Source organism: Moschus berezovskii, chromosome 4, assembly GCF_049115385.1.
Source record: "Moschus berezovskii isolate FMDL1 chromosome 4, NW_MosBer_1.0, whole genome shotgun sequence".
Classification (NCBI taxonomy): Eukaryota; Metazoa; Chordata; class Mammalia; order Artiodactyla; family Moschidae; genus Moschus; species Moschus berezovskii.
Window position 1 is genome coordinate 78,165,226 of NC_142463.1, and position 72,089 is coordinate 78,237,314.

Here is a 72,089-nt window from a genome sequence, read left to right on the forward strand (position 1 = left end):
AAATTAGTTAGCTGGATTTCCCCTTCAGAAAGAGCTATTTGGCTGCAATATGGAAAAATAATTTGAGTGTGTCATGACTATTAAATTGGAAACCATTATCTTCACCTCTTCAGAGGTATCATTTTCTGTGACAACATGACAATAAAATGTGCTTTGTGGACCATGAACAACAAAATGGAGTCACTTATGTCAAACGGATCAAGTGGAGCCAAGAGGCCATTAAGGAAGGAGAACTTCCATATGTCTACACCCGAATGCCACATAAAATTCTGACTTGGCAAACTACAACTGCCCAAACTCATTTTCGTCACTCACTGGAAACTGCAGCTTAGCAACCAATCAGCTGCTCACAAGTAACTGAATGCCTGCTGGCACCAATCATCCTTCTACAAAACAACTATGTAACTTCCCTGGGATGTCTTTGTCTGCCATCTTTATAAACCTGTACTATTTTTACTTCTCTCAGGACAAATTCTAGTTGCTGCTTCAATCTGTACCTCACAAATTGCAATTCCTAAGACCCCAAATAAACTCTTCTTATTTTGTAACTTTCTGTGTATCTTCATTGACAGGTTCAACCTAAACCTTTGGGCTGTCTGTATTCCCATCCCCCTCTCCCAATTCAGTCTCCACCTCTAACCTGGCAGTTAATTGGAAAATACCCCAGGAGTAGTGGAGACAGCCTACCATAGGAAAGAAAAAATATACACACACACACTTACGCACACACAGGCTCTATTAACTATTTACTGCACCAAAACTTTTATCTATAAACTTATCAGCTTAAAAATAACAACAAATATTATTCCTTTAGAGTTTCTGTGAGTCAGAAATTTGTGAAACAGCTTAGCTGAATGAGTCTGGCTCAGTGGTTTTGTAAAAGGTTGCAGTCATGATGTTGGTTAGGGGTGCAGTTACAGAAGCTTTAGCTGGAACTGATAGACCCACTTCCCAGATGACTCACTTACACAGGTACTGGCGGGAGGCCTCAGTTCCTCCCATGTGAACCTCTTCATAGGACTGCTGGAGTGGCCTCATGACATGGCTAAAATGGGCTATCACTCCAACATTGAGATGCCCAGCTATTATTAAAACCCTCATAGTTTTAAGGTATACCCAGAGGAAGAAAGTGCAGGTTCAGAGACAGACGTTTGTTCGACTTGAATGGAGTTAATCATTTGACCAAAAAATAACCTTTGAGTAAATCTGACCAACAAATTACTGTATTTATTTTAACTTAAATGCAATAGTTTGAATAGAGTTATTTGAGAAAAGACAGTCTGGGAGTTGAGTCTGAAATCAAAATCAATTCTAGTATAAACTTCTATTTTATGGAAGTCAGTTTTGTTAGTTGTAGTAATTGGTGAAATAGATACATGATAGGTGCTAAGAAATGTGAACTGGTGAAAGTTTATCCCTGTTCCCAAAGGGACATGGGAGAATCAGTTTTGGCCAAAGACTCTCTCATTTAATGAGACTACTACCTTAACATACACTTGGGGAACCAAGGATGTTTCAAAATATTCTAGTGATACCAATATGCATGAATTCCTAGAAACCCAAGTGAAAAGAACCCAAGAGAACTAAATAATAATCTGAGCGTCATTTAACTCAAGACATTTAGCTAAATAATGTATAAATAAATTCTTAAATATATTCCGATTCCTTGCTTTAAAATAGAAAAACTGATGATATACTGGAGTATAACTCACAAGGAGATTCTGACTGAGTTCAAAACTAATCTCATGTCTACATTAGTAAATCGTATGAAAGATTAATGATAAATTAATGTTTAACATTATAAGTGAACTTAACTGCTACAGTGATTTTTCTCCCCCCGAGGAGACGGCTTACTGTATAAGAAACTTGAAAGCATGAAAACAGATCATCATTTCTCAAAAAGCCACTCATGTTAAGCATAATGGAATTATGCATCTTTAGCACAAAACCAGGACAAAATGGTAAGCTAACATTTTTAAGATTCACATAAACTTAACTGTTTAAAATCTAAATCAAAATAAAACACAGGCAATGAAGAATATATCAATGATTTTTCAGTGAAGATGACCAAAAAAATCACATAAGTATTTTTAACTATGTTCTCTGCATCAGCTGACAATTACTATGGTTTCTGTCTTGATTTGCCACTTTTTGTCAGTTTTGCAGAATTCTTCATGTGTGAGACTGAGAATATGCTTATTCTATCTGCCAAAGGTCCAGTTAAGACTCCTCACTTCCAATGTGGGGGATGTGAGTTTGATCCTTGGTCAGGAACTAAGATCCTACATGTTGCTAGTTTTAAAAAAATTAAATATATATATACTTTAATGCATATAAATATGAACTCTAAAAATTATCTGCCAAAGCAAAAATTGTACTGGAAAAATTTAAACAGGCAAGGAAGACTTTATTCAATGCTACTAAATGCAATAGAGGAGAAAGGCAAGAAAATCTGAGCTCAATCTACTATTAATAAAACAAAGGACTGGAGAATTTTTAAGAGCTGGAAGTGGGATTGTAGGCCATCTGTGTCTGCTAATTATCTTTACCTAAAAGATAAATTTTACCTAAGAGTAAATGTCCTCTGATCTTCATGACAGGAAGTAGTTGTACAACTTTATTCAAGATGCCTACTAAAGTTAGGTTTCTACCCTCTGGAAGCAATGGGAGATGGGGTGCTTTTTGCCATGATAATTACATTGTAAAGGTATGATTCCCAAGTCTTTGAGAAAGACAGTCTTAGGAAATAAAACTGACAAAATCTCAGAGAGGGCGAAGAAAGAATTTATAGGTTTTCTTTAAAGTAGTTAAAAAAAAAAAATCTAAGAAAAGAAAGGTCAAGGGCCTCAAGTCAGGAAGAAATCTGTCTCAAGTTGAGTCAAGCTATGAGGAAGGTTAAGGCTGTTTTCATCTTACCAAATCTATATTCACACACATGTATTTGGACTAATCTGTCGTTCTTTCCTTCGGGGAGGAAATGGCAACCTACTCCAGTATTCTTGCCTGGAGAATCCCAAGGACAGAGGAGCCTGGCGGGCTACAGTCCCTAGGGTCACAAAGAGTCTGACACGACTGAGCATGGCACGCAGGTTGAATCGCCCTTTCACCAATAGCAGACTCTAATTTTGTCCCAGATTTCAAGTTATTCTCTTTTATTCCAACTGACAGTTCAACTGAGGTAGGGATGAGGATCAATTAAACACACAGGGACTCACAATTGAGTAAGCACCTTGACATTTTTTTTCATGTAATTTAATAGGAGAGAATCTTTTCTGTTCTTAGAACTTTCAACAAGGCAGTCCGCCTTCTCAGTTATCTACTACCCTGTTCTCAGCCCTCACATGCAAGCCTTTGTTTCATAAATTCAATGAAAATTATCACTTCCTCTTTTATTTTTTTTTCTTTTTAAAAATTTATTTATTTTAATTGGAGGCTAATTACTTTACAACATTGTATTGGTTTTGCCATACAATGACAAGAATCCGCCCCCGGTGTACACGTGTTCCCCATCTTGAACCACCCTCCCACCTCCCTCCCCATCCCATCCCTCTGGGTCATCCCAGTGCACCAGCCCCGAGCATCCTGTACAATGCATCGAACCTGGACTGGCGATTCGTTTCACATATGATAATATACATGTTTCAATGCCATTCTCCCAAATCATCCCACCCTCGCCCTCTCCCAGAGTCCAAAAGACTGTTCTATATATCTGTGTCTCTTTTGCTGTCTCGCATACAGGGTCATAATTACCATCTTTCTAGATCGCTTCCTCTTTTAATGTTCTCCAACACGCCCTTGGTGATCATCTTTCTCACCCTCTGTGTTACTATCCTTGTTGTTGTTCAGTCGCTAAGTATCCATTGTCTAGGTCTAATATGATTTTCTCCCGCTGTATTCACTTGTTCAGCCTAAATTACTCCTGTCCTGTCTTACGGCTTTTCCATAGTTGAATCATGTTTGTACCATCATAAGTGAGCAGAAATATTTGGAACCAGAGAAATCGAGTTTCTAATCCTGGGTCTCCCACGTTTCTAGCTAACGTCAACTACAAATTGGCACTTGCCGCTGGCACTTGCCATCTACCTCTCCAAGAATTAAATCATCTGCTGCTGCAGCTGCTGACTTTCAACAAACCACTTAAAGCAGTTCAGGGTGTGCTCTGGGGAAAACTGGCAAAACAGGTCTTCAGATATTTAGATACTTTCAGGAGCTGATTTTATGAGCCCGAATCTTATATCTCCTAACATCAAAATTCTTCAAGTGACAACCGCTCCCTGTGACTAGAAGAAACGTTTTGCAAAATATATGTGCTTGATTTCATGTACTCTCCCTTCACCAAAATCACATAAATACTAACTTTTCCCCCGGCCTCTCTGGAACAGTTTCTCAGAGCTATCTGAGGTGCTCTCTTCCAGGCTATTATCCTCATTTTGCCCCAAATAAAACAGCCCTCACTTTGTACATTTTTTCAAGTTGAGAGTAGGGAGCCTGGGACACAATTTTGGAATATCAGTTTCCTCATCGTAGAGTCAGTAAAACTTATTTTGAGAGAGGAAGATTAAATGAGGCAAGCGTTGAGCACAAGTGAGTGAAGTGAAAGTTGCTCAGTCGTGTTTAACTCTTTGTGACCCCATGGACTATATAGTCCATGGAATTCTCCAGGCCAGAATACTGGAATGGGTAGCCTTTCCCATCTCCAGGGGATCTTCCCAACCCAGGGATCAAACCCAGGTCTCCCTCACTGCAGGTGGATTCCTTACCAGCTAAGCCACAAGGGAAGCTCTAAGCACAAAGCAGATGTCTAACAAATATGAGTGCCCTTTACCTTCCTTTTCTCAATGGCCTACTTAACTTTCACCTAGCACACTGGCCCCTGACTCTCCTATACTGAGAAGGGAGACAAAATAATTCACCAACACATACAGCTCTTGAGCTACCATTCTACTGATGGTAATGAATATCACATTAAAGTCATATAATATATTGTGAAGATCCGGAAATACTGATCAATCATTTAATTTATTAGAATAAAAAGGCAGCAATGTTAGAAACCAAATTATGGTTTGATGTGATTGATTTTAAATGGATGCTAGAAAAAACATTTTTCATTCAATCTCCCTTAAAAACCAGTTAAATCGATTTCTTTAAGTTCATGGAAGCCAAAAGGGCTTGTAGATTCATTTCCACTCTCTGATAAAGATAAATGTCACACATAAATAGTATGGGCATTTCCCTTGGTGTAGGTATATGGAGGAAGAAAGTTGGTGATCTGTTATAACACTGATGTGATAAGGACATCAGTTTTTAGAAGTTCCAAGTGATAATTCAACTCTTGCTTAATCTAAAACAAAACAAATTTTCTCCTAAAAACTGTTTTCTATCCTCAAAAGACACATGAGAATACTTCATCACCTGTTTAGTACTACATTAACACAGAGTCAAAAACAGAGTCAGCTGAGTAAAATTCAAATATGTGTACCCTTCCCAGAAAGCAAGACAATAGATGTATTTACTAAATGTATTATGTCCATAATAGAATACATTGCCAGGGGCTCTAAAAATCTTATTGAATTAATTATCTTGATATCTTCCATCTCAATTTCCTTGATATTCAGAGTCACATCCTTTTATAAGGAAGGGTTAGGCTGAGCCTCTGCTTCTGGTGCATTTCTTCTTCAAGTCAACACGGCATTTACTGAGTATCTATGCATATTTATTGAGGCTTCCCAGGTGGCTCAGTGGTAAAGAATCTGCCTGTAGTGCAGGAGACCCAAGTCTGATCCCTGGGTCAAGAAGATCCCATGGAGTAGGAAATGGCAACCCACTCCAGTATTCTTGCCTGGGAAATCCCATGGCCAAAGGAGTCAGAGGGGTTACATTCCATGGGGTCACAAAGAGACAGAGATGACTGAGCGTGAGTGAGTGTTATTACACCCATACAAGGCAGGAGGGGAAAGGATGACAAGAGGATGAGACGGTCGGATGGCATCACCAACTCGATGGACATGAGTTTGCGCAAGCTCTGGGAGCTGGTAATGAACAGGAAAGCCTGGCATGCTACAGTCCATGGAGTCACAAAGAGTTGGACACGACTGAGCAACTAAACTGAACTGACTGAGATGAATACCCCTACAAAGCCATGTTTCTGTAAGAAATTGGAAGAGACACTAGTTACTGTAAGAGATAGAGAGACGTGGAAAACAAAGATGTCTTCTTAGAAAATTTAAAATGTATCGGGGGTACAAAATGTAGAGAGGGACCTATAATAAGCATATTTCACATTTTATTTCTCGTCTGAGAACCACCAGATTATTGGTTCATCACTTGATAATTAACTATTACTCCCTATTAGGTAGGGAAATCAAATACACAAGACTAGAGATGTGTCTAAAGGCTATAGACTGCTAAAACTTCTCTTCAATAATGTAAGAAGTCAAAGGTACCTTGATTAAAAAGCACAGTTGGTATTCAGAAGAGAGAATTAATATCTCAAAAGGGAGCAAATGCAAATGAATAATTGATGGAATTTATAAATGAATAAGAATGCAAGGGGTTCACAGGCAAGAAATAATGTAAAGCATATAATTACATTTCCTGAGACCCAAACTAATTTGCAAATGCAATATTGTCTTTTAAGACTGTGGGTAACTAAATATCTGTTCACTGTTTGAAGCTTTTGCTAAATAAATTTGATACATGATAGCACGAACTAGTTAAGACCCTTACCATTTTTACACTAACGTGTATTAATTTCATGCTAAGAAATTCAAACCAGTTCCGAGTAGAGGCTTTCATCATGGGTGTCCCCTTCACCTCAGCTTTTCCTGTTCAGGTAGGCTTTGCACATTGCAATGTACATTGTAATTCCAACACAGTTGTCCTTCAGCTTCACTTGATCTGTGGAAAATCAAGAACCAATAGTGGCGATGGCCAAAGTAAAGCAGAGTTTGAAACGGGGGTGATGGAACTTGATCTTGTCTTATGATACACACACCTGCTATTATCACTTGGTCTGGGTTAAATGCTTTTAACTGATCAAGCCATCTGGTGATGCAGTGTTGTGTAACAGAGAAAGTTATCTCTGGAGCAAGGCCATTATACGCCCTCATTTCAAATGACACTTAGGTTTATTCTCTCAGACCAACTGGAAAAATAATAGATTCTGTTCTAATAAGTGGTGAATTAAAAACCAACTGGCTAAGACTCAGTTGTTTAATTAAATTGAATTTAAAAAAGAAACCAATTAGAAAAAAATATAACTTTGGTGGGGGAAAAGCCAATTTCTGATAAAGATAGCTTCATAGAACTTATACCTAGTCCTTTTGAAACAAAAATGTTAACTCATGATGCATCTGCTGCTGCTGCTAAGTCACTTCAGTCGTGTCCGACTCTGTGTGACCCCATAGACGGAAGCCCACCAGGGTCCCCCGTCCCTGGGATTCTCCAGGCAAGAACACTGGGGTGGGTTGCCATTTCCTTCTCCAATGAGTGAAAGTGAAAAGTGAAAGTGAAGTCGCTCAGTCGTGTCCGACCCTTAGCGACCCCACGGACTGCAGCCCACCAGGCTCCGCCATCCGTGGGATTTTCCAGGCAGGAGGACTGGAGTTGGTTGCCATTGCCTTCTCCAGATGGATATGCATCAAAAGCTAAAGTCGATATCATTACTTGTCTTTCTCTGCCTGATTTATCTAATTTAAAAAAAAGTGATACGAATGAGTTTATTTACAAAACAGACAGAGAGATTGGAAACAAACTTATGGTTATCAAAGGGGAAATTTTGGGGGGAGGGATAAATCAGGAGTTTAATAATGCCATACACACACTACTACAAGTAAGACAGATAATCAACAAGACCTACCTTATAGCACAGGGAACCACACAATATTCTGTGCTAACCCATAAGAGGAGAGAATCTGAGAAAGAATGAATGTATGGATGTGTGTAATTGGGTCACTCTGCTGTACATCTGAAACTAACACAGCACTGGAAATCAACTATAACCCAATACAATCAAAAAACTTTAAAAAAGACCTTAACATTAGTGGCTTGATGTAAAGCTATGGTGAGAATATTTTTATTTCTACCACAGAAATAAAAAACAAAACCAAAGATAAAGTCCATAGAAAGGATGCTTCCCAAAGACCTACTAGGGTTCAGTTCAGTTCAGTCGCTCAGTCGTGTCCGACTCTCCGCGACCCCATGAATCACAGCACTCCAGGCCTCCCTGTCCATCACCAACTCCCGGAGTACACTCAAACTCATGTCCTACTAGGGTTATCCCCATATAAATCACACACACACATACACAGTCTTACACACCATTAACTTATTATTTAAAAATTTCTTTGAGCATAGCCAAACCTCAGCACTTGATTCTATATAAGATTCAAACAAGCCCTCTTGGAGAGGTATGGGCTGTGAAGGACGAGGGTTTGCTGCCTCCTTTCACCCCAGGACCCAGCATTTCAGCATGGTTCTTTCCCCATGGACACCTAGCACCCATCCCTTTCAGGCACATGGTCCTCCATAAACCTCAGGCTCAGTGTGTCCTCCCAACACCACCCACCGCACCCCCCCCAACACACACACACACTGAGGTTGCCTTGAGAGTTCCAAGCTGTCAGCTCCAGTGTAAGAACAAATGCAAATTAAAAATAAGAGGCATCATGGTCCCCATTGAAAACGGGGAGGAGAGTTCCATCCCTTCATTTTTCTTACAGCATTTACCTTAAATTTTTTTTCATTGTAAGTATCAATACTTTCTCATTCCTTTGAAATGAATAAAAATTCTTTTGAAGACTAGTTAGGTCTCTTGACAGCTTTTTAACCCAGGATCATCTTTCTCAAGGACCTAGGAACCCTTTCTTTGAAATGTTAACATCAAGGGAGCTAGCAGCCCTGTTTCCCAGTTTCTGTGGAATTGCTGGGATCTAACTTCAGGGGGTCCCTTGCTCGAAGCTGCAAAATGAACTACAGTCATAAAACCACGAGATTTGTTTTTCCTCTGGATAAAGCCAGTTAGCTAACAGCACCCCCAATTACTAGGACAATTTAGGATAAACTATACATGACAAACTGTGTATTAAATCCTCTTACCTGAAGACTAGTAACTGTTTATCTTGAAAGCATGTGTGTGATGAATTGTATGTGGTTGTGGATAAAAGGGGCAAGATTTTTATCTTTGCCATCTTTAAGCAGGTTGCCTGTGGTGCACGTTGCATTCTGGTTTAATGCTTATTCAATAATAAATGTGTTTTCTTTCTCAGATATCTTTGTGAAGAGGATTTCTGGGTTGGGAGGAGATTTTGCTTTTGATTGTATTTCCCTAAACACAGGTAGAGTCCAATCGACCACCTAGGGAACTGGAGTTTCAGCAGGGAGCCTGGATGACAGAGCTACTATGTTTACTTACTCATCTGTTCTGAACTCACCCTATTTTCCCTTCCTCAGTGTGAAGGAGATTTGAGCTATTTTTCTTGTCCTAAAATCATACAAATATTCAGTGGCCTTGATCCTGCCCTTTGACAGTAACTGTGTTAGCCTCTTATATGTTAGGTTTTTCAGAGTCATTTATGAGCCCCCTCAAAAAAACTGAAGTAAAACTTTGATAATGTTTAAAAAAATTTTGAAAATAGAATTTTTATACTTGGTAAATGCTAATACCCCAGATTTTTTCAACAAAACAAATATACCAACAACCACCACTACCTCAACCAGTTTCAGACCTATTCTTATGGTCACATGAGGGGATGAATTTTCTCCTTTCTCTTTATTTTTAAACTGTAGTTTAAAAAAATCATATGCTATGAGATCTACTCACAACAATTTTTAAGTGTATAGTGCAATGTTGTTAACTGTGTATTGTTGTACAGTAGATCTCTAGAATATTTTCATTCTACATGACATGAACTCTATACCCAATAAACAATAACTTCCCACCCCCCACCCCCCAACCTCTGGCCACTATTCTATTCTCTGCTTCTATGACTACTTTAGTTAGATCATGTAAGTGAGAGTGAAAGTGTTAAGTCGCTTAGTAGTGTCCGACTCTTTGCAACCCCATGGACTATAGCCTTCCAGGCTCCTCTGCCCATGGAATTCTTTAGGCAAGAATCCTGGAGTGGGTAGACATTCCCTTCTCAATAGGATCTTCCCTACCCACGAACTGAACCCAAGTTTCCTGCATAGTAGGTAACTGTGGATTCTTTACCATCTGAGCCACCCATATAAACATAATCATGCAGCATTTGTCTTTTTGTTGCTGATTAGTTTCATTTAGCATAATGTCCTCAAGTTTCATTCATGTTGTAGCATAAGACAGATTTTCTACTTTGGTAACCATGAATAATATTCCATTGTATGTATATGCAACATTTTCTTTATCCATTTATCCATAAATGGACATCTAAATTTTTTGCCAACTCTTGACTATTGCAAATAAATGCTGCAATGACCCATGGGAGTGCAAATATCTCTTTGAGACCCTGTGTTCAAGTGAGATTGTTGGATCATTTTTTTAGCTTGTTGAGGAAACTCCATAATATTTTTCATAGTGACTGCACATTTTACATTCCTAACAACTAACTGTACACAATGGTTTCAATTTCTCTATATCTTTTCTAACATTTAATTTCTGTGATTTTGATAATGGTCATCCTAACAGGTGTGAGTTAATATCTGATTGTGCTTTTGATTTGTATTTCCCTGATGACTGAGAATGTTGCTTACCTTTTCATATACCTGGTGGCAACTTGTATGTCTTCTCTGAGAAATGTTTATTCAAGTTTTGATCATTTTTAAATTAGGTTATTTGTGGTGGATTGAAACTGAATTGTAGCAGTTCCTTACATTTTTTTAAATATTAACCCCTTACCAGATTGCCTTTTTACTCTGTTGATTTTCTTTTCCTTTATGAAGGAGAATTTTAGTTTGCTGAAGTTTCACTTGCTCATTTTTGCTTTTGTTGCTTGGACTTTTTATGTCATACCCAATAAATTATTACCAAGACCAATGTCACAAACGGTTTCCCTTATGTTTTCTTCTAATATTATAGTTTCAGGTCTTCCTGTTATGTCTCTGATCCATTTTGAATTTATTTTTGTATTTAGTGTAAGATAAGAGTCCAATTTAGGTGGCTCAGACAGTAAAGCATCTGCCTACAATGCACGAGACCCGGTTTCGATCCCTGGGTTGGGAAGGTCCTCTGGAAAAGGAAATGTCAACCCACTCCAGTACTCTTGCCTGGAAAATCCCATGGACGGAGGAACGTGGTAGGCTACAGTCCATGGGGTCGCAAAGAGTCGGACATGACTGAGTGACTTCACTTTCACTTTCTTTTCACTTTTCAAGAGTCCAATTTAATTCTTTTATATTGAATATTCCCAATACAATTTGTTGAAAAAAAATTATTCTGTCCCCATTTATCAAAGATCATTAGCTCTAAATGCTAATGATTTGAGGTTAGGAAGAATGAGATCTCCAGCTTTGTTCTGTTTTTCAAGATTTCTCAGCTATTCAGGACCCTTTGTAGTTTCATATCAATTTTACAAATGTTTTGTCTATTTCTGCAAATAATGCTGCTAGAATTCTTATAGAAATTGCATTTACTGTGTTTTGGGTAATATGGACATTTTAATAATCCTCAAACACTTTCCGAAAAACTGAAAAGGAGGGAACACTTCCAATTTCATTTTATGAGGACAGTATTACCCAAAGCCAGACAAAGACACTACAAGAAAAGATAACTATTGACCAAAATTCCTAATGAAAATATATGTGAAAATCCTCAGTAAAATACTAACAAAGTTAAGTTCAACCACACATTAAAAAGATCATACTAATGAGATTTATCACTGGGATGCAAGGATGTTTTCACATGTGCAGATCAATCCTTCACAGAATGAAGGGTAAAAATCGCATGATCATTTTAATAAGCAGAGAAAAAACATTTGATAAAATTCAACACTATTTTATGATAAAGAACACTCAGCAAACTCGGAAGAGAGGAAATTACCTCAACATAATAAGAGTCATTTATGAAAAGCATACAGGTAGTATGATACTAAATAGTGAAAAACAAAGTTTTTCCTCTAAAATCAGGAACAAGTCAAGGATGCTGACTCGGACCACTTATATTCAACATAATGTTGGAAGCCGAAGTGAGAGCAACTATGCAAGGAAAAAAAATAATAGCCATCCAAATCAGAAAAGAAGAATTAAAATGATCTCTGTTTGTAAATAGCATAATTTTACATGTGGAAAACTCTAAAGATTCCACCAAAAAAATCATTAAAACTAAGAAATGAACTCAGCAAAATTCTCATGATACAAAATCAACATACAAAAATCGGTTGTGTTTATATTACACTAATAACAAGCCATCCTAAAGGGAAATTAAGAAAACAATCCATTCACAATAGCATCAAATAGAATAAAATATATAGGAATAAACTTAATCAAGGGAGAGAAAGACTTGTACAATAAAAACTGCAAAACATTGCCGAAAGAAATTAAAGAGGACACAGGTGAGTGGAAAAAAATGTTCTCCCTTTTGTGTGGTACATGCTGGTACCCTATATGTTGGTTAATCTTTTTATTCAAACAAGTGTTTGGCCCGTCCAGCTCTAACCACAGTCATCTACATGTTAATGGAATCACTTTACAAAAGTCAGTGGGTAAAAATGCAACCTCGGAATTAGATGAAGGAGGTTAGGTGGGTGGCTTGATATGAAACAGAGAACCTGACGTGATACAGTGGAGAAAAATGATAAAGAAGGGACTGGAAAGTAAAGACTCGGGAAAGAACTGAACATTAGGAAACGAAAGACTTGATAAAGTTTATCTTGCTGAACCCAATGAAACACCTACAGAAAAGTAAGATTTTCAGAACATTCTAGACCAAGGATTAAAATTCAAAATAGCCATTTAGAGATATCAAAGGTAGGTTATGAGATTTATCTATTCCTCGAACCAAGTGTTACCACTGGAAGCAACTCGGTAAGGGTCCTGAGGAAGGGAAGGAACAGTGACAGTTATTACCTAACAGAGTAAAACGCTAGGAAAGAAAATCAATCTTACACAGTAATGTTAACTATACTGCCAATCTAAACTTTGCCTGCTTCCATTTATTCTACAAACAAAGAATCTTTATTCAATTGTAAAGTAATTTCCGTACACTATACAATTAATTGAGATTGTGCTGATTCCCAAAATTCATTGAAAAGGAAAGTCCAGGCCCTGTTCCTGGCATCTGAAGAAGCAAAGTATCCTTAGTCCCTTGAATGATGCTTTTAGAAGAGACTAGAAGAGTCGGCGGTTTCTTTTTTTTTTTTTTTTTGAAGTGTTTTCAGACACTTGGCCTCATTATTTATTATGCCACATTTGTCTTCAGAATTTCCATCCTTTACAAAAGAGATTTTATTGTTCCCCATAAAACTGAGTGTGTCAGGAAGAAAGTAGGAAAGTCAACCTCTGCCATTGCCAAGTTTGATAAGGAGGGTACACTGTATGAGCAAAAGTAACATAAGGGATCTATAGCTGCAATCAGCAACGTTGTTTCTCCCCTTATCCCTTGCAGAACCTCTTAATAAGTACACAAAACTGGTTTTGACTCTTCAAGGGCTCTTTCTAATGACCTCAGCATGAGTTAGGGAGTGTGGGATTGATATGTACGCAATGCTACATTTAAAAACGAATAACCAGAAGGACCTACTGTTTAGCACAGGGAACTTGACTCTATATTCTGTAACACCCTAATTGTGAAAAGAATTTGAAAAAGAATAGATACATGTTTGCATGTATGTATATAACTGGACCATTTTGTTGTACAGCAGAAACTCACACAATATCAACTGTACTGCAATATGAAATAAAAAGTAAAAAAAGAAAAGAAAGAACTGCTGGCATGCTTAGAGTCAGTGAGGATAATGGAGGCACTACTTACAAAAACAGTGACAAATATTTGCTTCTCACAATTGGAGGCTTAGTCTGACTTAGGAAAAATACCATATAATCAAACCAAATTTGTTGTTTATGTTTGTGACAAATTGAAATCTATTCATGAAAGAACTTTCTAGCTGCTAAAATAAAAGCCCTCTGATATGGAATTGGATTCCTTATGACCTATGTTTGCTATAGATATTGTCTGGCTTCCCAATTTCTCATAACAAAGGCCTTAGAGAAAACACAAACTGCCATGCTTGGAACATTCCGACTGTGCTTTATTCATCCTTATAGCTACCTTGCTATTTCCAAAGCTCCAATTACAATGATTTATGCTCTAAGGAGACAGCTTTTACAGTTAACAACTCTTTAAAAAGCATCAGTGATGCTGAGCCAACAGGTAACTTCTTTGGCATGTGGGTTTTATGACTCTGATTGCATTTTCTATATCATGTCCATTGCTTCACAGAGAACTGACACTGAAGAATCAACATGTATCATTCAATCAAAGAGCATATAATGGTAATAACTGTTTCATTGCTGCCCATACCATGAATCTCTGTAGAAAGAACAACCTCATTTTTAGTCGTGAGGAAAAGATATTGATGCCCTTGAAGAGGACATTTTAATAATGGTTGCATTATACAGTTGAAAAGCATCTTGTTCACCTCAAATATTTTCCCACACTATCTCATTTAATTCCAAACCTAACATTTTAAGATAGAAGAGCAATTGTGACCTCAATTTTATAGATAAAAATAATAAGAGTGCTTTCACGATCTTCCACAATTACATCTGAGGTAGGTAGAACTCTTGTTATTTTCTCAGGTTTGGTGATAAAGACACCAGGGCTTGAAATGGTGCTCATACAGAAAGTCCCCAAGTAGTTGTCTCTGTCACTGCCCCTACAAGTGTACTATTATCTCCTCTAGGAATTCTTTGAAGGATGCGAGAATGTTTATCAACAATGGTTTGTGTGTGTGTGTTCAGTCATGTCCGACTCTTTGCAACCCCATGGTCTGTAGCCCCTCAGACTCCTATGTCAATGGATTTTTCCAGGCAAGAATACTGGAGTAAGTTCCTGTTTTCTTCTCTAGGGGATCTTCTTGCCCCACGGATCGATCCCCGTCTCTTGCTTCTCCTGCATTGGCAGGTGGGTTTTTTACCACTAGCGCCACCTGGAAACCCCCTCACTGTCCCTACAGGTGTACTGTTATTTCCTCTAGGAATTCTTTGAAGGACGAGAGAAATGTTTATCAACAATAGTTTAGGTAACTTCAACTGCATTTGAAACTCTTTACTCAAGCACATATCAGGAACTCCAAGCAATGTCCCACTAACCCATGGTGGGATTGATTAACCATGCCATGTGAATGCCAAATTTGTTAGATGTCAGTCCTTAGGCAGAATTCCTCTTGGCAGCCAAGTATTGCTTCTCCAGTGTCAATGTTTCATAAATACATAGACAGAACAAGAAAACTCTGCCTTTACAGCAATCTTCAGATAAAGGCTTATCAATAGCAAGGTCCAAGATTGGCATGGGATCATAGTTTACATCTATTTAATGTAAAATATGTAATCTTGTATCTGTTCACTCTAGGTGTGGAGATATTTGCTTCCTGTGGAAGTCTGTAGTAAAGTCAGATGATGGTCAGGCCATAGATGTATGTTCTAAATTCACAAAGCAGATATTAACACCTGCCCCAGCAATCTCTCAACCAACAAAAATTTGCTGAACTCCCATATTTACCAGTTGCAGTACCAAGCATGTGAAAGATTTAAGCATGTATGAGACAGGATCCTTTAATTGTTAAGAATACCAAAAGAGCATATATGTGAAAATCATTTAGCATTCCAGGAATATTTATTCATTTCAGTCACTCAGTCATGTCCGACTCTTTGCAACCCCATGGACTGCAGCACACCAGGCCTCCCTGTCTATCACCAACTCCCGGAGTTTACTCAAACTCATGTCCATTGAGTCAGTGATGCCATCCAACCATCTCATCCTCTGTTATCCCATTCTCCTCCCACCTTCAATCTTTCCCAGTATCAAGGTCTTTTCCAACTAGTCAGTTCTTCGCATCAGGTGACCAAAGTATTAGAGTTTCAGCTTCAGCATCAATCCTTCCAATGATTATTCAGGACTGATTTCCTTTAGGATTGACTGGTTGGATCGCATTGCAGTCCAAGTGACTCTCAAGAGTCTTCTCCAGCACCACAGTTCAAAAGCACCAATTCTTTGGCGCTCAGCTTTCTTTATAGTCCAACTCTCATATCCATAATGACTCCTGGAAAAACCATAGCTTTGACAAGATGGACCTTTGTTGGCAAAGTAATGTATCTGCTTTTTAATATGCTGTCTAATTTGGTCATAGCTTTTCTTCCAAGGAGCAAACATCTTTTAATTTCATGGCTACAGTCATCATCTGCAGTGATTTTGGAGCCCAAGAACACAATTCCTGCTCTCATAGAATTCAAAAGCCTTAAATAAGCAAAATGCCACTATTATAATTTTTAGCAATTCTTGTTATTACCATATTATCATTTACTGCTAATAGTGATATTTATGACAATAATGTGATTTATAAATTCATATTCAGATTAATATTCTTTTTTCATCATTATTAAACAACAGTAAGAACTAACTAGTTAATAACAATCCACAAGACTTAATTTGATCTTTTCAAAGTACTACCCTATGCCTTGAAACCACATTTAAAGGTACTAGCTTTGGAGTTTTTTAATTCAAAAGGTTATATTTTGCTGTGAAGTCTTGGATTAAATTCAATCTTCTCATTATTATTTTCATAGTGTATTGTGCTAAATATTAAAAATATATTTATTTAATCTCTTGGCTATTGTTTGGTAGCAAAAGATTTATTTCCCTTGCGATGAACATGTATTTGCTTCCTCAAACATGCGGATGAGGGCCTGAGTGAAGAATAGTGACCAGAGGAGCGGAGACTTGGTGAGATACTGGAGTTATACTTAAACCTTGGTTAGAAGACGTACCTGTGGACTTCTCTGGTGATCCAGTGGTTTAGACTCTGCCTGCCAATGCAGAAAACATAGGTTTGATCCCTGGTCTTGGAAGATTCCACATGTCAAGAGGTAACTAAGCCCTTGTGCCACAGCTACTGAGCCCAGGCACCACAACTGCTGAGCCCACATGCCCTCGAGCTTGTGCTCAGCAACAGGAGAAGCTACCACACTAAGAAGTCCGAAACTGCAACCAGAGAACAGCCCCGCCTCGCTGCAGCTAGAGAAAGCCTTTGAGTAGCAACTGAAGCACCAGTGCAGCCAAAAATAGATGTCCTTGTGCCTAAAAGTTGTTGTAAGAATTAAGTCTGAATGTGGAAGCACAAGCAAGCAGGATACAAGCCTAAGGAATGGCTTGGCGACAATGGGAAAGATGGCAGCTGTATTTCCTCAGTGCAGCAATCAGCCCCAGAAAGCTAGAAACTTTCAATCCACTAATTATCATGCTGTTGGGACTGTTTTTACCAATGAACTTTGCTCACCACTTACCCCACAGACCTGGCATTTGAAGCAATCAGTTACATGGGTGTTGTGCCAAAGCTAAGTCTGTGCACTGTCTGCATTTCTAGCTGAGTTGCTGGAAACAGATCAGTCTCCATGGGCAGAGGGTAGGGCAGGCGGGAACACAGAAGGGGAAAGAGGGGCAGTGCTTCATTATCAACACTTTTAGACCAGGCCCATGTACTTTCTGGTGCCCTTCTACCCACCGCCACCCCGACACCCCCACCAAATTATTTGCAAGCTTCTATCATTCTTGTCTTCATTTAGTGGAGGGGAAAAAAAAAAAGAAATTGTGTTTTGATCACTCTCCACACCACATCAAAGCAGAGAAGCTAGGTAAGCCAGCGGTCATGTTTCCCTACAACACACACACACACACACAGAGGCACATATACACACACTTTGGCCTTAGTGGAGTAGAAGGCTCAGGATCTCCTCTCTCCCCTGGCTGCTGCGCCATGAATGACAACTCAGTCAAGCCCCTCCCCTAAGCACTTCAGCTCTCTGGGCTTTGCTGCTCCTGCCTTGCCCTGTCTCAAACTGTCCTTCCCTTGTGGAACTGCACCCTGAATATGCATTTGACTCAACCTGACCTTGTTTGATGGGGCTTCCAAGGTGGTTCAATGGTAAAGAATCTGCTTGCCAATGCAGGAGACATGGGTTTGATCCCTGGGTCAGGAAGATCCCCTGGAGGAAGAAATGGCAACCCACTCCAGTATTCTTGCCTGGAAAATTTCATGGACAGAGGAGCCAGGGGTCTACAGTTCATGGGGTTGCAAAGAGTCAGACATGATGGCACACACATGCACGCACGACCTTGTTTGATATTTACATAAATTTTGAGTTTCTGTCAGATGTCCTGAATATCTTTTGACTTCTCTATTTTTGCTACTAATACAAACCACCTTTCTGCAAAATACAAACAGCATGAAATGGCACGCAGACACACACACATACACAGACCAAGAAGAGTATCACATTTTCAAATCCCAAGCTTGTTGTTATGCCATTAATGTCCTCCATGCCATCTTGATCTGAATGTGACCCATTTGAAGCGCTGGCCAATTTTACAGCTCCGTTGAGTCACATTTTAAGCCTTATTACTGGGCCTAAAATGATTTGCATCGCCTCCCACTCTGAAATATAAGCTTTTTAAAAATAAAGTTCCACTATAAATAGAACTGTTCTGAAATTACATGTGGCACATAATTAAGTGGTACGCATTTAAGCACTCAGCTGTTTCATAATTCTCTAGGACCTGATGGTACAGCATTGAAATCCAGAAAATACACTGCCCTTATTCTGGGCACCATCAAACCAGTGAGAAAGGCAGCCACAGATTTAGTTCATCAGGATGTGGTTGCATAAGCAACATTTAGAAGCAGGGGACCCTGCACCAAATGTGTTTTCTTTCTCTACACAGACGCATCACAGCATCAATACAGTACCTAGAATCTTGGCTGCCCCTCCTGATGGACAAGGCCTGACTTTTATTCCTGCTGCCATAGTAGCCTGTGCATCTGCTGATAAGCATCAGAAAATTTTACAGCTCGGGCAAGAGGTAGAACTTCTCCCTGGGCAGCAAATCTACTGACAGGCGTATGGGTGTTTTTTTTGTTGTTGTTGTTTTTTACCCTTGGCAAACTTGCAGCACAGGGCTGGAAGAACAAGTAACAGAAGAAAAAGAAGGCTAAAGTCTCTTACCTGCAATTGTACACACAGCTCGCCTTGCCTCTGCAGAGTGCCAACCACAGTTACTTTAGCAGGCTGCTAGTGTGATATCATCAATATTTAAAGGGGGAAAGGGACAGGTAGAGAGAGGGAGGGAGGCTTGAGAAGTCAATTTCATTTCTGAAAGAGGCCAGAGAGTATCTTCTTTCCTTCTATCATGACTAGTTGTTTTGAGCCTCGGGACTGAATGCCACAGCCTAAAGCAAGCCTTTTCTGGGCAAGAATAAGAATGCAAAAAGGAAAAGAATGGGACAAAGAACAAAGAAAAAAATGAAAAAGAGAACAGAGTGAGGAGAAAGAGCAGGAAGCAGGAGAGATGGGCACATGGCAAGAAAAAGAATAAAGCAAGGGAAAGAACAGAGAGGGTGATCAAATGGAAAAGCAGCACTTAGTAAGAAAATGGAGCTGGGTTGATCTAAACATAATCAAGCGCTTGTCTAGGCGTCTCAGAGGAAGGTTTTCCCAAACAGGGGAAAAAAACAGACACGAATGAACATTTATCTCCGTGAACACTGCCAAGTGGTACATCATCATGGGAAGTACCTTGACCAGCTTTGGCCAAGGGAAGAATTATCAGAACATTTTATTCAAGGGCTGAAAGGGAATTTTGTTGTTGTTTAGTTGCTAAGTTGCTTCCAACTCTTCTGCGACCCCATGGACTGTATATAGCCCACCAAGCTCCTCTGTCCATGAGATTTCCCAGGCAAGAATACTGGAGAGGGTTGCCATTTCTTCTCCAGGGGATCTTCCCAACCCAGGAATCAAACTCATGTCTCTTGCATTGGCAGGCAGATTCTTTACCACTGAGTCATGAGGGAAGCCCGAAAGGGAAATTAGAGGGCATTTAATTCAATCTCCTATTTGATATAAGATTTCACTACAACTTTTCAGTTAAGTAGCTCTCCACCCTCTTCTGACAGATCATTTAAAGTGAGGAGTCACTGTTTAACAAGTTGTTGTGTCCATTGTAGATAAGGCTCAGATTTATGAAGACCTTCCATTTTTTCAACAAAAAAAATTCTTCCAAAAGTTTCCAAAAGTTTTTTCACTGCAAACTGTATCTCTTTGGCATAAAAATTAATTTAGGCTATTAAGAAATGCAAAAAAGCAAAATGGCTGTCTGAGGAGGCCTTACAAATAGCTGTGAATAGAAGAGAAGTGAAAAGCAAAGGAGAAAAGGAAAGATATAAGCATCTGAATGCAGAGTTCCAAAGAATAGCAAGGAGAGATAAGAAAGCCTTTCTCAGTGATCAATGCAAAGAAATAGAGGAAAACAACAGAATAGGAAAAACAAGAGATCTCTTCAAGAAAATTAGAGATTCCAAGGGAACATTTCATGCAAAGATGGGCTCAATGAAGAACAGAAATGGTATGGACCTAACAGAAGCAGAAGATACTAAGAAGAGGTGGCAGGAATACATAGAAGAACTGTACAAAAAAGATCTTCACGACCAAGATAGTCATGATAACGAGATCACTGACCTAGAGCCAGACATCTTGGAATGTGAAGTCAAGTGGGCCTTAGAAAGCATCACTACGAACAAAGCTAGTGGAGGTGATGGAATTCCAGTTGAGCTATTTCAAGTCTTGAAAGATGATGCTGTGAAAGTGCTGCACTCAATATGCCAGCAAATTTGGAAAACTCAACAGTGGCCACAGGACTGGAAAAGGTCAGTCTTCATTTCAATCCCAAAGAAAGGCAATGCCAAAGAATGCTCAAACTACCACACAATTGCACTCATCTCACACGCTAGTAAAGTCATGCTCAAAATTCTCCAAGCCAGGCTTCAGCAATATGTGAACCGTGAACTCCCAGATGTTCAAGCAGGTTTTAGAAAAGGCAGAGGCACCAGAGATCAAATTGCCAACATCCGCTGGATCATGGAGAAAGCAAGAGAGTTCCAGAAAAACATCTATTTCTGCTTCATTGACTATGCCAAAGCCTTTGACTGTGTGGATCACAATAAACTGTGGAAAATTCTGAAAGAGATGGGAATCCCAGACCACCTGACCTGCCTCTTGAGAAACCTGTATGCAGGTCAGGAAGCAACAGTTAGAACCGGTCATGGAACAACAGACTGGTTCCAAATAGGAAAAGGAGTGCGTCAAGGCTGTATATTGTCACCTTGCTTATTTCACTTCTATGCAGAGTACATCATGAGGAACGCTGGGCTGGAAGAAGCACAAGCTGGAATCAAGATTGCCGGGAGAAATATCAATAACCTCAGATATGCAGATGACACTACCCTTATGGCAGAAAGTGAAGAGGAACTCAAAAGCCTCTTGATGAAAGTGAAAGAAGAGAGTGAAAAGGTTGGCTTGAAGCTCAACATTCAGAAAACAAAGATCATGGCATGTGGTCCCAACAATTCATGGGAAATAGATGGGGAAACAGTGGAGACAGTGTCAGACTTTATTTTTGGGGGCTCCAAAATCACTGCAGACGCTGATTGCAGCCATGAAATTAAAAGACGCTTACTGCTTTTGAACTGTGGTGTTGGAGAAGACTCTTGAGAGTCCCTTATACTGCAAGGAGATCCAACCAGTCCATTCTAAGGGAGATCAATCCTGGATGTTCATTGGAGGGACTGATGCTAAAGCTGAAACTGCAATACTTTGGCCACCTCATGCGATGAGTTGACTCACTGGAAAAGACTCTGATGCTGGGAAAGGTTGGGGGCGGGAGGAGAAGGGGACGACGGAGAATGAGATGGCTGGATGGCATCACCGACTCTGCGGACATGAGTTTGATTGTACTCCGGGAGTTGGTGATGGACAGGGAGGCCTGGCGTACTGTGATTCATGGGGTCGCGGAGAGTCGGACACAACTGAGCGACTGAACTGAACTGAACTACTCCTTGGAAGGAAAGTTATGACCAACTGTTAGGGTCCGGAGTCGCCCTTCCCTCAAAGGAACAGAGGACACTCACGATAATGCAAAACACACAGTGAGGTTTATTTCCAGCTAGCTGGGGTCCAAGTGTCTGCCCGACGCAGCGGGTTTCATTAAGGACCCTGAGCACTCAGAGCCAAGGGGTTATATAGCATTTTCAAATCATGATATTTCTAAATTACCTAACTCACAGGAATTTTCCACACACACACACAGCTGTGCATATCTCTATCCTGGTGTCTTAATGAGATAAGTTTATCAGACTTGTTTACCTAATTTTCAGTGTCGCAGCCGCCCACATTCTTGGTACTTAAGATTAACTTGCCTTCCTGGTACTTAAGATTAACTTGTCTCCCAGGTTTTATCTAGTTCTTCTTCCCTTAAGTCACGTACTCCATAAAAATGGTTTTTTCTGGCCTCTAAGATGGCCGTTCTTATGCTAACCCATTCTTACATTCCCCCCTTTTCTGTTGTTCAAAAGGAGGAATCTTCCTCCATGTTTGATCCAGGGATCATTATACATCCTTCCTCAAAAACAATTTTAGGAATCTTTACTTAAAAACAAACTTATCTTAAAATGGAGTAACTTTGGTTTTACGAGCAGCAAGCAAAGTACAGAAGCAAAAATGCATTACAGGAGCATTAAGTTCTACATTAGGTCACAGCGTCTAATCTGAAATCACACCCATAATATCATTCTTCAGGATATCTGAACCAGTTCAGTTCAGTTCAGTCGCTCAGTCGTGTCCGACTCTCCGCGACCCCATGAATCACAGTACGCCAGGCCTCCCTGTCCATCACCAACTCCCGGAGTACACTCAAACTCATGTCCACAGAGTCGGTGATGCCATCCAGCCATCTCATTCTCCGTCGTCCCCTTCTCCTCCCGCCCCCAACCTTTCCCAGCATCAGAGTCTTTTTCAGTGAGTCAACTCGTCTCATGAGGTGGCCAAAGTATTGGAGTTTCAGCTTTAGCATCAGTCCCTCCAATGAACATCCAGGATTGATCTCCTTTAGAATGGACTGGTTGGATCTCCTTGCAGTATAAGGGACTCCCAAGAGTCTTCTCCAACACCACAGTTCAAAAGCATCGATTCTTCGGCGATCAGCTTTCTTCACAGTCCAACTCTCACATCCATACATGACCACGGGAAAAACCATTGCCTTGACTAGACGGACCTTGGTCGGCAAAGTAATGCCTCTGCTTTTTAATATATTATCAAGGTTGGTCATAACTTTCCTTCCAAGAAGCAAGCGTCTTTTAATTTCATGGCTGCAATCAGCATCTGCAGTGATTTTGAAACCCAAAAAAACAAAGTCTGACACTGTTTCCACTGTTTTTCCATCTATTTCCCATGAAGTGATGGGACCAGATGCCATGATCTTTGTTTTCTGAATGTTGAGCTTCAAGCCAACCTGTTCACTCTCCTCTTTCACTTTCATCAAGAGGCTTTTGAGTTCCTCTTCACTTTCTGCCATAAGGGCAGTGTCATCTGCATATCTGAGGTTATTGATATTTCTCCCAGCAATCTTGATTCCAGCTTGTGCTTCTTCCAGCCCAGCGTTCCTCATGACGTACTCTGCATAGAAGTTAAATAAGCAAGGTGACAATATACAACCTTGACGTACACCTTTTCCTATTTGGAACCAGTCTGTTGTTCCATGACCGGTTCTAACTGTTGCTTCCTGACCTGCATACAGGTTTCTCAAGAGGCAGGTCAGGTGGTCTGGGATTCCCATCTCTTTCAGAATGTTCCACAGTTTATTGTGATCCACACAGTCAAAGGCTTTGGCATAGTCAATGAAGCAGAAATAGATGTTTTTCTGAAACTCTCTTGCTTTCTCCATGATCCAGCGGATGTTGGCAATTTGATCTCTGGTGCCTCTGCCTTTTCTAAAACCTGCTTGAACATCTGGGAGTTCACGGTTTACATACTGCTGAAGCCTGGCTTGGAGAATTTTGAGCATGACTTTACTAGCGTGTGAGATGAGTGCAATTGTGCGGTAGTTTGAGCATTCTTTGCCATTGCCTTTCTTTGGGATTGGAATGAAGACTGACCTCTTCCAGTCCTGTGGCCACTGCTGAGTTTTCCAAATCTGCTGGCATATTGAGTGCAGCACTTTCACAGCATCATCTTTCAAGATTTGAAATAGCTCAACTGGAATTCCATCACCTCCACTAGCTTTGTTCGTAGTGATGCTTTCTAAGGCCCACTTGACTTCACATTCCAAGATGTCTGGCTCTAGGTCAGTGATCACATTATCGTGACTATCTTGGTCGTGAAGATCTTTTTTGTACAGTTCTTCTGTGTATTCCTGCCACCTCTTCTTAATATCTTCTGCTTCTGTTAGGTCCATACCATTTCTGTCCTTTATCGAGCCCATCTTTGCATGAAAAGTTCCCTTGGAATCTCTAATTTTCTTGAAGAGGTCTCTTGTTTTTCCTATTCTGTTGTTTTCCTCTATTTCTTTGCATTGATCACTGAGGAAGGCTTTCTTATCTCTCCTTGCTATTCTTTGGAACTCTGCATTCAGATGCTTATATCTTTCCTTTTCTCCTTTGCTTTTCGCCTCTCTTCTTTTTACAGCTATTTGTAAGGCCTCCTCAGACAGCCATTTCGCTCTTTTGCATTTCTTTTCCATGGGAATGGTCTTGGTCCCTGTCTCCTGTACAATGTCACGAACCTCCGTCCAGAGTTCATCAGGCACTCTATCTATCAGATCTAGTCCCTTAAATCTATTTCTCACTTCCACTGCATAATCATAAGGGATTTGATTGAGGTCATATCTGAATGGTCTAGTGGTTTTCCCTACTTTCTTCAATTTAAGTCTGAACTTCGCAATAAGGAGTACATGATCTGAGCCACAGTCAGCTCCTGGTCTTGTTTTCGCTAACTGTATACAGCTTCTCCATCTTTGGTTGCAAAGAATATAATCAATCTGATTTCGGTGTTGACCATCTGGTGATGTCCATGTGTAGAGTCTTCTCTTGTGTTGTTGGAAGAGGGTGTTTGCTATGACCAGTGCATTCTCTTGACAAAACTCTATTAGCCTTTGCCCGGCTTCATTCCGTGCTCCAAGGCCAAATTTGCCAGTTACTCCAGGTGTTTCTTGACTTCCTACTTTTGCATTCCAGTCCCCTAGAATGAAAAGGACATCTTTTTTGGGTGTTAGTTCTAAAAGGTCTTGTAGGTCTTCATAGAACCGTTCAGCTTCGGCTTCTTCAGCAGTACTGGTTGGGGCATAGGCCTGGATTACTGTAATATTGAATGGTTTGCCTTGGAAACGAACAGAAATCATCCTGTCATTTTTAAGATTGCATCCAAGTACTGCATTTCGGACTCTTTTGTTGACCATGATGGCTACTCCATTTCTTCTAAGGGATTCCTGCCCACAGTAGTAGATATAATGGTCATCCGAGTTAAATTCACCCATTCCAGTCCATTTTAATTCACTGATTCCTAGAATGTCGACGTTCACTCTTGCCATCTCCTGTTTGACCACTTCCAATTTGCCTTGATTCATGGACCTAACATTCCAGGTTCCTATGCAATATTGCTCTTTACAGCACCGGACCTTGTTTCTATCATTGGTCACATCCACAACTGGGTATTGGTTTTGCTTTGGCTCCATCCCTTTATTCCTTCGATAGTTATTTCTCCACTGATCTCCAGTAGCATACTGGGCACCTACCGACCTGGGGAATTCCTCATTCAGTATCCTATCATTTTGCCCTTTGTTACTGTTCATGGGGTTCTCAAGGCAAGTATACTGAAGTGGTTTGCCATTCCCTTCTCCAGGGGACCACATTCGGCTGTGGTCCATGTGATTAGATCAGCTACTCTATTTTGACTTTTAATTGCAAAAAAAAATTTTTTAATAGCCAAAGCAGATGTCACCATTAATGACGTCAGTGTTTTTCTAGGTATGAGAAGATGCAAGAATTGGAACTCACAAAACCTTTTTCTGAAAAGATCTGACTATCTGAAGGCCTGTTCTGCCAGTTTTTTTCAGAGCACAGAGTGCCTCTTTCCTGATTTTCACCCTGCACTTCTTTCAGGGGGTGTTGAAGGTCAGCAGCTTGCAATGGTCATGACGTAATCTTTGTAGAGGCAGCTGGCAAGTACCAACTTCCAGTCAGCAGGGTCCCTTCATAGCCATATATCTGACCATGTGACACCATTTCATGGCCATTGTGTCCCGCGGTTCTGGGAAGGCTCATTCCCAGGTCTAGGGAAGCAATGGGCCATCAGTGTGCTAAAATTGGACCAGGCCTTGCAAGTAGCAAAAGTCTCTGGACCACTGTCTTACTAGCCTCCTAGGCCAGGAAAATATTCCCTCTTGTTGCTTTTTCTCATACCCAGAGTCACATTATTACAATTATTGACCTCATATGGAACTGCATATCAGCATTATATCACAGGCTCAGTGAAACAAGTGACATAGAAAATAATATAGCCATAGCTAGCAGTTATTAGTAAAATAAGAATTATAAGTCAAGAACTTTCATTAGATAAAGCCTGGTATATGCCAAGTCACCTGACTTCATTCGTTAAATGACTATTCAGTTCAGTTCAGTTCAGTCGCTCAGTCATGTCCGACTCTCCGCGACCCCATGAATCACAGCACGCCAGGCCTCCCTGTCCATCACCAACTCCCGGAGTTCACCCAAACTCATGTCCACAGAGTCGGTGATGCCATCCAGCCATCTCATTCTCTGTCGTCCCCTTCTCCTCCCGCCCCCAACCTTTCCCAGCATCAGAGTCTTTTCCAGTGAGTCAACTCGTCTCATGAGGTGGCCAAAGTATTGCAGTTTCAGCTTTAGCATCAGTCCCTCCAATGAACATCCAGGATTGATCTCCTTTAGAATGGACTGGTTGGATCTCCTGGCAGTATAGGGGACTCTCTATAGCCTGGTGTTAATCTCCTGATTGTACATTATGGAGCATCTGACCTTTATCTGAAGATTGGTTACTGAGATAAGCCTTAGAAACTAACCTAGAGTGTCCTTTTTAATAACTTAATTAAATCTTTTAGCAGTATCACGTAACAAGGAACTCTCTCAGCAGTGAGTCTTAGTAAACACTAGACCTTAATTAACAAAACTAGAAACTTAATTTAACAATTTACAAAACTTAATATTCCATGATTTTTCATTATGGAGGCATTAACCCTGTAGTCAGGAAGGCTTTAACCCATCAAATAAAAAATGAGGTTTGTCAGGGAGCTGGGAAAAGCCAAGCAGCCATCTTGGATTTCCCATAGCCCTGACTCTGATTTCCATCAATTGTTTTTAATTTTCCAATTTAGAAGCAGACTGTTGCCATGGTTTAAGGACATTAGGATGGCACAAGTCTAACAGAGTTTTTGTATAAGCAGAATGAGCTTTTACATGTCTACAAACCCAACAATTGGATTAATTTCTAAAACTAGCATAGAATCAGACCTATGGTAGAAAAGCATTTGATTTATATGCAGAGGTCTAAGAAGTCAAGAAAACATTATAAATGATCATACGAACCAGGTCCAGCATCTTGGGAAAGCTGTCTACCTCTGATGTCATCGTCTTCTCATCCTGGTGTAGTGTAGTTTCTTCTGAAAAAAGTCCTTCCATCCAGGTTGGAGACAGTCCCTTAAATTATGTCTTTTTCTAGTCCTGGTTGCAGGTCACGAGGCATCTGATCTTCATCCAAAGATAGATCACTGAGACAAGCTTCAGAAACAAACCTAGGGTGCTCTTCAGGAACTCAACCAAATCCTATATTAATATCACATAACAGCAAAGATCCATTCAGGAAATGAGTCTTAGTAGATACAGACTTCCATTAACAAACTGGGATTTAACATTTATTATGAACTCCGAGAGTTGATGATGGACAGGGATGCCTGGCGTGCTGTGATTCATGGGGTCGCAAAGAGTTGGACACGACTGAGCGACTGAACTGAACTGAACTGAACCATCTTTTTTTTCCCTAAAATTATTCTCATTTTTATCAAATATAACCAAATTAAAACTTGTTTACAAAATAGATCTGTTCTCAATAAACTTGACCTGATTATTTATATAACCATAGACTTTTCTTTTTTTTTTGCTTTGCTGAAACTTTTATGGAGTCTCAAACTTAACTTTAAAACCTTTCAGGGCTAGGAAAGTCATCTCAAAGGCTCATCATAGATTTTGCCTAACAGATCTGAGTGAATTCCTCCCTTTCTTAAGGTCTCCAAAACTGAGATTTCTGTACCTGTTAGTGAGATAACCTTCTTAATTTATCTGATAAATTTACTGGAAGCCTAAGAGTTTCCAGTCTCTGAAGGGGTCAGATAGAGAAAAATGTTAAATGCTTCAATTTGTCTATTAAATACCATTTTACCAAATTACTGTTAAGTCATAATTAGTTTGAGGGGAAGGTTTCCTAAGATCTGGAAAACACAGATTCAAACCAGTAATTTTTCAGAAACCATAAAAGTTATAAGCATATTTGCCAGTTCATTCGGTCCTTTTGTTAACCTTTGTACAGTCATCAGGTTTCCCACTAGAATCTTTTAACTTCTTACACAGTTCAGAAACTTGTATTTATCCAAAAGTCCTTTTTATAAATCTTCTGGAAGAGGAAGCATTTTCACAAGAAACTTGGTTAGTGCTGTGGCAACACTTCAAGATAGTAATCAGAATTATGGCAACATTTTACCTGAATATATCAGAATTTATATTTAAATTGTTTCTAGGATATCTGTATTAGTAACATTTACCATACAATGTACCCGAGACTTATCATTCACTTGACAATACTTCCCATGTAATTTAACATGGAAGTTGAACCCAATTAGTGTAATATCTCCCTTTGGGATGTTTCAGGGGCCCTCTGAAGCATCCCAAAGTTAGCTAGAAGCCAAAAGTGCTTCATCAGAATGATTTAGGAAGTTTTGTCAACAAATATCAGAAAGGTTTAGAGCACTCAGTCAGATGGGATTATAGGTCACTGTGAAACAATAGCTATTCACTCAGCCATAGTAACAATATAGGATTTCAGAGGCAAATATAGAACAGACCATTTAAGAGGCAAATAAACTTAAATCTATTGTCAAATGCAGTTTAACATCTCAAGAAAATGTTTATTTATACACAAAACTCTTTCCTTGGGGTCCACTTTCCACAAAGCCTTTTTATCACTTTCTGTACCCATTTGTTATCCCATCCTGGAACAGCCAACTGTAAGTCAGACCTACTACCTTTTTCCTTCATAAAGTGTAACTTCATTCTTCATACCTTCTTTACTGAACACACACATCTTACTTCCCTTAAGCACCAAGAATTGACCTTTATATTAGCATTCTATAGATTGGTGAACATAAATACCAGTGATAACTTAAAAAAATTTTAGCGAACATCTCAGGATGGCATCAAACATTATTTATTTATAGTCCAAAATCTTTAGTTTTTCTGTAAGTTAGTATTCAGTAGTGAATGTTTCAGAATCTTATTTTATTTGGAAATGACCTAACTATTCAATAAACTTTTGTTACTTAATTTAGCACAACCTTACAAATTCAGGTTACCAAAATCTAGAGAAACTGTTTTAGACAGACATTTTTAATCTTAATAGAGTTTATCCAAAAGCTCATGTCTCATTTACATTTTTTAGAAGTTTTTTTTTTCACTCAAGGTAATTTCTTTGTCAACAAACTTGTGACAGATATGATATTTAACTTATTTTAAACCTAGGTACAATGAAAATATTTTACTTAATGTTAATTACTCTAAGACATGTCTATATTAGATAGATCAACAAACATTAATATCAGGTATTTAATACAGTAATTTAGAATTATTTGATTTGTAAGCGCTTACCTTTTTTTAAGCCAATTAAATAGAGTTCATTTACAAATTAACCTCAAAAATATTGCTCAGAGACAAAGACATACCGAGACATATTTAGACAGACACAGTGCAAGTTTTTAGTCATGAATTAGATATTACAATATAAAATTTACTAGTTTATAAAAACAGTTGGACCTATTCTATAGGGGATTGGTGGAGGGGCCCCATAAACAATAAAAGGGTATAAGGAAGGAGAGTCACCCAGTCCCCACCAGTCTCTATTGCCAATTTTGCCAATGTTTCAGCCAGGAGGGAGGATTTTCTGCGAAAGTCTGCCATATCAAAATATAGGGATATTGGTCCGGGTGGCCCTGTAATCCAGGCCGGTTGATTACGTCTCAGACCTTTTTAATAATATCCAGGAAAAAGGTCCCCTGGGGTGGCTAGCCCACGTTAAAAGTAGGCCATTCTGCCGAGCAGAGGGTACCAAACTTACCTTTTTTTACTCCCACGCCGCCATAATTGCGAGCCATGGCGCGGATTTCAGGGAAGTGGTTCAGCAGCAGGGTCTTAGGCGTTACCTGAGCCTGTCCCATTATTGTTACAAAAAGAAGCCAGAAAAAGACAAGGGATACAATGCCAGCGAACACACAAATTGGAACCAAGGTTTTCAACACCCACTGGCCGGTCCGCCACACTACAGTCACAGGCGCCGTCTCATTCACACAACACTCAGGACCCTTACCTAGGGTTCCAAACGGCGTCCACTATGGACGTCGTTCAGGCACATCTTCGTCGGGGACGTCTCCCACGACTTCCAGTAATGGAGCCTCCAGGGTCGTAACCCGCTCCTTCCCTTCCACGAGAATTCTCAATTGGGACCGGGAAGAGACCTGCTTCAGTCCTTCCCTCTAGGAGGTGGCCAAAACTCCTGCCTCAGTTTTTGTGCAAACCTCTGTATCGGAGGTTGTCTGTCTCTTTGAGGAGGGGTCTTGGGATCCCGGACGAGCCCCCAAATGTTAGGGTCTGGAGTCGCCCTTCCCTCAAAGGAACAGAGGACACTCACGATAATGCAAAACACACAGTGAGGTTTATTTCCAGCTAGCTGGGGTCCAAGTGTCTGCCCGACGCAGCGGGTTTCAACAAGGACCCCGAGCACTCAGAGCCAAGGGGTTATATAGCATTTTCAAATCATGATATTTCTAAGTTACCTAACTCACAGGAATTTTCCACACACACACAAACACAGCTGTGCATATTTCTATCCTGGTGTCTTAACGAGATAAGTTTATCAGACCTGTTTACCTAATTTTCAGTGTCCAGCCGCCCACATTCTTGGTGCTTAAGATTAACTTGCCTTCCTGGTACTTAAGATTAACTTGTCTCCCAGGTTTTATCTAGTTCTTCTTCCCTCAAGTCACGTACTCAGTAAAAATGGTTTTTCCGGCCTCTAAGATGGCCGTTCTTATACTAACCCATTCTTACACAACCTAGATAGTATATTAAAAAACAGAGACATTACTTTGCCAACAAAGGTCCGTCTAGTCAAGGTTATGGTTTTTCCCGTGGTCATGTATGGATGTGAGAGTTGGACTGTGAAGAAAGCTGATTGCCGAAGAATTGATGCTTTTGAACTGTGGTGTTGGAGAAGACCCTTGAGAGTCCCTTGGACTGCAAGGAGATCCAACCAGTCCATTCTAAAGGAGATCAATCCTGGGTGTTCATTGGAAGGACTGATGCTGAAGCTGAAACTGCAATACTTTGGCCACCTCATGCAAAGAGCTGACTCACTGGAAAAGACTCTGATGCTGGGAAAGGTTGGGGGCAGGAGGAGAAGGGGACGACAGAGAATGAGATGGCTGGATGGCATCGCCGACTCTGTGGACATGAGTTTGAGTGAACTCCGGGAGTTGGTGATGGACAGGGAGGCCTGGCGTGCTGTGATTCATGGGGTCGCAGAGAGTCGGACATGACTGAGCGACTGAAATGAACTGAACTGATTTTTAAGAAGCAGAAGGCTCAGGAAGTTTTTCTTGTTAGCTCTTCCTTAAGTGCCTAAAAGAATTTAGGTAAAGAACTTGTTACAAGAATAGAGCTATTACCAGAGATGTAAGTAAAGCAACTGGGCTTGGTTGTTAGGGAAAATTCAGTAGAGTCTACACATCAGAGTCCTCTCTCTGTCCCATTGTCTCTCCAGGGTCCAGCAAACATTTATTTACCAAACATTTGTTTTTCCGTCTCAATGTGAATTATCTTCTTCTCCTTTGAAATTCTAAACCACTACTCTTAAATTTCTCTGTAGCTGAAGATGATATTTAAGGTGAGGATTTCTGCTGTTTGGCAAGTTACTCAGTTTTCCTGAGTCTCTCCCATGTATACATGTTATTAAACATTTTTCCCCAAGACTTTTGTTTTTTTATGTGGACCATTTTTAAAGTCTTAATTGAATTTGTTACAATATTGCTTCTGTTTTATGTTTTGGCTTTTTTAGCCCACGAGGCATGTGGGATCTTAGCTTACTGACCAGAGATCCACCAGCAACCCTTACATTGGAAGGTGAAGCGTTCACTGGACCACCAGGGAAGTCCCCTAAAATTTTGTTTGATTTTCTTCTGTTAACCTGTCTCATGTCAGTTTAAATCTCAGAGCAACCAGAAGAACTTAGAAGGGCAGAGGGAAAATGTCTTCCTCATCGGTACTTCCAATGGTGTTCTTCAGTAGACACAAAGAAAGAAAATAGGAAAAAAAATACAAAGGAAAGGAAGAAAGTGAAAGAAAGTATAGTGGAAAGCCACGTGCTAACTGAAAATAATGTATAAGGAAAAATGAAAAATATTAAAAAGAGGGAAATTTTGACCGAAGAAAAAGGAAAATTGAAAATAAAAGGAAGCTATATGAAGGTATCTGCCATTAAAGGAGGAGATACAGAAATAGAGAAGAGTGTTTTGTCTTCTAATTAATTTTATTTTAACACTTATCTGGTGACTTTTATATCTTTCTCAAAATAGAACTTTATTGTCCTGGAAAATAATCACTTCAGTTCAGTCGCTCAGTCGTGTCCAACTCTTTGCGACCCCCTGAATCACAGCACGCCAGGCCTCCCTGTCCATCACCAACTCCCAGAGTTCACTCAAACTCACCTTCGTTGAGTCGGTGATGCCATCCAGCCATCTCATTCTCTGTCGTCCCCTTCTCCTCCTGCCCCCAATCCATTGCAACATCAGAGTCTTTTCCAGTGAGTCAACTCTTCGCATGAGGTGGCCAAAGTATTGCAGTTTCAGATTTAGCATCAGTCCTTCCAATGAACACCCAGGACTGATCTCCTTTAGAATGGACTGGTTGGATCTCCTTGCAGTCCAAGGGACTCTCAAGGGTCTTCTCCAACACCACAGTTCAAAAGCATCAATTCTTCGGTGATCAGCTTTCTTCACAGTCCAACTCTCACATCCATACGTGACCACGGGAAAAACCATAGCTTTGACTAGACAGACCTTTGTTGGCAAAGTAATGTCTCTGCTTTTTAATATGCTATCTAGGTTGGTCATAACTTTCCTTCCAAGGAGTAAGGGTCTTTTAATTTCATGGCTGCAATCACCATCTGCAGTGATTTTGGAGCCCAAAGAAATAAAGTCTGACACTGCTTCCACTGTTTCCCCATCTATTTCCCATGAAGTGATGGGACCAGATGCCATGATCTTAGTTTTCTGAATGTTGAGCTTCAAGCCGACTTTTTCACTCTCCTCTTTCACTTTCATCAAGAGGCTTTTGAGTTCCTCTTCACTTTCTGCCATAAGGGTGGTGTCATCTGCATATCTGAGGTTATTGACATTTCTCCCGGAAACCTTGATTCCAGCTTTTGCTTCTTCCAGCCCAGCCTTCCTCATGATGTACTCTGCATATAATTTAAATAAGCAGAGTGACAATATACAACTTTGACGTAGTCCTTTTCCTATTTGGAACCAGTCTGTTTTTCCACGTCCATTTCTAACTGTTGCTTCCTGACCTGCATACAGGTTTCTCAAGAGGCAGGTCAGGTGGTCTGGTATTCCCATCTCTTTCAGAATTTTCCACAGTTTATTGTTATCTACACAGTCAAAGCAAAAGCAATACCCAGTTGTGGATGTGACTGGTGATAGAAGAAAGTTCTGATGCTGTAAAGAGCAATATTGCATAGGAACCTGGAATGTTAGGTCCATGAATCAAGGGAAATTGGAAGTGGTCAAACAGGAGATGGCAAGAGTGAACGTAGACATTCTAGGAAGTAGTGAACTAAAATGGACTGGAATGGGTGAATTTAACTCAGATGACCATTATATCTACTACTGTGGGCAGGAATCCCTTAGAAGAAATGGAATAGCCATCATGGTCAACAAAAGAGTCCGAAATGCAGTACTTGGATGCAATCTCAAAACTGACAGAATGATCTCTGTTCGTTTCCAAGGCAAACCATTCAATATTATGGTAATCCAAGCCTACGCCCCAACCAGTAACGCTGAAGAAGCTGAAGTTGAACGGTTCTATGAAGACCTACAAGACCTTTCAGAACTAACACCCAAGAAAGATGTCCTTTTCATTCTAGGGGACGGGAATGCAAAAGGAGGAAGTCAAGAAACACCTGGAGTTACAGGCAAATGTGGCCTTGGAGCACGGAATGAATCAGGGCAAAGGCTAATAGAGTTTTGTCAAGAGAATGCACTGGACATAGCAAACACCCTCTTCCAACAACACAAGAGAAGACTCTACACATGGGCAAGGCCAGTTGGTCAACACCAAAATCAGATTGATTATATTCTTTGCAGCCAAAGATGGAGAAGCGCTATACAGTTAGCACAAACAAGACCAGGAGCTGACTGTGGCTCAGATCATGAACTCCTTATTGCCAAATTCAGTCTTAAATTGAAGAAAGTAGGGAAAACCACTAGACCATTCAGATATGACCTAAATCAAATCCCTTATGATTATACAGTAGAAGTGAGAAATAGATTTAAGGGACTAGATCTGATAGATAGAGTGCCAGGAGAATAATGGTAGCAGCTTAATTATCTTTTGTGTTATAATTCTGAAAGTGTTATTTTTCTATAATTTTCCATACACAGCCAAAATCTCTACAATCCAGCTTTGATTCAAGAATGAAGAAGCTAAATTTGTGATTCTTCTTTCTAACATGGTCATTACATGGTTAGAGATACAGTAATTGCTTTTTTGTTTTTCAAGTGTTAGTGATTTTCTGTGCTATAAATAACTGGATGCTCTCTAGTTGTTCATAAACAACTTCCATCTGGGGTCCAAAATTATAATGGGCTTGGCTTGATATGTATTTATGAATTGCCAGCGTTTGAAATCTATTAAAAAGAGAGATTTTATCTACTGACCTGTTTCTAGTCACACATCCCTGAATTTCCAAATTACTTCAAAATGCCCTGTTTTTTGTATTTCTAGAGCAAATAAATACATCTTTATAGAAACAATATTCATTTTAAATTTACTCCCTACACAATAATAAAGAAGCCATGAATACATATTGTTACTGCAGAGGGAATTTCTTTACATGCAATACATTAGATAAAAGAATTATGAACACAATGTTGCAATAAGGAGATTATTGTCCACTTGTGGGGTTTTAAAAAAGTTTGATTTTCCTATTTGTCAGAAATCTTTGAGTTAAAGAAACATTTGAGAGATCAGTACTGCTAACGGATGCTCTTAAGATGTTATTCAAAATAAAATGCTTTGTTATGAAAGCCCTCCAACTTTTATATAAAATCCTCTCTAATCAGCTTGAATAAACTCTTCAACATGAAAATTACACAGAAAAGTCCATGTGATTGCATCATCTGGATGTTAATGGAATGCAAAAAATGTCTCCTGTGGTCTTTTACACTCAAACATTTTTCATCATTTGTTTTTTTAATTTTATAGCTCTTCATGAAAAATAGCAACATATTGAGAAATCCAGAAAGAAATATAGTCTTATCCAGTGTTAGGAGGACAGATTTGAAATCCAGAAGAGGAAGAACATTTTTTTTTTCACCAAACTGAAATACAAAGCAATGAGATTTACCTGTTTCAAGAGATATAATTCACTCACATAAATGCTAACCACAAAGGACTATTGTCATCAGATAAACAGCTATTCATATGCTGTGATAACTTTTGAGAAAGTTCCTAAGGTCTTATTAATGTTAATTGCCGAAAATTTTCAGGTTAAAGAGCAACTATATCACTGAAAGCTACCATCTTCAATAAAAGTCATATTCTCTGATTCCAGGATTCAATATGTCTGCTTCTTTCTGCATTTGTATTTCTGACACTCAAACTGGTGATCTTATTTGTAAAGTGCATGATGACTAGTATAGAAACTAGATTAATCCATATCAACCTGGGTATTCTGGCAACTTTGCTGTTTTCCACACGTTGTTTTCTGTGAGAGTTGAGTTGTATTGAAGAAGAAACCTTCCTACCTTTATCTCTTTCAATTTTCTACCAGTGACACTTTTTCCAAATTTTACCAAATACTATCTACTGCTTTAGTTTTGTAGCCATTATCCCACTTAATCTGTGGCTTTGCCCAGACATTCAGCCTTTCTGGCTTCTGTCTTCAAAAGAGACCTTGCTAAGATTACACATTAGCCTAGAATCTTCAAGAGCCTCTCCAGAGCTCTTGCCATGTTGTATCTTGAAGTCCGGTCTAGATCCATAATTACTCATCATGTTTTCAAAGACCAAAAATTACAAGTTACAATCTGCAAAAAATTTTAGGGTGGAAGAAGACAGATATAAGTGATAACTAAATATTCTTTTAAGGAGATTAGGTTGATCTGTACTCATTTGATCTGATGTCATTTTTACAAAACTATGAAATGGCTTTTTTTATTAAAGAATGTCATGATGTTTATTTTCTTAAAACAGAATAATAGCTCTTTCTAGAAAACAATATTGCAACATCAGGAATAATTTCTTTCTCTACTAAAAAATAACAAAAGGAAAAACAATTTTTTGCTACAAGTGCCCTGGAGTTGAATAGATAGGCTGCAAAATTTTTAAGGAAAATAAATTATTTAACTCATTCCCAGGTGACTCAGGGCTTCCCTGGTAGTTTAGATGGTAAAGAATCTGCTTCCAGTGCAGGAGACCCGGGTTTGATCCCTGGGTTTGAAAGATCACCTGGAGAAGGAGATGGCAAACCACTCCAGTATTCTTGCCTGGGAAATCCCATGGACAAAGGAGCCTGGTGGACTACAGTCCATGGGGTCACAGAAGAGTTGGATACGACTTAGTGACTAAACAATAACAACGAATATTCTGTGTACTTTTCTAGGATCAGATGAATAATGCTGAATAAGACATAGTCCTAACTATGGCTTGTTTGTATTAGTAGGGTCAGGAAGGAAGAAATTTTCCTTTACCCTTCTAGGTTCTTCTGGCTGGTCTAGAAATTAAATTCACGTGAGACAGATGACAGAAGAAAAATTTAATGAAATATGTACATGGGAGGTGAAACCATATAATTCAGATTGGGGCTTGAACCCACACCTGGCCTCAGCACTTAATGAACCTTAATTTCTTGATGTCTCATAGCAGAAAGAATTCAGTGAGAGACAAAGTGATAGATAAGAACTGGGGTTATTTAGAGAGAAACACTCCACAGATAGAGTGTGGGCCATCTCAGGAGATCGCGCCCTCAAAACATGGCATGGTTAGTTTTTATACAAGTGGGTGATTTCATAGGTTAATGAGTGGGAGGATTTATTCCAACTCTTTTGGGGAAGGGGCAAAGATTTACAGGAATTGGGCCTCCGCCCATTTTTTGGTCTTAATGGTCTGCCTTGGAGCTATCCCAGTGACTGTCAGTTAGTCAGTTCAGTCGCTCAGTCATGTCTGACTCTTTGCAACTCTATGGACTGCAGCACACCAGGCTTCCCTGTTCTCCACTATCTCCTGGAGTTTGCTCAAACTCATATCCATTGAGTCAGGGATGTCATCCAACCATCTCATCCTCCTGTCACCCTCCTCTCCTCACGCCCTCAATCTTCCCCAGCATCAGGGTTTTTTCCAGTGAGTTGGCTTTTCACATAATGTGGCCAAAGTATCACATTGCTTTGTGCAATTTGAAAATCTGAGGATATTTCTACGCTCTTAAGCCTTGAGAATTCCTGTCTAGTAGATGAACAAGAGCTTCAAATTGTAACCTGCTTAGATGAAATGGGACAGATAATAGTGAAATGGCCTTAGATTTTCATTCCTATATTAAAAAAAAAAGGGGTCAAAATGAAGTTGATTTTCTTAAGCCTTCAGCAACAATAACATACCTCCAGAAACTCTGTCTGAGGTCTTTTGCCAAATCTGTGACATTGCAAAACCTGTTTCCCACTCAGGTCTGATTTTAGAATAAAACACAAACTCTGTGTTGGATTTGACAGATTTCAGAAAGAAACTTGAACCAAAAAATCTGCTGTCACAGCACTGGAAATTCAATTTTTTAAAATGTCACCCTTTCATTCGTTTAATCATAGTTCCACAAACATTGATATCCTACTGTGAGCCAGGCACTTTAGTTGAAATAAGAAGTAAAAGATCTTATGGTACTGAGCAATGAAGTGGGAAGACCTGATAAAGACTGTGATTAAGCTGAGACTTAAAAAGTGTTTGGGCCAGACGATATATTTCATGTCTTACTCCTATAGGCATGAAAGCATCAGACGGCCTGTGCCTAGTGGCCACAGAGTCTGGGGCGGATAAATCGCATTCAGAATTTGAGCTTGGTGCAGGAAAGGAATAGTCACTAAAATTAGGGTAAAAGCCTTGCAGTGAAAATTGCAGGTGCTGTCAGCTTTTTCAGAAAGAGTCTTTTTTGAGAGAAAACCATTCCTAATGGTGAACTGTTTAGGAAATGAAAACATAATACTCCACACAAACTCCTGCTGTATCAGATGGGCATGTCTTATTGCTATCTATTCCCAGCTACTATTGGTTGATCCCTAATAGCCTTGACATGAATAGAACCCTAATTCACTAATTTTGTTACTGCTTCTGGGTACGTTGCAGTCTCCAGCAGCCCATCCCAGGGAATAGCATTTGACTAGGGCTTTGCCCACATGCTGCCAATCAGCCAATGGATACAATGGAGAAGAAGACCCTCTTGGTGTGCATCAGGTGCCATGAGATATGATGCCATCAAACATCTCTGAAGGACATTTCGTGAAGTTAAATCTCTTTATTCTAATCCAAAGGTGAAACAGTAGGATTGCACCCCACAAAGAAAACAATGATTTTTTACAAACAATTGGATGAGTATCAGGATTATAACATCTAGTTATAAATAAAGTTAATTGTTAAACATATTTAATTTAAAACCTATGCCTAAATGTTTATAGTCATGGGAAAATGCTCATGCTGGATTACTAAATGAACAGAGAGAAGCCTACAAAGTAAAATATCAACAGCATTTTTGTTAATTGTGGAAGGACTCATCAAAATGTTTAAAGTGGCCATCTTGTGACAATAGGAATAAAAGTATCTTTCCTTCACGATTTTCTGTTTTCAAGTGGTTTTTGTTGTTTCATTGAGGATTTTAACATCAGAATGCCATATACATAAATAATTTGATGGAATTAAATAATTCAATACTGGAATCATGTACAGGAGAAGCATGTATCTGAATTTTGGCAATGGTACAGAAGAGTGGTCACCGGACACCTTTAGTGTCATAATTTCATTTGGAATTGGAAATTTTTTGTCATTAAAAGGTAAAATGTATCTGGAAGCAATGTTTGCTTCATCAAGTGAGAAGGAAAGCATCTCTAAACTCTATTTCAGGAAAAGTACCGTTATGGCCTGTTCAGTCTAGTGTCCGTTGCCAATAGGTATTGTAATAAAACAAAAACATGGACGTGCATTTTCTGCTGATATTTGCTTTTTCACATGTGCCATCAAGCGCATTTTGTAGACCTCTCTGGCTTTTCTTATTTCAGAACACCAGATGGATGTGGAAGCACACAGTGTGCTATGAAACATTTACTCCTCCTACTCAAGATTTGTTCCGACAGATTTTACTCCATAATTTCCCTTAAACTACATCATAGTCAATACCATTATGGAATTAACCCATTGCCAGCAAATGTAATGGTTGGTAACTTTTATTACAACAGCAACAAATCTACTGACACTGAGCCAGGATTCTCTGAGTGCTAATTTGAGTAAATTCGGACCCCTCTTTTATTTTATATTATTAAAAACCCAATGACTGATTAGTATCATTTCGGAAAACTTTAGTTTGACATGAAACAGGAAGAGCTTAATGGAATTCTTGCTGCAGGTATGCTTGTTGACTCATTAGTTTATGCTCTTGGAATAAAAGCTCACACAGCCCCATAGATTTTCTCCAAAGTCGTACTTTTATGCAACTCTTTGGAACGTTGTTAAAATGTTATTCTGCTTGTATGGTACCTTCTCTTATATTTTTAATGTAAAACCATCAATGAAACAGTAAGAATGTCTTTTAATCTAATTCATTTGTAAATAATGCATTGTTCTTTAAAACTAGGTTAGAAAGAAATCTAGTCTATATTATCTCTTCTTAGAGAAGGATACAATTTTAACCTCAATATTAGTTCTCAGCTATGGTTGATGCAAAATACTTTAAGCATCTTTCCCTTCAATATTAAAAACAATAGCAACAAATGCAGGAAATAATTTAAGCATGAAGCCATTATTACATTTCTACTGTAAATTACTACCTGAGAGATTGCTGAGGCTTTTTATAAAGTGTTTAAGCATATAAACACAATTTTTCATCCCAGAATTATCATCTTCATGTTTTCACACATCCTGTAATCCATAGGTCCTTTATATGCAGTGTGACTTGATCTGCGAGACATCAGGAAAATAGTTTATCACTAAAGCCAATCTCTGCAAAGCCCTTCCTGACTCAGTCCTTGGGTATTCTCTTGGGGAAGAGGAGTTTTGTAGCATCCCCTGATTGGTGTATTCTCAGATGTCCTTGCCCTGTGATAGGAAGAATAGGAAAAAAATGTAAGTCTAGCTTTTCTGCAAAATATCTCTGGTAACCTGTAGAACAGAGTAGCATCATTACATTTTCATGCAGAGCTAATGTTACTGAGAAGTCATCCAGGGAAGGACAATTGCATTACAGCAGCTGTACAGACCAATGCAAAGCACATTGCATTGCACTGGCCTCTCACTGGCATGAGAGGCCAGTAGTGGAGTCCCCTGAGTGTATGCAAAATGACTTAAACTCTATTACAAGAAACTTCCTGGATGGGAGTCTTAGGACAAACCGTGATGTCAGTGAAATTCAGTGTGGACAATCTTTTCAGAACTTCAACTTGAGGTCCTCAGAACCTAGGAATCTAAAATTACTCCCTAGGTTCAGATATAAGATTATCTCTTGACTGTACCACAGTTTTTTTACACATATTATACCCATCTCATGGGTCTCAAATCTGTTTGCCATTTGCAATTTCCAAGTCTTTGATCAGTGATAACAAACAGAATAAACAAATTCATGATGAAAAAAAAGAACCCTTCTTCTTTTAAAGGTTCTATGTAAGCACTTTTGGGGCATAGTTATTTTACCACTGCAGCCAGTAGAGAAAATTTTAGTAGAAAGAACTTTAGAGAAGCAAGAAGTAGAGAAGTAGGGAACAGAACTACAGAGGGATACTGTGAAAAAGGACTTACTTTTCAGAGGATCTGCCTCAAATAATAACCCACAGATTGTGACACATTTATTTTGTTATGTGTGTGTGCATGCATGATAAATCACTTCAGTCGTGTCCAACTCTTTGTGACCCTTTGGACTATAGCCCACACCTCTGTTCATGGGATTCTCCAGGCAAGATTACTGAAGTGGGTTGCCATGCCCTCCTCCAGGGGACCTTCCTGACCCAGAGATCCAACCCATGTTTCTTATATCTTCTGCATTGGCAGTTGAGTTCTTTACCACTAGCACAATCTGGGAAGTGCTTATTTTGTTATGCACATTTTGTATTATACAATATATTGTATTTTTCATATATATATATAGACATATATATGTATATATATATTATATATATATATATATATATAATATATATGGCTTCCTTGATGGCTCAGCTGATAAAGAATCTGCCTGCATTGTAGGAGACACAGGAGACATGGGTTCAAACATCCCTGAGTTAGGAAGATCCCCTGGAGAAGAAAATGGCAATCCACTCCTGTATTCTTAACTGAAAAATCCCATGGATAGAGGAGCCTGGCAGGCTACAGTCCATGGGGTAACAAAGAGTCGGACATGACTGAATGACTAAGTGCACACATATTGTCATACGTGTATTGAATGTTGTTTTTGTACATGTTATTATGCTGTAATATACAATGCAGTATATGTATAATGGAATAAAATGTCATAATTTGTGGATTATTATTTGAGACAGACCTTTTGAAAGGTGTTCTTTTCTTACAGTCTCCCTCTGTGGATCTATTTTTACCTTCAGTTCAGTTCAGTTGCTCAGTCATGTCTGACTCTGTGACCCCATGGACTGCAGCATGCTAGGCCTCCCTGTCCATCACCAACTCCTAGAGTTGGTGATGCCATCCAACCATCTCATCCTCTGTCGTCCCCTTCTCCTCCCGCCTTCAATCTTTCCCAGCATCAGAGTCTTTTCTGATGAGTCAGTTCTTCGCATCAGGTGGCCAAAGTATTGAAGTTTTAGCTTTAGCATCAGTCCTTCCAATGAATGTCGAGAATCTTCTCCAACACCGCAGTTCAAAAGCATCAATTCTTCAGTGCTCAGCTTTCTTTATAGTCCAACTCTCACATCCATACATGACTACTGGAAAAACCAGAGCCTTGACTAGATGGACCATACACACACACAAAGACGTAGTCATGCATTGCCGTGTAACCCTTTTGCTCTTGCTACATAGTAAGGCTGAGTCCCTTCTTGTGAACCATTACTTTCCAAGCAGGAAGGGATTCCTGGGGTTAATGCAATCCAACCCTCTTATTTTCAGATACAGAAACTGAGAACTTGAGAGGTTAAATATTTGCTACAGCAAACAGTCAGTTAATGGCAGCATCTGGTCTAGAAATCATGAAGGTTGACTCCTAGACTGGGATCTTGTAGGCAAGTTTGACCCTGCCTGCAAGTTAAACACTCCTGGATTACCGAGAAATCATTTTGTAAGTCATTAAGACTTTATTTCTGAGCATCTGAGAAGCAATTTCATCAGTGGTGCCCTAACAGGACTTGACAATTAGTGGAGCTTCTCAAAATGCCTCTTTTGGTCCTCAGGGAAGTTCACCAGCAAGAATAATCTAGTTCATTGTGTGCAAAGCCACATAAAATCCCATATATTTTGAAAATAAAAGTATCATCATACAAATGAATGCTTCTGAAAGAAGCTCTAAAACACAAACAGATGGTTTGTGTATCTTAGAAACACATAGAGTGATAGTTTTTTTCTTTGTGGGATTATTAGAAAGCAATTCAACACTAATATCTTTTCTTCTCTAAAAAGTAAAGTTGTTGATTAGGGGAATATTGCAGAAATTATTAGTACCTTTAGATGTCAGCAAAGCATTGGTCAGTTTTCTGTGTTATAATAACAGAGAAGAACAAAAGCAAATAACATTAGAGTTATGTTGATACATAATGGATTAATTATTATGGTAATTATTGGTAATAATAATTATTATTATCAGGGAAATAGATTTATGTCACCTAGGGAAATCATTCACATCTAGCAAGTTTCTGTTTGAAAATATAGACAAAATTTTTATCAGACACTATGATTGTTATTATTCACTCATTCCAAAAAAAGTGTCTGACATAGTTTGCAATGATAACCATACTGAAATACGAAAACATTGTTTAGAACAAGGAAAGAGAATTAAGACAATGTGAGAAAATTGAAGCCAGAATGAGATTAGTACTCCCAAAATATGCTGCAAATGCCATTCATTCTCCACAGAGCAGTGGAAATGTCACTTCATTTCTCAGGAATTCACAATTAAGAGAAAGAGCTTTAGGTGGAGGTGGCTGGCTTGTGGGATGCCAGATGAAGAAGAGGATCCCACCTTTGAGGAAGAAAATGAAGAAATTGGAGGAGGTGCAGAAGGTGGACAGGGTAAAAGAAAGAGACTTTTTTCTAAAGAATTAATGCATAGCCACAACCTAATCATGAGGAAACATCAGACAAACCGAAGCTGAAGGACACGCTACAAGGTAACTGACCAGTATTCTTCAGACGTGTCAAGGTTGTGAAAGACAAGGAAAGTCTGAGGAACTGTTACAGAACAGAGGAAACTAAAGAGACACAACAACTAAATAGTGTGGGATCCTGAAACAGAAAAAGTACACTAGCGGAAACCCTGGTACAATCTGATACGGTGTATGACGTATGGGTTTGGAGATGACCAGAATCCTTATACTGAATCTGCAGATATTCTTGAAGAACTTGTCATAGAGTTCATCCATGAAATGACTCCTAAGGCAATGTCAACTGGAAGACAAAGTGGGGTAAAAGTTGAAGATATCGTCTTCTTGATTCAAAAGGACCCAAGAAAGTTTGCTAGGGTTAAAGACTTGCTTACTATGAATGAAGAATTGAAACGCAATAGAAAAACATTTGATGAAGCAAACTATGGATCTTGACACCTTTTGTCCTTTCTGAAGCTTCATTCTCTTCTAGGGAAGCCATACTTAATAACTGTGTTTTCCACAGTAAGGCCCTGATACCTAACCATGTGAATGAAAAATGGAGAACCACAAAGTTTTCAGGCTTTATTTTCACGTTTTCAATTTTAGAATGATATATGAGCCTTTAATTGCCTGCCATTATATTACCCTACTTGAATTACATATTAGATTTTTTTTTTAATTTTTGTTTTTATTGGAGGCTAATTATTTTACAATATTATATTGGTTGGTTTTGTCATACATTGACATGAATCCGCCCCGGGTGTACATGAGTTCCCCCTCCCGAACCCCCCTCCCACCTCCTTCCTCCCCAATGACCACATGTAAGTCAAAGTACCTTTGGTTTGCAAATCATTCAGTTTCTTCTGACTCTTGACCATCTCAATGATGAATTAATATTTCTGTTTACTTGTGCCATTATAGGTTGTACTGTAGGTGTTTAATATGTGAAGTCTAAATGGCACCTTTGATAGGTAAGATGTGTTTCATATATTTGTAAAGCTTTTAGACCACAGTAGTGTAAGTTATTAAAAGATGGTGAACTGGTTTGTGTTTCTTTTAAGGAGGAGATGATATTAGAAAATACAGCCTTTTGTAGGAGTGTTTATTTCTCTTAAGATAATTTGTTTTAATACTCTTCTTTAGATAACAAGAGTGATTTAATTTTTTATTTTTTTGAGAAACTAAGAATTTCCTATGAATGGTTCTGTGTTGGAAAACATACTGGATTAAAAATCTTTGGGGTTTATAATATACTTACTGCTTGTCCGATTTTAAAAGAACTCATTTCCCCAGGTCAGATTAAAACTTCTGAAAGTGCTTTCAGTAGCAAGAATGGCATTGCTGAAAAGTTGATGGCAGGTAAGCATTTGGGGTAGTGTTTTACTAACATATTTGTTAGTATTTATTTGTTGTGAAAATGTATACTTGACTAAAACCATCTGTGGCTATGGAAGCCACATTTTTTTTTTTTTTTTTGTTCACAAGTTTTGTGCATATTTAGCTCATCATCAAGCCACTCCAGTACTCTTGCCTAGAAAATCCCATGGATGGCGGAGCCTGGTAGGCTGCAGTCCGTGGGGTCGCTAAGGGTCGGACATGATTGAGCGACTTCACTTTCATTTTTCACTTTCACACATTGGAGAAGGAAATGGCATCCCACTCCAGTGTTCTTGCCTGGAGAATCCCAGGGATGGGGGAGCCTGGTGGGCTTCCGTCTATGGGGTCACACAGAGTCGGACACGACTGAAGTGACTTAGCAGCAGTAGCAGCATTATTCTTGCACTTAGCTGAAAGTAAGGATTAAAACTGCATTTAAAGGGATTACTGGATATTACTCTTTGTGAAACTGTTTTGTGTGCCGCTTGTAAGCATTATCTATGAATCAGTATGTAGGAAGATTTCACTTTCTTAACCTATCAATATAGAGAATAAAGCATGAAAAATTTTTAAAAAAAGAGAAAGAGCTTTAGAGTTAGGTATTTAGGTTTAGTTGCTTCATCTATTAAAAAAGGAATATTAATAATACCTTTCTCATATGGTGAAATTGGAGATTGAATGAGATAATGCCTTTAAGCTCTTCAACACAGATCTAGAATGCAGAGTATACAGTTCAATTAATATTTGATGAATCAAAACCTCATGTATAGCATTTATCAAATTATATTTCTTTTAGCCCTGAAAACTGTGGGCTTGAACCCCTTGCTTCTTGGGGAGAACCTCAGTAGTTGTGATTTCCCTCCCTTTTTTGTCTTGCCTACCCAGGGTTGTGGGTCTCCACCCTCTAGCTGCTTTATTGTGATTTCTTCTTTGTATCCTTTGACGTGGAAAATCTTTCCAACTAGTCTTCATTTTGTTCCCAATCATAGTTGCTCTATAAATAATTGTAAGTTTGGTGTGCTCATGAGAGGAGGTAAGCTCAGGGTCTTCCTACTCTGCCATCTTGGCCACTTTCCCCTTTAAATTAGAATTCAAATCCAATCAAACTGTAACTCAAATATGGGGGGAAAGCCATTGGAAGATTTTACATAGAAAGTTTACCTCTTAAGCACACTTTCTGGAAAAAAATTACTTAAGGATGTACTCTAACAAAATGGGAACTGTTCCTTTTTGGAAAGCAGGATGTACACTACAAGAAACAGTAGGAATAACCTAGGAATGTGAGAAAAAGAAATCCCAGAAACAGCTCAGAAGCTAGACTAGAAGTCAGTTTAGATTATAACAGAACATCAGAAAATCTTCAGAAGAATGACCTAGAGGAGGAAGTAGATTTGAATATGTAAACTGTATGTTCAATTAAGAATCTTAAATTTCTTAATGACAAGACAAAAATATATTTTTTATGGAATATATTAAGTTCTGTCAACTAATAAAATATGAAATAAGAAATGCTGGGGGAAATGACAGCTCTAAAAGTAACCACTGCTTAAAACTGAAATGAAGATTTTGGATACATCTTGAATAAATAATGTGGAATGAGAAAAAAAATCCATATGAAATTTCTCTTTGGAATATTTTCCTTTGATTAGCAAATTTAAAGCAGTATAAAGTAATGTTTTCTTCTTTATAAGCACAATCACATTATTGATTCTTCACTGAATAATTATTTATGTGTTTGCAACACTGACTGGTTCTTTTTTTCAATTTTTGCAATCAAGATATAAACAAAAAACTGACATTTCAGGTATAGTGTTAAAAAATAATGTAAATATGAATAGTATAAACATTGACATTGCAAAAGCAATAATAATAGAACTGACAGAATTTGGGAGGGGAAGAAAGTTACAGAAGATGAAAGATGAAATCAGGATTATATGTCAATTTTATACTGTCTAAACTTGATAGTTCAAGAAGTAGGGATTTAAGTGCATCATTTATAAATAAAACAACTAGATGAAAAACCAAAAACCACCAGACCCTGATGCTGAGAAATATTGAAGGCAAAAGCAGATTAGATGGTTGGATAGCATCATTGACTCAAAGGGCATGAATCTGAGCAAACTCCGGGAGATAGTGGAGGAATGAGGCGCCTGGCATGCTGCAGTCCATGGGGTCGCAGGGACGTGGTGACTGAAGAACAACAAAGTTGATTGTTCAAGAAATGGACGCAAAATGTATCATTTATAAATAAAACCACTGGGTGAACTAGAAATGGATGTAAAACTAACAAAATGAGAAAAGAGCAAGGGTCAGTGATGTTATTCAAAGTTGGTGAATCAAGAAGTAGATACATAGGTCATGTCAGTAACCCCTAGAAGGATTTTAAAACAACAGCTGAAATGGTTAACTCAGGAGCTGAAGTGGGGTGCAGGGTGGAGAGCTGCTGCTTTTCGTTTTGAGTGCTTTTGAACTTTGAGGGCTTTGAGCATGTTGGTTAGCCTTAGCTCAGTCCCCCTCTCAGAATCACCTGAGAAATGAAATATTAGGTTTATTGCTGATGAAACTGAACCAGAGAATGCAGACATGTGGATATACTGGGCTTCCCATGTCTCCATGCTTCCCTCTCTTCCCTCACGCACAGTCATTCACAGTCATTACACGGGCAGGAAAACTGCGTAACCAGGGATACAGTCTATCCTTGTGACTTTACAATATCTGAAAGAGACAAAGAGAAAGAGAAAAATACGCACTCAGTATTTTCCTTCTTGTCTCACCAGAGACAAGTTTTTCTCTCACTCAGAGTTAGAGAAATGTTTCAGAACTGGAACTGTTCCTCTGGAAATTAGATTTCATCAATGGAAATAAAAATGAAAGTTCTCAACATGATAAATTTACTGAGGGCAGCTCAGTGTCCATCTTCATAAATCCACTCCTTAAATGCAAAAATTCTATGTCCTTCTGAGAAAACAACATATTTCAGAAATTCTTATTGGCCCCAAAATTATTAAAATTAACTCCAAATCATGCTACAATTACACTGAAAGTTCATTCAACATTTTTTTTCCCTCACGTAAAATTTTTCTCAGCTGTGTTTTCCGATAAAAAGAGGCAATTCCTCAATCCCTCTTATCATTGATTCTACACCCTCCAATAATTTCCTGTATCTGGTTCCTCTTGAAAGTCATTTAGTCTTTGAAATGTTGCCTTTTTTCCCTTAGGTTAGGCCATATTTTGTCTAGCCATCCTTTCCGATTTATTAATGAACACAATTTGCCATTTATTGAAGTCTCATCTTTGAGAGCTATTAGATTTGAATTCATCTTCTTTTGCCTTTCATGACTGTGTAGCCTTGTCACTCCTAAGCTTCTAAACTTGTCACTAAAATTTTAACCTTTTAGGAAGGAAACTATTTTCCTTTTATTCTTCCATTTCTGTCCTTACTCTAATTTCAAAATTTACTTTGAAATTTCCTTTAGGAAATCTAAGCAAACTGGATTCTTACTGACACTGTCCAAACTACAGTCTGTTTATATTCCTTAACAGTCTATCAGTGATTATAATAATTGCATTGACTTAATTCTACCCACTGGCCCAAAAAGATGATATCTTTCTAGCTCTCTCTCTTTTTTTTACTGTTGGTAAACACTTTGTGGTGAACCCAAATGCTTCTGACTGAAACATTTATATGTTGACTCCAAAATTTATATGCTGAAGCCTAAACCCCCATTGTGACTATATTTGGAATAAGGAAATAATAATTGAATGATGTCATAAGGGAAGGGCCCTGATCTTCTAGGGTTTGTATTCTTATAAGAAGAGATATCAGAGAATTCTCTTCCCCCTCCTTGTCATGAAAGAATACACAAAAAGGTGAACTCTCTGTAAGCTAGGAGAAGGAATTGCATCTACTAGACTTTGATCCTGGACTTTTAACCTCTCAAACCATGAGAAGATAAATTTTAGTTGTTCAAGTTGGCCAGTCTATGGTATTTTGTTATGGCAGCCCAAGATGACTAATACACAAAACTCTGGGTCTTTGAAGTACAAAGCACAGCTAGACCTTATGAAATTAAAAATCAACATGAACCCAATGAGTGATGAATTTAAGAGACTCTGAACAAGAGCTTAAGAGGTCAGCCTTTCCATAGTCCCTTCTTGACCCTGGGTAAGGTTCAAAACAGGATAGTAGAACAGAAAATTTGACCCACATCAAAGGGCCAACTCCCTATGCCTGGCCCTCCACATTTAAGTTAGAATCTCTTGCACCTGGGCCCTGAGGCCATATGAATCTTATCTGCCTTTGCAGTATAGTTTTGGCCTGAAGTTCACAGTAAAAAATCAAAATAGAGAGCAAAACTGATTCCATCCACCAGTGCCAAGAACATAAATTTCAAAACCTGCATGATGATCTGCTTCATTTTCTAATATTCTAACCCTGACTCAGTTGGACTTCCATCCTATAGAAGCAGTAGCTTGCTGTTCCCATTGAGTCATTTTTGCTGTATCAACATGGATGGGCTATGCTAACTAAGATCCACAGGACCTTGGCTTATTAAAAACACTGCTGACTTATGACTCCAGTCAACAGTGACTTCAGAAGGCTTACTATCTTCATGTAGCATTTGTTCATCAAAACTTGTGCCACATCAAATTTTCCAAGAACCATGCACTGGGTTTTCAGTGTACCAAATAATCAAACACCTCTCTTTTCCTAGGAGTTAATTCTAAGAAAGAAATAATCAGAGTTATAGAATTTTTATGAGAAAACAAATTTGTTAACAACTCCAATGTCCAATAAAATATAAAGAGTATATACACTAATATGTTAATCATTATCACAGTGTAGTGGATTTTGTGTTTGTTTTCCTGGATTTGCTCAACATTATGCATCAAACATTTATTAATTTAACATTTGTTTTGTGAATAAAGAATCTAAGATGCCTAGAAAAAGAATCATTACAATTTGGGGTGAATTTTTCTTTATCCCGTCCCTCCTGTTGCCAATACTCAGATAAAATACTCTGCCTCCAATGGGTCTGACAAACAGCTTGAAAAGCTCTTTATTTGGACTTAGGAAAACAATGGGCTATCTGTGTCTGGCCAGATGTATGGTAATGATTACAATGTCATCTTTTCTTAAAAGAATGGCTATTTAACCCATATGAAAGGCCATTCACAAGCATGCCCTAAATAAGTGGACACAACTTGTTTTGAAGCTGTTTTGGCTATTGATGCTAAATTATATTCTCTTGCATGTTTTAGACTCAGAAATATTTGAGGAAAATAACACAGAGACAAAAAAGGGAATACAAGCTTAACAAGTTTCTATATTTCTTAATTTCCTGAATCATTTATCTAGCAATTATTTATATTAGACTGAGGAGGCAAAGCTGACCCATATGTATGTATGTCCTCAAGTAATCTACCAGCTAATGAGAAGTACCAATATGCATATAAATAACAACAATGAAATAGATGCTGGAGTAAACCATGAAATAAATACCAATGCAATGGGGAGAGAAGGGGGAGTGACAAACCATAAACTTAAGATAAATTGTCCATGGATTCTTCTTTCTTTCTTTGTGTAGGTAATGGTGCATTGGGCAGAAAGTAGTCAACTATACAATTCTAATCAGAATATAGAATATTTTATGAAGAGTGTCCTCTGCAGTTATGCATCATGGCAGCCCTAGAAAAGAAACCATCCTTTACAAACACCTCCATGTGGTAGCTTAGAATCCACCACTTCTTAGGCTTGTCAATAATGCTTTGGGTTGCAAAAACTTAGTGTGTGATTATGATAGACATCATTATCTCAAAATACAAAAATTGACATTAGACACTCTTTCTCCTTGAGAAGTCTATTGGCAGCTCTCTGATTCTTTGTTGTCATGGATAATCTGTTCTTTCTTTCAGAATACTGAAGAAGGTGAAGGAGAGACAATGCAAGTAACTTAAGGAAGGACATGCCAGCTGCAGATGCTCAGACTTCCTCTCAACACACAAGCTAACATGGGCTGCCCAGTGTCTTCCTACAGACCACATTTTCAAACTGACTTTATCAAATAGCCTTCCCTGACCTCACGTATGTAACAGTGAGCGCTTCTCACACAGCCTTGCCTATACCGCTTAACTTTCTTTATTTTTCATTCATTAAGTTCACTTTTGTTTGTTGTTGTTTAGTTGCTAAGTCGTGCCTGATTCTCTTGTGACCCCATGGACGGTAACATGCCAGGATCCTCTGTCCATGGGGTTTCCTAGGCAAGAATACTGGAGTGGGTTGCCATTTTCTCCTTCAGGGGATCTTCCTGATCCAGGGATTGAACCTGTGTCTCTGGGTCTCCTGCCTTGCAGGTGGATTCTTTACTGCTGAGCCACAGACATATTTTATCTCTTTGTTCTCTTCTGTTAAAACGAAGTTCCTTAAAGGGCAGGGACTTGGTCTTTTTTATTTACTGCTGTATCCTTCATGCCTAGACTGTTCAAGTGTAACTAATCTGCTGAGTGAGTGAATGAATGCAGCGGTAGTACAGGGGCATGGCTATGCCATCATTTTCAATGCACGCGCGCAAGGCATGCATTCTGTGCGGTTCTGCTGTCCTGAAGTGGGACTTCTTGAACTCCTGCTGTCTGATTCTTAATAAAGTAATGCAATCTAGGAAAAACTGCAGTGCTTGGCTTGCACTCTTATGAGGTTTTTTAGACAGCATTTGCCTCAGCTCAAAGTATTTTACTTTGGGGAATTAACTTCCCAGCATGCAGTGTACCACTGTAAGTCTCTCCTTGCTGGTTTTTGGAGTTGTAGTCTCTGAATAAAGTAGGAAGATGGGGATAGTTTTAGAAAAAACAGAAATTTCAAAGAAAAGGAATATGCACTGTTCCCTGGCTTGTAGAAAACTACTGCTTGAGTCAAGGGCTGCTTGACTGAAGAGGAATTTAACTTCTGCCTATCTTCTTTCAGATTAGAAGAATTATTTGATTTCCTGTGACAAAGCATAAGGCACTGATTACATTTTTAAACTAATTGAAATTCCTCCCTGGTTATAATGAAAGATTCACTGTTAAAATTTTCAGTGTTTTATGTTTTTATTATTCCATAATTCATTTTTCTTTTTTTCACAGGTGTGTTTTCTGGAAAATATGTTATGTTGCAATCCATTAACCTTAAGATTTTCTAACCCTGAAGTCAAAAATGATCAAATAGAGGCTAGTAAACATCTGTTAGTGATGTTAAAGAAAAAATAATCCTTAGATTAAATTAGGTAAAACTTAAATATTCTTCCAACTTTTATATTCCATTGACAGTAAACACCTCTGAAACTGATTCAAAGAAAAGATGTATTAGAAATATAAAATATTGCCTTACATTTATATCTATATCATCTGTCGCTAAGTCTATGTATATATCATCAATATTTATGTCTATGTTTATGTTTAGATCTATATCTAATCTATATTGGTATATTATTGATATCCATGCTACTTTTTAAACTCACCTTTCTTAAAGCTCACTTGGTCCTCTAATAATTTGTTCTCTTTTTCCAAGACAGTGGAATCTTACTCTAGAGTTGGTGGGGTGCCAAGCCTGGTAGAATAGACAGGGAAAATGATAAAACTTTTTTTTTCATTCTGTTTTTTTCTATACCAAGAGCTACCTTTTTGGTTCACTGAAATATATTTCATCTATTCTCCAAGTAAGATAGGAGGTAAGATATATTAGTTATTTTGAGTAAAAGAAAATATTATAAACTGATATAAATTACTGGCAGTTCAATAAAAATGCATTAAAATATCAAATTCTATCTCATTGCAAGTGTGAGAGTTCTCAGTTGCAAGCAACAGAAACCATCTCTAGCTGACTTAAGAAGAGAAGGAACTTATTTTAAAAAGAATCTCAGAATCACCAGATAAGCTGAAAACCCGGCTTGGAAAAGAAAAAAGAAGGTTTTGCAGCCCGAAACTGAGACAAAATCATTCCAGCTGAAATAGCTTTTGCTTCTGATAAATCATTCCAAAATTTTAGTGGGAACCATTTGTTTAGCTTACAGCTTTGAGGTTTGGCAATTAGACTGGGTTCCTTTGTGGATCTGTTATCAGTTGCCAATGAGCTAAATGGCTCTGCTTCTGATGGTTGTCTGATGGATGGAAGACACAATAGGGCTGTGTGATTCGCATCAACCCACACTAGCCTAGATTCATCTATATGCTTGCCACAAATTGCTCCAAGGGAATGAGAATGTGACATTCTTTTGACTTTACAAAAGACAGATATAATTCTCACCCATCATGACTCTTATTGTAGTGTAGCAGATCACGAAAATGCAATCTTGGATTTAGCAAGTTGAATTAAGCAACTCAATTCAATTAATTAATATCAATTCAGTTCAGTTCAGTCACTCAGTCGTGACTGACTCCTTCCGACCCCATGAATCACAACACGCCAGGCATCCCTGTCCATCACCAACTCACGCAGTTCACGCAAACCCATGTCCATCGAGTCGGTGATGCCATCCAGCCATCTCATCCTCTCTCGTCCCCTTCTCCTCCTGTCCCCAATCTCTCCCAGCATCAAGGTCTTTTCCAGTGAGTCAACTCTTCATATGAGGTGGCCAAAGTATTGGAGCTTCAGTTTTAGCATCAGTCCTTCCAATGAACACCCAGGATTGATCTCCTTTAGAATGGATTGGTTGGATCTCTTTGCAGTCCAAGGGACTCTCAAGAGTCTTCTCCAGCACCACAGTTCAAAAGCATCAATACTTCAGAGATCAGTTTTCTTCACAGTCCAACTCTCACATCCATACATGACCACTGGGAAAACCTTAGCCTTGACTAGACGGACCTTTGTTGGCAAAGTAATGTCTCTGCTTTTTAATATACTATCTAGGTTGGTCATAACTTTCCTTCCAAGGAGTAAGTGTCTTTTAATTTCCTGGCTGCAATCAGATCTGCAGTGATTTTGGAGCCCCCAAAAATAAAGTCTGCCACTGTTTCCCCATCTATTTCCCATGAAGTGATGGGACTAGATGCCATGATCTTAGTTTTCTGCATGTTGAGCTTTAGGCCAACTTTTTCACTTCCCTCTTTCAATTTCATTAAGAGGCTCTTTAGTTCCTCTTCACCTTCTGTCATAAGGGTGGTGTCATCTGCATATCTCAGGTTATTGATATTTCTCCCAGCAATCTTGATTCCAGCTTGTGCTTTTTCTAGCCCAGCATTCCTCATGATGTACTCTGCATATAAGTTAAATAAGCAGGGTGACAATGTACAACCTTGACGTACTCCTTTTCCTATTTGGAACCAGTCTGTTGTTCCATGTACAGTTCTAAATGTGGCTTCCTGACCTGCATACAGGTTTCTCAGGAGGCAGGTCAGGTGGTCTGGGATTCCCATCTCTTTCAGAATTTTCCACAGTTTATTGTGATCCACACAGTCAAAGGCTTTGGCATAGTCAATGAAGCAGAAATAGATGTTTTTCTGGAACTCTCTTGCTTTCTCCATGATCCAGCGGATGTTGGCAATTTGATCTCTGGTGCCTCTGCCTTTTCTAAAACCAGCTTGAACATCTGGAAGTTCACAATTCATGTATTGCTGAAGCCTGGCTTGGAGAATTTTGAGCATGACTTTACTAGCGTGTGAGATGAGTGCAATTGTGCAGTAGTTTGAGCATTCTTTGCCCTTGCCTTTCTTTGGGATTGGAATGAAAACTGACCTTTTCCAGTCCTGTGGCCACTACTGAGTTTTCCAAATTTGCTGGCATATTGAGTGCAGCACTTTCACAGCATCATCTTTCAGGACTTTAATCCTCTGCAAATGCAAATGTGCTGGCCCAATTCATAACTGTAAATGTAGTAATTTTTAACCATAAATATGTCAATCAATTATGTGTAATAATTCTTTCATCTACCTCTCTGTTCATTTGTTTTGTATTTCAGTACTTTGAGTGATACTTGAAATAGATTTGGCACAAATATAAGCACTTACTTGAAGTTAAAGGCAAATTTCAAAAACAAATAATTCTGATTGTATAGGTCTTTTTTTTAACTTCCTCTGTCATATAAATTTCACTTGATAAACAGAGTGCTTCTAAGTGAATGATCATTTGTTATGTCTTGGAACTATATTTTCACGTACTTGTAATAAATTAAGAAAACAAATGATTATAAAGCCTAGTTAACAAATTATTTTTTAAGACAGGCAAAATCTTTCCATATGAATTTTATAATCAGATTGTCAAGTTCCTTTTAAAAATATTTTGGTATTTTTATTGGGACTGCTTTGAATTTATGGGTGGCTTCAGAGAGAATTGACAATTTTGTATTCTTGTATCTCATCCCACAAACATGGTATAATTCTCCATTTATTTAGGCCTTTAATTTCTACCATTAAATTTTTTTAACTTTTACTGTAGATGTCTTGAAAAGCCTTTGATTAGTTCCTACAGCAACTTGATAACTTTTTATTTCATTATAAATTAATAGAACTACATCAGTTTCTTCTGGTTGTTTTTATACAGTATAATATTTCCTGTCTTTATACTTTAATTTTCAAAATCTTCGGTAAATATGATATAATTAATTTTTAAATTTGTGTGCTCGTTCTGATTTTAGCTAACTTAATCAACTTGAAGTCATGTAATTACATACATAATTATGTATTATATGTTGTTATTGTTTAATCACATAGGTTGTGTCTGACTCTTTGCAAACCCATGAATTGTACCCCTACATTGTCCTGTGTCCATGGGATTTTCCAGGCAAGAATACTGGAGTGGGTTGCCATTTCCTTTTCCAGGGGATCTTTCTGATCCAGGGATCGAACCCAGGTCTCCTGCATTGCAGGTGGATTCCTTATCACTGAATCACTGAGGAAGCACATGTATTATACACTACACATTGCACTCATCTCACACGCTAGTAAAGTCATGCTCAAAATTCTCCAAGCCAGGCTTCAGCAGTATGTAAACCGTGAACTCCCAGATGTTCAAGCAGGTTTTAGAACAGGCAGAGGCACCAGAGATCAAATTGCCAACATCCGCTGGATCATGGAGAAAGCAAGAGAGTTCCAGAAAAACATCTATTTCTGCTTCATTGACTATGCCAAAGCCTTTGACTGTGTGGATCACAATAAACTGTGGAACATTCTGAAAGAGATGGGAATCCCAGACCACCTGACCTGCCTCTTGAGAAACCTGTATGCAGGTCAGGAAGCAACAGTTAGAACTGTACATGGAACAACAGACTGGTTCCAAATAGGAAAAGGTGTACGTCAAGGCTGTATATTGTCACCCTGCTTATTTAACTTATATGCAGAGTACATCATGAGGAACGCTGGGCTGGAAGAAGCACAAGCTGGAATCAAGATTGCTGGGAGAAATATCAATAACCTCAGATATGCAGATGACACTACCCTTATGGCAGAAAGTGAAGAGGAACTCAAAAGCCTCTTGATGAAAGTGAAAGAGGAGAGTGAAAAAGTTGGCTTGAAGCTCAACATTCAGAAAACAAAGATCATGGCATCTGGTCCCATCACTTCATGGGAAATAGATGGAAAAACAGTGGAAACTGTGTCAGACTTTATTTTTTTGGGCTCCAAGGTCACTGCAGATGCTGATTGCAGCCATGAAATTAAAAGACGCTTGCTCCTTGGAAGGAAAGTTATGACCAACCTTGATAGTATATTAAAAAGCAGAGACATTACTTTGCCAACAAAGGTCCATCTAGTCAAGGCAATGGTTTTTCCCGTGGTCATGTATGGATGTGAGAGTTGGACTGTGAAGAAAGCTGATCGCCGAAGAATCGATGCTTTTGAACTGTGGTGTTGGAGAAGACTCTTGAGAGTCCCTTGGACTGCAAGGAGATCCAACCAGTCCATTCTAAAGGAGATCAATCCTGGATGTTCATTGGAAGGACTGATGCTAAAGCTGAAACTGCAATACTTTGGCCACCTCATGAGACGAGTTGACTCACTGGAAAAGACTCTGATGCTGGGAAAGGTTGGGGGCGGGAGGAGAAGGGGACGACGGAGAATGAGCTGGCTGGATGGCATCACCGACTCTGTGGACATGAGTTTGAGTGTACTACGGGAGTTGGTGATGGACAGGGAGGCCTGGCGTGCTGTAATTCATGGGGTCGCGGAGAGTCGGACACGACTGAGCGACTGAACTGAACTGAACTGATTATGAATTATATGCTTATATCTTCCATTCTCCTATGTGCTTTTCTTGTTCTACCTGAAAATTTTTTCTTCACCTGATATGTCTTTATTTCCTCTTTTTCGCCTCCTGTCATACAAATTAAAAGTTTAAAATACTATAGATTTGATCCTCTCCTGATCATGTTTATTTTCCATCTTTACAGTTTAATAATGGTCTAATCTCCTATTAAATCTATCTATATAATTTTGAATTATATAATATTTGGATAGTTTCTCTTCAAATCTGCAAAACTACATTCCATGAAAATTTTGAGTTTCAATTTTATCTCCATGAAAAGAATGTATCTGTTTTATTCCCATATATGGCTTGAAGCTCAACATTCAGAAAACTAAGATCATGGCATCTGGTCCCATCACTTCATGGGAAATAGATGGGGAAACAGTGGAAACAGTGTCAGACTTCATTTTTTTGGGCTCCAAAATCACTGCGGATGCTGATTGCAGCCATGAAATTAAAAGATGCTTACTCCTTGGAAGGAAAGTTATGACCAACCTAGATAGCATATTAAAAAGCAGAGACATTATTTTGCCAACAAAGGTCCGTCTAGTCAAGGCTATGGTTTTTCCAGTGGTCATGTATGGATGTGAGAGTTGGACTGTGAAGAAAGCCGATTGCTGAAGAATTGATGCTTTTGAACTGTGGTGTTTGAGAAGACTCTTGAGAGTCCCTTGGACTGCAAGGAGATCCAACCAGTCCATTCTAAAGGAGATCAGTCCTGGGTGTTCATTGGAAGGACTGATGCTAAAGCTGAAGCTCCAATACTTTGGCCATCTCATGCAAAGAGCTGACTCACTGGAAAAGAGTCTGATGCTAGGAGGGATTGGGGGTGGGAGGAGAAGGGGACGACAGAGAGTGAGATGGCTGGATGGCATCACCGACTCTGTGGACATGAGTTTGAGTGAACTCCGGGAGTTGGTGATGGACAGGGAGGCCTGGCGTGCTGTGATTCACGGGGCCGCAAAGAGTTGGACACGACTGAGTGACTGAATTGAACTGAAGGGGTAGATGAAAAAAAATTTACAAAACTGTTGTCTGTTTTCTGAGCATTTGAATTTGCATAACTTTCTTTAGCGTAGTATGAACTTGGTGAGAACACAAATGTGCTCATTCATCTCTGTACCTTGAATAAAGTGGTTCTTTCAGTTCAGTTCAGTTCAGTTCAGTCGCTCAGTCGTGTCCGACTCTCCGCGACCCCATGAATCACAGCACGCCAGGCCTCCCTGTCCATCACCAACTCCCGGAGTACACTCAAACTCATGTCCACAGAGTCGGTGATGCCATCCAGCCATCTCATTCTCCGTCGTCCCCTTCTCCTCCCGCCCCCAACCTTTCCCAGCATCAGAGTCTTTTCCAGTGAGTCAACTCGTCTCATGAGGTGGCCAAAGTATTGGAGTTTCAGCTTTAGCATCAGTCCCTCCAATGAACATCCAGGATTGATCTCCTTTAGAATGGACTGGTTGGATCTCCTTGCAGTATAAGGGACTCTCAAGAGTCTCTTTAACAAGCATTTATTGAATTATTAAATTTTTATTTGATTAATTATAGAGAGGCAGATATATGCCAGGAGTAGCTAGTTCTTCTGCACATTCATTATGTATGTAGTCAATATATATACTTTAAAAAATTGTATTGTGTATGATGACAATGTGTAACTGGAATATATTGAGTCAATGGAATGTAATATTATTTCCATTAAATCTAGTCATATTCCTTTCTAGTCAATACAACTATTGGTTTCAGTGTTTAAATGACAGTAAAACCAAGTTCCCATCTGTTTTTCCTGAAAAATTGGTGAATTTACTCTCATTTGCAAGCCATATACACCTCTGAAAGAATTCAGCACAGATGGACCAAATTAATGATATTCATTTGATTTGGCCTTTGTCATTATATGACATTTAAGGCTTAACATTTTCTCTGAATAATATCTGCAAAGGTAAATGGATGTCTGAAATGTAAATATATTATTAAGACTAGTACTTGACTATATTTTGTGACATATTAGGAAATATTTTTAATTTCCCTTAAATCTTTAAACATAAGGTTAAACTCAAATTTGTGTTCAAATTTTTCTCTGTGTTTGAAGTTGTGTCAAAAGTTCACTGCACTCAGTGATTTCATGTCCCTAGAATGTGACATTGAAGAATCAAACACTTTGATATTGCAGTGGAGTAGGATGTTGTTTGGGCTTCCCAGATTGCACTAGTGGTAAAGAACTAGCCTGCCAATGCAGGAGACTCATGTGAGTTGAATTCCTGACTTGGGAAATCCCCTGGAGGTGGGCATGACAAAGCACTCCAGCATTCTTGTCTGGAGAATCTCATGGACAGAGGTGCCTGGTGGGCTAAGATCCATAGTGTTGCAGTGAATCGGACAAAACTGAAGCAACAGCATGCACACACAGGGTGTTGTTAAAGAACTCAGCTGTGAGCGAGATGGGTGGAAGTGGTATGTAAAGAAAAAGTCATGGTTCATTCTGAAGATAAGAGCAAACATGCGGGCTCAGAGTAAACTCAGAGAAAAAAGTTGGGAATAAGAATAGGTGAGGTTAAGCAAAATTGTGAAAGTTGTTGAATATCAGGGGTCAGCAATGATTTCTGTAAAGGGCCTAGGAACAGATATTTCAGGTTTTTTGAGGGATATAATCTATGTCACAAGTCCTCAACTCTGCCACAGGAGCACCAAAGCAGTAGCAGGCAATACAGAAAGGAATGGGGGCAGTTGTGTCCCAATGACACTGGAAAAGAAGGCTAGATTGGGTCTGTGAGCTTGTCATTGGCCAGCCCTGCTCTGGAGAGACCAAAGACCGCAGGGGACTGATTAGTTGCTCAAAAGGCTGAGTCCACTGCCAACTCCAGAAGAGAGAATCACAAATCTTACTCTTCCTCTGACGTTTTGCTCCATTTGCTGCCATACCCTCATCATCTGCAGTCCAACTCAGGTTAGTCTAAGGCTGCTCAGATTCCCTCAGTGACTCAGAATCTCACAGTTAGTTCAGTTCAGTCACTCAGTCGTGTCCGACACTTTGCGACCCAATGGACTGCAGCACACCAGGCCTCCCTGTCCATCACTAACTCCTGGAGTTTACTCAAACTCATGTCCATTGAGTCGGTGATGCCATCCAACCATCTCATCCTCTGTTGTCCCCATCTCCTCCTGCTTTCAATCTTTCCCAGAGTCAGGGTCTTTTCAAATGAGTCAGTTCTTCTCATGAGGTGGCCAAAGTATTGGAGTTTCAGCTTCAGCATCAGTCCTTCCAATGAATATTCAGGACTGATCTCCTTTAGGATTGACTGGTTGGATCTCCTTGCAGTCCAAGGGCCTCTCAAGAGTCTTCTCCAACACCACAGTTCAAAAGCATCAATTCTTTGGTGCTCAGCTTTCTTTATAGTCCAACTCTCACATCTATACATGACTACTGGAAAAACCATAGCTTTGACATGATGAACCTTTGTTGGCAAAGTAGCAAAGTAAAAGTTGCCTGTTTTTAATAAGCTGTCTAGGTTGGTCATAACTTTTCTCCCAAGGAGCAAGCGTCTTTTAATTTCATGACTACAGTCACCATCTGCGGTGATCTTGGAGCCCAGAAAAATGAAGTCAGCCACTGTTTCCACTGTTTCCCCATCTATTTGCCATGGAATGATGGGACTGGATGCCATGATCTTAGTTTTCTGAATGTTGAGCTTTAAGCCAACTTTTTCACTCTCCTCTTTCACCTTCATCAAGAAGCTCTTTAGTGCTTCACTTTCTGCCATAAGTGTGGTGTCATCTCACACAGGTTGTAACAATACCGTGGTTAGAACTGTCTTGTTTTGCAAATGCTCATCATTGTTCCTCTAAACACCACAGCATGTCAAAGTCAAATCCAGAAGGACTTCCCACCTGCGTTACATATCCCTCCAAAAGGGAGCTGTTCTTTGACATTGCTTGGGCCCTATTATTTTGGACCGGGTCACTGAATCAGAAACTCTTTCCTTCCAGCATGTTCCTCTTGTGTCTCTATGTCTCCCCCTACCAGGATACCGCTTGTTTAGGGCTATCCTAGGTCACCTGTAGAGTCTGTACCTAGTTAAATAGGTGTCAGAGCCTGGGTTTCTTTCTTCAATGAAACTTCCTATAAAATAGGTTCACCTCTTGGCATACTAAAAAAAGCAGAAAAGCAGCTTTCCTGGCTACAAAAGCTATGTGATAACCTTCTCTGAGAATGTTTCCTGTTCAGTTTACATTTGTCTTTCAAAGCAAAGATCTGCTCCAAGGTGACTTTTCTCTTTGCCTGTAGAATAAACTAGCAGTTTGTCATCATAAAAAGAAAGTTTAGCCCTATTTAAAAGAAGCTCTTATTTAGGTGTGAGGTCATTTTCCTGGGTCATTCTTTCTGGAAGGACTAGGCTTTCTAAATTGAGTAAAAGTTAATTATCCAAAATGCATATTAAAGAACACTGAATATTTTAGTTCTTTTAAATTGCCGATACTCTGCTTATCTTTATTCTGGCATCAGCTCACACATGCTGGCCCATTGCACAACTTGCACAATTCTCCAATCAAAATTTGCCAACTTCAGTTAATCCCAAAGAGTTATGTACATGGGAAAGCTATGCGTGCCCACAAGTAATGAAGCACTAGAATCACTTCCTATGATGGTTCACGGACACCCTTATCATCATCCCTTCCAACAAGTTATACAATGATGAATAACTTGTGTTGAGGCTTACTTTGTAGTCTGTTGTGGTACATTTCAGCATGACAGCACAGTAAGATTGTAGCTTGACATCATTTAGACACTGCTTGCTAACACCTCATACTTTATTCCCAGAGAAGAACTCTTAAAATATCATTAGTAGTATTATTCTTGTAGAGTGTGTATTACAGAGAGATTTTTGGTTACAAATGACTGGAATTCGAAGAAAAGTAATTCAGGTACAAGTGGTTGGGGAAGGGGCCAATTATTGACTCATGTGGTTGAATCTCTCAGATTTTTCTGCAACTGATCTTGTGGGTAATTGAATGCCATTACTCAAAACTCCCAGAAATCTCTCTATATCTTTGATATTTTATTCTCTCTTAATTCAGCCTTATTCTCTTCTACTATGAGCCTTTCTTCATTTAGTCGAGGAAACATGACCATAGGCAATTTGGGATTTAACACTTGTTTAGTCTCATCACCAAAAAGGGAAAGGCATTCTTCCTTCCTATCTCTAGTTAGAAAACTCCTGGGAGAATGTCCTGATAGGCTTCCACTGGTTTCATGACCATCTCTGGGTGAATCTCCATGACCAGAGGATGAAAGTGAAAGTGAAGTCGCTCAGTCATGTCCGACTCTTTGCGACCCTGTGGACTGTAGCTTACCAGGCTCCTCTGTCCATGAGATTCTCCAGGCAAGAATACTGAAGTGGGTTGCCATTTCCTTCTCCAGGGGATCTTCCCAACCCAGGGATTGAACTCAGGTCTCCTGCATTGCAGGCTTTAACCTCTGAGCCAGAGTGTCACATATGGTATGCTTCACTTCAGTTGTGTGCTCCCTCCATGACCAATATGGTGAATTCTGTGACAATAAATGCCCTCATGCTTCAGAATAATGTATCAACTTGTATATGGAGAAGATGTCCTATCTCAGAAGAAGGAGTGATTTTAAACCAAGCAGCACATATTTCCTATGCCTGGAACCTATAAAAGATAAAAATTAGGTGAGAAAATATTTCACTAGATTACAAATCAATGACATGTAAGTTCATGTAAAACTTGAGTCAATGATTCTGAGAATTCCAGAGTTTGAGCGAGCAACATCTATACACCTGAAAAGACAGAAGAGATTCTCTCCCATTTATGATTCCATACTTATGTGAAATCAAATTTGTATTAATTTAGTACATCAAAATAAAGTCCAACATGAATATGGTTATTTTTCAAATATCAGTGAACAAATACTTATCTAAAATATAACTAAAGTAGTAAAGTTTGTTTTAAATATGTAATTTTCATGTAGTTTGTATATTACTAAGAACTTAAACTATAATTCTATTTTATTTTAAAGTCATGTGATATCTTAATTTTAAGAGCTGTCTTGCTTTTGATCTTTCCATAAGTGCTTTGAGCACATACTGTGACAATAAAAGTGGTATGAGTGGTGTCAAAGGTTCAGAGCCACTTCTCTACATCATTTTACACTGCCTTCCATGTCTGGGAAGATGTTTCCTTTCAATAAATCCTTCTAAAATCATCCGGACTCCTGCTCTAATTTTTCTTATAGTTGGTTATGAAACATAGCATGGTGACTATAGTTAACAGTGTTGAATGGTATATTTGAAATATTGCATATTTGAAAGTTGCTAAGAGAGTAGATAATAAAAGCACTCATTATAAGAAAAAACCTGTAGCTATGTATGGGTACAAACATGAACTAGACTTATTGTGGTGATCATTTCACAATGTATACCAATACCAAATCTTTATGTTATACATCTATAACCAATGTAATATTACTTGTTAATTATACCTCAATAAAAATAAAACATAATATTTATCATTATGACAGTCAAATTAAGACAGAAGAAAGATAAATGTAGTTTAGCATGACAAACAGAAGTCCTGGCCCACAGAGGAGTTCAACAGCTTTGGAGGCCAGAATAGGCCAGAGGATCTACACAAGAGCCACATAACTGAACAGGTGCTCAGAGAAAGAAGAAGACAGCTAGCACATGGAAGATGGAACATGTTCAGATCTGTTAGAGCCTAAAGACCAGCCTAAAGTAACTTCCTAAGGGACTTGTTTCTCTAGGAGAATTTGATCTATAATATTTAAGAGAGATCACTGTTGGTTGGCTAGACACTGGGAAGAGAAGAGAAGAAGATGAAAATCTGGTGCCTGGAGCACACTTTTTAGCATTTCCAGACAGATGTTCAACACCCTCTTGTTGAATTAATCATTAGACAGACTCTGTGCAATCAATGAATAATTATTGAAGGATTGAGAGAACAGGAGTCACTCTGGACTAAAACAAGTTTTCATTTGTGTGTGTCAGAGAGTCCTTTTGCACTTCCTGTGAGAATTGTCAGTATTTTCAAAGTGTTGGGAGAGAGAAGGAGAGAGAATGAGAGAGTGATATTCTTATAGAATCATGACTCATAAAACCCTAAATTAATTAATAAGTATGTACTCAGAATCTCTGCACTGTTTTATGGCTGTGCTAGCTACTGCAGGGGAGAGTAGAAATTATGGAATTCATTCATTCATTCATTCAATAAATACCCACTGAACTTTTTATGTGTACTATGCTGAAGGTTCAAGAGAGAAAGAAAAGAATGATGAGTTAGATATGATCCATACTTACAAGAAGCAAAATATCTTTGAGGAAAAATAAGACAATTGATGCAGAAAATAACATGATCTACAAACAGTGTCCAAGAAAAGTCTTAAAAGACTTTTAGACTTGGAAAAGATTGAGTAAGATTCATCAGGAAGTTGTTTTTTGTCTGTAAATTTTGATGGTGGAAAAGGAAGCACACATAAAAAGCTTCATTGCAGAAGAGCATAGTTTATGCAATAGCGTGTAGTTTGGGGTATCTTGAGTGTAGGCTATGCATAGGGGACAATATGGGGTGAGACAGATTGGTGGAGGCCAGACCAAGGAAGCCCTTAAATGAACATCAGGATAAAGACTAGAAAACTATGGAGCATTTTGAGCAGATAAGTGGCATAATCAAAATTGTGCTTAGGAGAATTATCCTGGTACAAAATGAAAGAACTGATCAGAAAACAAAGAGTTGAATCCAGGGAAACTGGCCTGGAGCCTATTCTAATGTCATAGAACTAATGAAGAGTTAAACAAAATGGGGAGAGCAGAGGTAGAAGGGAGGGAGATGGATGGAAGGAAAAAGGCAAGCGTCTTTCCCCCAATTCACTCCAAGTTGGGAGGACAAGATTAGAATGTATCAAATAAAACAGTTCATAATCAAGAGCTAGAATGTACAGTGCAAAATAAGGACCACTGGTGGTAAGAGAAACCCAAATAAGACGGTAGGTATAGAGAGGGTGCATCAGAGGGCAGACACACTGAAATCATAATCACAGAAAACTAGTTGATCTGATCACATGGACCACAGCCCTGTATAACTCAGTGAAACTAAGCCATGCCGTGTGTGGGGCCACCCAAGACGGACGGGTCATGGTGGAGAGGTCTGACAACATGTGGTCCACTGGAGAAGGGAATGGTAAACCACTTCAGTATACTTGCCTTGAGAACCCCATGAACAGTATCAAAGGCAAAATGATAGGATACTGAGTGAGGAATTCCCCAGGTCGGTAGGTGCCCAGATGCTACTGGAGATCAGTGGAGAAATAATTCCAGAAAGAATGAAGGGATGGAGCCAAAGCAAAACAAATACCCAGTTGTGGATATGACTGTTGATAGAAGTAAGGTCCGATGCTGTAAGAGCAATATTGCATAGGAACCTGGAATGTTAGGTCCATGAATCAAGGCAAATTGGAAGTGGTCAAACAGGAGATGACAAGAGTGAACATAGACATTCTAGGAATCAGCGAACTAAAATGGACTGGAATGGGTGAATTTAACTCAGATGACCATTATATCTACTACTGTGGGCAGGAATCCCTTAGAAGAAATGGAGTAGACATCATGGTCAACAAGAGTCCGAAATGCAGTACTTGGATGCAATCTTAAAATGACAGAATGATTTCTGTTCGTTTCCAAGGCAAATCATTCAATATTACAGTAATCCAAGTCTATGCCCCAACCAGTAACGCTGAAGAAGCTGAAGTTGAATGGTTCTATGAAGACCTACAAGACCTTTTAGAACTAACACCCAAAAAAGATGTCCTTTTCATTATAGGGGACTGGAATGCAAAAGGAGGAAGTCAAGAAACACCTGGAGTAACAGGCAAATGTGGCCTTGGAGCACGGAATGAAGGAGGGCAAAGGCTAATAGAGTTTTGCCAAGAGAACGCACTGTTCATAGCAAACACCCTCTTCCAACAACACAAGAGAAGACTCTACACATGGACGTCACCAGATGGTCAACACCGAAATCAGATTGATTATATTCTTTGCAGCCAAAGATGGAGAAGCTCTATACAGATAGCAAAAACAAGACCAGGAGCTGACTGTGGGTCAGATCATGAACTCCTTACTGCCAGATTCAGACTAAAATTGAAGAAAGTAGGGAAAACCACTAGACCATTCAGATATGACCTAAATCAAATCCCTTATGATTATACAGTGGAAGTAAGACACAGATTTAAGGGACTAGATCTGATAGAGTGCCTGATGAACTCTGGACGGAGGTTCATGACATTGTACAGGATACAGGGACCAAGACCATCCCCATGGAAAACAAATGCAAAAAAGCAAAATGGCTGTCTGAAGAGGCCTTACAAATAGCTGTGAAAAGAAGAGAAGCGAAAAGCAAAGGAGAAAATGAAAGATATAAGCATCTGAATGCAGAGTTCTAAAGAATAGCAAGGAGAGATAAGAAAGCCTTCCTCAGCAATCAATACAAAGAAATAGAGGAACACAACAGAATAGGAAAAAAAAGAGATCTCTTCAAGAAAATTAGAGATATCAAGGGAACATTTCATGCAAAGATAGACTCGATAAAGGACAGAAATGGTATGGTCCTAACAGAAGCAGAAGATATTAAGAAGAGGTGGCAGGAATACACAGAAGAACTGTACAAAAAAGATCTTCATGACCAAGATAATCACGATGGCATGATCACTCACCTGGAGCCAGACATCTTGGACTGTGAAGTCAAGTGGGCCTTAGAGAGCATCACTATGAACAAAGCTAGTGGAGGTGATGGAATTCCAATTGAGCTATTTCAAATCCTGAAAGATGATGCTGTGAAAGTACTGCACTCAATATGCCAGCAAATTTGGAACACTCAGTAGTGGCCACAGGACTGGAAAATGTCAGTCTTCATCCCAATCCCAAAGAAAGGCAATGCCAAAGAATGCTCAAACTACCGCACAATTGCACTCATCTCACACGCTACTAAAGTCATGCTCAAAATTCTCCAAGCCAGGCTTCAGCAATATGTGAACCGTGAACTTTCAGATGTTCAAGCAGGTTTTAGAAAAGGCAGAGGCACCAGAGATCAAATTGCCAACATCCGCTGGATCATGGAGAAAGCAAGAGAGTTCCAGAAAAACATCTATTTCTGCTTCATTGACTATGCCAAAGCTTTTGACTGTATGGATCACAATAAACTGTGGAAAATTCTGAAAGAGATGGGAATCCCAGACCACCTGACCTGCCTCTTGAGAAACCTGTATGCAGGTCAGGAAGCAACAGTCAGAACTGGACATGGAACAACAGACTGGTTCCAAATAGGGAAAGGAGTGCGTCAAGGTTGTATATTGTCACCCTGCTTATTTAACTTATATGCAGAGTACAACATGAGGAACGCTGGGCTGGAAGATGCACAAGCTGGAATCAAGACTGCCGGGAGAAATATCAATAACCTCAGATATGCAGATGACACTACCCTTATGGCAGAAAGTGAAGAGGAACTCAAAAGCCTTTGATGAAAGTGAAAGACGAGAGTGAAAAGGTTGGCTTGAAGCTCAACATTCAGAAAATAAAGATCATGGCATCTGGCCCCATCACTTCATGGGAAATAGATGGGGAAACAGTGGAAACAGTGTCAGACTTTATTTCTTTGGGCTCCAAAATCACTGCAGATGCTGATTGCAGCCAGGACATTAAAAGACGCTTACTTCTTGGAAGGAAAGTTATGACCAACCTAGATAGCATATTAAAAAGCAGAGACATTACTTTGCCAACCAAGGTCCGTCTAGTCAAGGCTATGGTTTTTCCCGTGGTCATGTATGGATGTGAGAGTTGGACTGTGAAGAAAGCTGATCTCCGAAGAATTGATGCTTTTGAACTGTGGTGTTGGAGAAGACTCTTGAGAGTCCCTTGGACTGCAAGGAGGTCCAACCAGTCCATTCTAGAGGAGATCAATCCAGGGTGTTCATTGGAAGGACTGATGCTAAAGTTAAAACTCCAATACTTTTGCCACCTCATGCGACGAGTTGACTCACTGGGAAAGACTCTGATGCTGGGAGGGATTGGGGGCGGGAGGAGATGGGGACAACAGAGAATGAGATGGCTGGATGGTATCACCAACTCGATCGACATGAGTCTGCGTGAACTCTGGGAGCTGGTGATGGACAGGGAGGCCTGGCGTGCTGTGATTCATGGGGTCGCAAAGAGTCGGACACGACTGAGCGACTGAACTGAACTGAACTGGTGTTCAGAGAGAGGTCACTGAACGCTGGAGCAGAATGAATACAATTCAGAAAGGATAGATGTTAATGCACTTCCGGGGTTGGGGGGAACACACAGAGGAGGCACAGGGACAAAACAAGAACACAGTCCAAGCATGGGTCAAAGGAGCTCATCAAAGGAGAGGACACAGTCTGCAGAGCAGGAAACAAGGCTGTTTAGCTGAGAAAGGGAAAGTCGAGTGGCATATTTCTCCAGGGGGGTGTTGTATGGCAGAAAAATCTTGAGTTCTTTTTCTTGATAGTCATCACTGAAGAGAAACTGTACACGTAGCTAATAAAAATCTAAAATTGTTGCTTTGTAATCATTGAAAATACAGCAACCCTTGAAATTACATTGAAAAAATCCAATAACTCTGCCTTCATTGATATAAGTAACCTTTATATTTCTGTGATAACTTGGATGTTTTTAAATCTAATTATGTATTTTTTTATGTCAAGTGTTTCAAAACAAAATTATGCTCTTATTTTCAGAAAGTGTATGTATTTGGGGGCAGTTGCTACATAGTGGGCTTGACACCCCGTAAAAAACATGGACAGACTTAACAGATCTAAGAGGGATATCAGTTATACCCATGAGGATACTTCTGGTCTTTCCATTCTCTCATCACCCCCAACATGCCACACCTGAGGCTGTGACAGTAACATGTTCTGCAGCTGACTGTCCAGATGTATGTTCAGTAATTCTAGGCTCTGCTCAGTGGGTTTCCAGGTGGTGGGGTTCGTTCCTGGCTCTGTTCAGTGCACTGGGATGGAACAGCAAGTTCTGATATGATTCCTCTGGTTTTCTTGCCAGCAGTCCTCAGGGCATGCTAGCAGAGGATACTCCACCTCCCCACCAGGATGCTCACAACCAGAAGCAACCTGAAGAGATAAATATTTTGTGGGACAAATGTAATCCATTCCCAGCACACTAATATGCCAATGTACACCCACAGCAAAGCTCTGCAACCTTTTGTTTTTTTCTTTGAAACATTGCTATGGGATTTGGGCTTCCCTTGTAACTCAGTCAGTAACGAATCCGCCTGCAGTGCGGGAGACCTGGGTTCGATCCCTGGGTTGGGAAGATCCCCTGGAGAAGGGAAGGCTATCCATTCTAGTATTCTGGCCTGGAGAATTTCATGGACTGTATAGTCTGTGGGGTTGCAAAGAGTTGGACACGACTGAGACACTTTCACTTTCTTGGGATAGCCCCTACCCCTGAAGAAAAGGCATATTCTGAGGAATGAAATTCACTAGAATTATGCAGATCACCTTCTACCATGCCCTGATAGGGGATCACAGGAGACCATGGTGGGCCAAAGTCATTGATAGTAAATACAAAATTTGATTTAAAATTATTTCCTATGTCTCTTGCCAGAGGATACTGTTAGGTGTTAAGGGTTTTTCTGTTTGGTTTATTTGTTTGCTTTTTTTTTTTTTGGTCTTAAGTTATTCATTTAGCAAATGAATGTCTTGTCATTCTTTGTAATAGTTAGGTGTTTGGGTTCACAGAAGTGGACTCTGGCTAAATTAATGAAAAAATGAGAGATGGGGAGAGGAAGAGAGAGATAGAGAATTTATCTGAAAGAATATGGGATGTACCAAAAGGAGAAAAGCCAGACTGCTGAAAGAAATGGATCAAGGGCTGTTCTGAAAATTGAAAGACCAACATTAATCACTGTTCTCTCAGCTTTTGCCATGAATCAATACCAAGACTTTTCTGTCTCAGGATCTTTCTCCTCAAGATTCAACTTCCTGCGAGTGGAGTCCAGTTGTTTACCTTGGCTCACCATCCCCTCCCCAACTCCAGAGAGAGCTGAGCACCTTCATTCCAGGGCCAGTCCTGACTGTGACCAGTAGGACAGTCCATCAGGAAAATTCACGAAACAAGCTCAAGAAGAATGAATGACAGATCTTGGACAAACAGAAACAACAGATGTTCAATTTACCAAGTCTACTCCATTTTTTTAGGTGAGGAAACTTGAGTCCCTGAGGTAAAATGTTCTTCTCCACAGACTCACTGTTAGTCAGTGATGAAGCCAGGACCAGAAAATCCCTTTACCATCTTCCAGGATCTTCCTCATTTCAGTACTTTTCCTCCTTTACAATCTGCCTGTTCAGTTCTTTTAAACCTCTGTCTCTTAGAAAAATGAAATAAAATCTTAGAGTGTCTCCTCAAAATACCATGAAGTGAGCTGATTTCTGGGAAATACATTACTAAATTAAAAACACCTTTTTATGACCTTAAAGATAAATGTCAGACAAATATTCTGAGGATGAATAGTTGCCAGGAAGCTGAAGAAGGGTTTGTATTTGGCTGTGGGCAACCAAAAAGGATATACAGAAGAGCTGCTTCTTTCTTATCTCTGGAATCTGACAGTGTTAATGATGATGTCAAATGCATTTTCAGGCATATTTTTCCAGGTTATTTGTGCTGGGAAGTACACTGTCTTGTGAAATGTCAGAGTGCAGCTTTTTCAGTGGGTGTCATTTTTCATTTGAATGCACTGAAACAGGATTTTCATGGAAAATATTCAAGTTCTGTGAGGAACATTAAATTATTTCTAATGCCACTGTAATTATGAGGACCTGCAGCTGGCATACCTGAAGCAATATTCAACATATGAGTTGTCCTTGACCTAAAGGTGGATTTACGTGGTTTGAAGGTGTGATGGAGCATATTTTTCAGTTCAGGACCATCCTGTAGTAACCTCAATACTATAAGCAGGCTTGAATGTCAGCTCCTCCTAAGGTCTTCCTTGGCCATCATACTTAAGTTTCTCATAGTAATTATAACTGCATTCTAATGTTTCTTCAGTAGTGAATAGCACAAGATCTAATTATATGTTTGCTGAGAGAGGCAGTATGTGTAGCCCTTAAGATCACAGAACTCAAGCAACCCACTGAGTTCAAAATCTCAGTTTCACTAATTATAGTAATTATACTCGTTGCACTTGCATAACCATAACTAACCTCTCCAACCCTCAGTTTCTTTTACTGAAAAAAAGTGGCAGGCTGGTACCCATTCTTAAGGATGTGGTGGGAATTAAATGAGGTAACATGTGCAAAGCACTTTTAAC

The 72,089-nt window shown here is 39.2% G+C and overlaps 1 protein-coding gene across 1 annotated transcript; it reads left to right on the forward strand.

Moving 5' to 3' along the window:
* The first annotated feature begins 43,975 nt into the window (after positions 1-43,975).
* LOC129540913 (transcription initiation factor TFIID subunit 13-like) lies at positions 43,976-44,587 on the forward strand. Its single transcript, XM_055402448.2, has 2 exons — positions 43,976-44,090; positions 44,319-44,587. The coding sequence occupies exons 1-2, from the start codon at positions 43,985-43,987 to the stop codon at positions 44,585-44,587; spliced, it is 375 nt and encodes a 124-aa protein (XP_055258423.2). The 5' UTR covers positions 43,976-43,984.
* The last annotated feature ends 27,502 nt before the right edge of the window (positions 44,588-72,089 follow it).

Bases quoted from the DNA above. Each gene is read 5' to 3' on its own strand.
- LOC129540913 (XM_055402448.2), top strand. From the start codon at position 43,985: ATGCCAGATGAAGAAGAGGATCCCACCTTTGAGGAAGAAAATGAAGAA. The intron at 44,091-44,318 runs TAATGCATAGCC...GGTACAATCTGA, and splicing joins GAGACTTTTTTCTAAAGAAT to TACGGTGTATGACGTATGGG.